This window comes from Dermacentor silvarum, chromosome 9 (assembly GCF_013339745.2).
Source record: "Dermacentor silvarum isolate Dsil-2018 chromosome 9, BIME_Dsil_1.4, whole genome shotgun sequence".
NCBI classification, from domain to species: Eukaryota; Metazoa; Arthropoda; class Arachnida; order Ixodida; family Ixodidae; genus Dermacentor; species Dermacentor silvarum.
The window spans coordinates 139,132,583-139,201,106 of record NC_051162.1 but is presented as its reverse complement, the minus strand read 5'-3'; the positions used below and the strand labels follow the sequence as shown (position 1 = coordinate 139,201,106).

General features: G+C 43.5%; 1 protein-coding gene and 1 long non-coding RNA gene across 2 annotated transcripts; both read left to right on the top strand.

The window, feature by feature from the left end:
- Nucleotides 1–21,094: 21,094 nt before the first annotated feature.
- On the top strand, nucleotides 21,095–55,519 carry LOC119465025 (uncharacterized). The gene is made up of 8 exons (XM_037725862.2): nucleotides 21,095–21,187; nucleotides 31,807–31,955; nucleotides 37,811–37,873; nucleotides 40,081–40,202; nucleotides 44,036–44,085; nucleotides 48,239–48,347; nucleotides 50,358–50,423; nucleotides 55,357–55,519. The coding sequence occupies exons 1-8, from the start codon at nucleotides 21,103–21,105 to the stop codon at nucleotides 55,400–55,402; spliced, it is 690 nt and encodes a 229-aa protein (XP_037581790.1). The 5' UTR covers nucleotides 21,095–21,102; the 3' UTR covers nucleotides 55,403–55,519.
- Nucleotides 55,520–61,171: 5,652 nt separating this feature from the next.
- LOC125940279 (uncharacterized) lies at nucleotides 61,172–63,883 on the top strand. The gene is made up of 3 exons (XR_007463509.1): nucleotides 61,172–61,314; nucleotides 62,937–62,978; nucleotides 63,767–63,883. It is a non-coding gene; the product is annotated as an uncharacterized LOC125940279 (long non-coding RNA).
- The last annotated feature ends 4,641 nt before the right edge of the window (nucleotides 63,884–68,524 follow it).

Sequence of the window (68,524 nt, the reverse complement as noted above, 5' to 3'; positions counted from 1 at the left end):
CACACAACACGTACTCGTGTATAGATTTAGCCATAGGGTCAGCATCACTTCTTCCATACCTGGAATGGAGAGTTATTAGTAATCCATATGGGAGCGATCACTTCCCAACACTCCTGGAAACAACAAAGTGACACGATGGACCAGCTTACCCCCAAAAATGGAGACTTCATAGTGCAGATTGGTCGAAATTTAGAAACCTATGTACACTGTGCCTGGAAGAGGTGGACCCCCTAGGTGTAGAGGAACTGCCCAGCTACATCACTGAACATATCCTCTGTTCTGCTCAAAACTGCATACCTGAGTCGTGCACAGATAAAGTCAATCCAAAACCGTGGTGGAACAAAGAGTGTGAAATTGCAAAGAAAGTCCAGAACAAAGCATGGAGCAGATTTTCACGCTACCCAACAACAGAAAATCTAATAAATTTTAAGCGGTGCAAAGCGAATGGCCGCCGTATCCACCGAATATCCAAAAGAGAAAGCTGGACACGTTACGTATCCTCAATAAACTCGTACACGGATGCGAGCAAAGTATATAATAGGGTACGTAAACTAAAAGGACAACGCCCAAATTCTTTTCCTCTCATCACTGGCTCTGGTGATACAATAGAAGATCAAACAAACACTCTCGGTGAGCACTTTCAGAGAGTATCAAGCTCGGAAAATTATTCCGAAAAGTTCTTACACCATAAAAGAATAGCTGAAAATATTCCTCTGCGTCCAAGCAAGTCGTCATCAGAAGGTTACAACAAACCACTAACTTTCCATGAACTCAAGCTTGCCCTAGGCTCTTGCGGCAGCTCAGCTCCAGGTTCTGACAGAATAACATATGCAATAATAAACAATCTGCCTGATGAGACCCTAAACTGTATACTAGGTCTTTACAAAAAGATTTTCGCAACTGGTCATATACCTTCCTCTTGGAAAGAGGCAATAGTCTTACCAATACTCAAACACGGCAAAGACCCTTCCTTAGTTAACAGTTACAGACCAATTGCACTCACTAGCTGTTTACTTAAGGTATTTGAAAAAATGATTACCCGCCTTGTCTACTTTTTGGAATATAATGGTATATTGGACCCTCACCAATCTGGCTTTCGAAGAGCGAGGTCTACAACCGATAATCTTGTTTTTCTTCATATATACGTGATGCATTTGTACACAACCAATCATATATACGTGATGCATTTGTACACAACCAATACTGTCTATCTATATTCTTCGATCTTGAGAAGGCATATGATACTGCCTGGCGATACGGTATTCTGCAAGACCTGTCGTTATATGGAATTTGTGGTAGTATGCTGAACATTCTGCAAAATTACCTATCTGAAAGGAAGTTTCGCGTAAGAATTGGCACTGTACTATCGCGCACTTTTGTTCAAGAAAACGGTGTACCACAGGGAGGAGTGCTAAGCTGCACACTTTTTATAATTAAAATCAACTCTCTCCGCTCTGTTATACCACCTACAATATCTTACTCTGTCTATGTGGACGACATCCAAATCTGTTTCAAATCATGCAACCTGTCCATATGTGAACGGCAGATGAAAATGGGTTCCGATTCAATGCAGAAAAGACTACTTGTGTGCTTTTCTCCAGACGAAGAGGGGTATGTCCTGACCCATGCATTTCGATGAATGGGAAAAGCCTGACTGTTGCAAAAGAACAAAAATTTTTGGGTGTAATCTTTGATGCTAAGCTTACTTTTATCCAACATATAAAACAGTTGAAGCTGAAATGCCTTAAAACTATGAACCTTTTAAAGATTCTATCTCACCAATCGTGGGGAACAGATAGGTATTGTCTCCTATATCTTTTTAAAAGCCTTGTGTTGTCACGCATAAAATATGGATGTATTGTTTACCACTCAGCTTTAAAGACAACACTTAAGCTACTCGACCCTGTCTATCACGTGGGTATCCGCCTAGCACTTGGTGCCTTTCGTACCAGCCCTGTCCAAAGCCTCTATGCAGAGTCGGATCAGTGGCCACTGGATTATCAGCGTACATATCTTGGAATCACCTGTGCAATACGAATCATGTCGCTAAAACAACATCCATGCAAAGCACTCATAAATGATCAGTCCACAAATCAGTTGTATTTAAACCGACCTTCACACGCCCCGCCGTTCCCATTAGCAGTGAGGTCGGTTGCGGAAAAACTTGCAATAGTTTTCACAGATCTACAGGAAAGTGACTACGCTGAACTCATCGCACCTTGGGAGCAATGTCCAGTCACCTCTGACTTGTCCTTTAAAGAGCTTAACAAAAAGAGTTCTCCAAGTGCCCTCATCCAGCAACATTTCTTGGCCGTTGAAGACAAGCATAAGTCTATGGCATTTTTTACTGATGCTTCAAAGTCTGCAACTTCAGTATCATGTGCAGCCCATGGCCCAAACTTCTCCAACTGTAAAACCTTGCATAATCACAGCAGCATCTTTACAGCGGAAGCGTACGGTATTCTAATCACTGTTGAGTACATAGTACAGCACAAGATACAAAAGTCTATAATATACACAGATTCTTTAAGCGTTGTCACAGCCCTGTCCTGTGGCAAAGCAAGCCGAAACCCTGTATTAAACAAGCTCCTTAAACACATACAAGTAGCGTATAAACTAAACCTTGCTCTTGTTGTATGCTGGGTGCCAGGCCACTCTGGGATCGCAGGCAATGAAATGGCAGACAAAAATGCTGGAGAAGCGGCTCATCGGGACACAATTGATGTAGGCTGGGTACCTGGCGTAGACCTGAAACCTGCGGTACGAAAGGCGCTCCGTAATCATTGGCAAGCTGAATGGGACAAAGAAGCTGAAAATAAGCTGCACCTGCTTAAACCACAACTTACCAAATCTTTCCCACTAAAGCTTGATAGACACCGAAGTCACCTTGGCACGACTCAGAATAGGACACACTTATGGGAAACATAAATACCTCTTGACTGCAACTGACCCTGAAACGTGCACACGCTGCGGCGAGAACCTAACAGTCCTACATGTCCTCATTCAATGTCCTGAACTTCACCGAGACAGAGTAGCTCATTTTAAGGAACTTTATACACATCATATACCACCCCATCCCTCGATGTTCTTATCAGATGACGCACTTTTTCACTTTAAAAGAGTGCTTAATTATCTTGCGCAAGTCAATTTTCTAGACATCATCTCATTCCATCCTAACCGTCAGATTGTGCCTCACAGGTGAGGTATGGTCTGATGCACAAAAGTAAGTCTGAGCCCTTGCACTTCTTGCGCAAGGAAGAATGTACAGCAAGGGACTCGGACTATGCACAATAATTTACCGTCTGTATCTGTAGCCAATGCACCCAAGGCCTTATATTTATTGTAGTCATTATTTTACAATTCATTCACGAATACTATAGATCGATCTTCTTCGTAGGCGTCTATACAGCCTCTATTTTAAATCGGTTTTTAACTCATAATTTTGCTAAATCAAGACACATGTCCTGGCGCTCTTTGGCCTTAGATGCCCTTGCGCCAATAAAATGCAATCATCATCAAGCGCACTGAAAAATGGTTGTGTGCATATCCGGAAACCGACACAAGTGAGAAGCCTTCGTCTTTGTAGACAGTTGCGATGCAGGGAACAAAGTGTGTTTATTCTGAGACAAGGCCCTGCTTAAATAAGGGCCGATACAAAACATGACATGCGCACTAGGAGCATCAAGCGCGCACGTGTACATGATAATCCGACAATGCGCATGGTTGCAGTCTTGTCGCCAACAAGGTGCGATAGAGCTTTTGTGGTCTAGAAAAAAGGAAACGCAAAAACGGCACCACCGTTTGTGTATATACGCGCCTGCCTGGGAACAGGTGTAATCGCGCCACGGTGGGTGATAGCGATCGAGTAACAAGCGGTCACCCTTTAGGAGATTTGAAACCAGATAGCCATCAGTTTAGGGCGTGCAACAAGCGGGATCCGCCACAGGAGAAAACCGTAACTTGCCGCTGGTGCCGCGCGGGCGCGCGCCCGGTTGCGCAAGCAACAGCTGACGCGCCGTTGCCATCAAAGTAAAAAAAAACGCAGAGGCATTGGCGCAAGTAAACAATTCCACGTGTTCCCGTAGTGTGGCAGCACATGCCAAGCGAAAGAAATGATCGAAAGAGATTCGCTCCCGGATGCGCGAGAAATAGCCGACGCGCCATTACCATAAAAAAAACTAAGAAACGGAGAGGCATTGGCGCAAGTAAAAAATTCCACGTGTTTCCGTCGAGTGGCAGCACGTGCCAAGCGAAAGAAATGATCGAAAGAGGCACGCTTTTTCATAGTACAAGCGATAACGTACATGTACGTAATTGACCATTTTGAAGGTGTTCGCGTTGGCCGTACATGTACGACATTGACCCTGAAAGGTTAAGCGACAGGAAGAGAGCGGTGTCGAACAGGGAGCAAACGGGGATGGATAGTCCATATTCCAATTGACATTAAGAGGAAGAAATGAAGGAAGGATGGGTAACCGGTGGACCATTAGAGTTACAGAATGGATTCCAAGAGAAGGAAAGCGCAGTCAAAGATGGCAGAAAACTTAATCAGCTATTCATCAATCAGCAAATCAGCACAACTCAATCAGCAAATCAGCTACTGCAAGACATGGGTAATTGGAGATCGCAGTGAGATCTGCATTTCCACTGCCTTCGTCCTGCAGTGGAAATGAATATAGACTGATTATGATGATAACGTTGTCTAGCTTTTTCAGCCACAGATACGGCATCGCTCAACTAACTAATATTCACAGGAGTACTGTCCGCATTTTTACCCTTCCGTTGCATGCCGCCGCTATTTTTGACCAGTCACAGCAAGCCAAGCAAGTGAAAGCAGCCCAATTGCAGACGCCGACACCACTCCGCTCATCTCATCGGGTTATCTACTTTCAATGCGCTAGCTCGGTTCTACCGAAAACCTTTCCAATTCTACGTGCTCCTCGCCGTTTGTCAGCCAATTAGATAATAAATGGGTTCCAGTACACGCTGTGAATGTGGTTAGCCACGGAAGCGGTTGTATAACCTGATCCGATAGACTAATGTGACGTAGCCTTGAACTGGGTCCAGCCGGGCCTGAGCACGACGCCGATGTGCATATTGACGTTGCTGTTCCTTTCGTCGCTCATTGTATTCGCGCTGGTCTTCGAGAGTCCTAACTGTGCGAGGTCTTTCCATAGCGCTATCACAACACACATGAAATCAGTAGCTAGGCGGTTTCTTCCTTTACACATGAAAGTGTAGTCTTGTCATTCCCTCCTTCGTATGCTATAGTTGCCGCTGCAGCTTATGAAACCATAATCTTTACCGGGAAATACTTGAGGTGAACGCTATGCCCGAAGGCGAGTATTCTGGTTCTTTCTTCTTCTTTGCCCCGCACGGCCGGCGCCACCACAGATGCACGTAGGCGAGTACTACTGGTAGTGTTGCAAAGAACAAAGTGGCACACGCGGCGCGCGGTTTCCGCTGTGATTGGTGAAGTTTCCTGTCTAGGGAAACGAATAAATCCTGAGATCCTAGTAATATACAGCGTCGCTGTGAAACCAATCCGGATGACAATGCTCTTCGCTTTGAAAGCAAACAATATTACCCCATCAACGAGAATAGCTTTTGATTGGGCTGTCCAAACAATGCCGTGTGTCACCGCCCGGTGCTTGCTTCGGCAGTTATGTAGAGCTGAGGTGAGGAGATTGGAATAAAGACAAATTAGAATAGTTTTACTTTATGGAGCCACTTGCTAAGTTCTTACGAAGTTTTTCTTGCACACACATTTACTTCGCCTAGAGAATAGCTTTAGTGCATCCGCCCCCTATTTCTGCCTAATTTAATTTCTATTGCGTTTAAACTTCTCCCAGGACAACAGGATAAAATTTGCATTGTTTAAAAATCAGTATTACAAAGCTACTGATCACTGACATGTGCAGGTTGTTTCCAAGGCCGCACTTAGTCCACATACTTTGGTTACACATTACCGATAATGTGCCCCCTTTTTTACCAAACATAAGACTGATCCTTTGTCTAGATCACCCAGGACATCGGAAAACGTTCAATGAACGTCGGATGACGCATGAAAGCGGGGAAATAACGGGGGTTCAGTATTTGTTTGCAACCTTTGCAACTGAGGCCGAAAACGTGTACATTTTGGCGCACATTATATTTACCATGACCCCGCTTTCTGCAAATATAAACTTGGTTTAACCTACAGGTATCTCGAGGCATTGGGATGCGTGGCTCACATATGATTAAGAAATCTTTGCAATAACTGTATCCAATCAATTCGAATCTATTTTCGCGCAAAGATTTGCCATAGCCTTCCACCAATTACCGCAGAATTCTATCTTGGTGCTAACTGTAGTTCCGGCAGGACAACGGGCTAAATTGTGCGCTGTTCGTCACGTTGACTCTTAACGCTCCAGAGCAATTACATGCCTAAATGATTGCGAAAATTGCCGGTTACCAAGCCACGTTGAACTTTGCCTACACATCAACCATTACATGGCTCTTGTGTCAGCAAACTTAAAAAAAGCTTAACTTGAGTTCACTGAAGACACAAGGTCAACCTCGATTGCGCATGATAAACCGAAAAAACTACGTTACAATAACAATTGTGGACTTTTATACAGCCAGAAATGTTAAAATGTTATGAGACATTCAAGTGAAGGTACTCCGTATTTATACAAAAGATAAATGCTGTCTAACGGAAAGTTATCTTTGCAATTAAGGGAACGAAGGAGATAATTAACGACAGCGTGAAACATTCGAGCACTTTGTAATCCCCCCCCCCCATATGTTGCATTTACTAGACAAGTGTTTACCTTAAGACAAAATTTTGCAAAAATGATCTCATCTAGGTCCCTGAATATGACCGTTGTGGCAATTGTATTTATATGAAAGCAGCAGGGTAAATTTGGCCGCCGCTCGAGGAATGCACTCATAACGCTGCGGAACATTTTCATACGTTATTTATCCCAAACCCGTACTTAGCTCTGACGTGTTGGAGTTTGCCGGCGTATTACCCATAAACTTCCCCTTATTTTTGTGAAATGTCAACAAAGTATACTGTGTAGTTCACACCAACAAATACAGAGAAGGCCACTCGAACCTTGAATGCATGGAATAGAGAAAAAAACAATGGTTCAGAAAATATTTTCAGTGCTTGAGTTAAATCAAGAAACGTTACATATTCTGAACTTTTTACACTGAAGATTCCTCTTTTTTCCACAGATTTAGAAATGGTACAAGAAATTCAACTGCCAACAGAAATTAAGCGCCTATCGTTCATCACTGACGTTACTCTTTCAAGTTCAACGAAACATAAACAATGAGCCCCACATTTTTCAGCTAGGAGAGCGGGGAAGACCAACTACATGTCTTTGATATTAGTTTAAGCACGGCACATATAAGTACTTGAGCAAAAAATGTTTGTTTGCTACCTAAATGTGTAGGACACATTGAGTATGTAAGCATATTCAACAATAAGAAAAAGAGAAAAATATATTTTGTGGAAACACTTAACAGCAATAGGGGAAAACACCAGGTAGGCAACTGGATGTTTGCGTCACTCTAACCTTCCTATGGCTTGGTTTGGAAATTATACAGACTGCTCTCGTCATATGTGAGCCATATGTGCACATTTCATTTGCTTTACATCATGTTTATCACAACACTACAACCGAAAATATGGCATGCGTCTCTCTACTCTGATCATGCTTACAAAAGAAAGCAAGTCGAGTGCCACTTCTTTTTTCTTGTCCTGTGTTCCTCCTCTAAATCCACAAATAGCGATTTCTGCGGGTCATCAAATGTTAGCCGAACACATTTAAGCAGAGACTACTTTTTGGAGGCAAGTTTTACCAAACATACCTCGGCATAGTTCGTCAAATGCCGTAAAGCTCTTCCCAAAACAAAAACGAAGAATTTTCATGAATACCTGTTTTTTATAGGTGAAGTGTACCGAAATAATTGTTCAAGCTTGGCCTAAAAAGGAACTAGATAGGTTTATTTGATCTAGGTTATACAGGTATACGCGACATTCCACTCCTCTATGAAGCACCGTCGTGTGAGGACTGATCCAAGGGGCTCGCCGTCGAAGTTGTTTCCCCGTGCGCGCTCGCTCGGGGTGCATGGTCTTTGTTTATGACTTCTTAAGCTTACCCGGTTCGTTGCTCTGTTTAGTATACCATAGTATCCTCTCAATTGAAGTAAACCACGGAGATTTCGTACACTGCTGAGGCTTTCGAACTCGTATAGATCTTCGTATGTCGACTCGCGGAGACATCGCTGATGTTACGGGTTTTGGGCATTCGTTTCGCCGTGGCTCTCGTCAGTGCGGTGCGCATCGGTTGCAAAGGAGGCTCGCTGGTTTCGGATTTTTGTATGACCGTTGTTGCTTCATTATTTTTGTGTTTGCATACTTTGCTTCTCTGATTCGCGATTATTGTTGTTTCGACTGCCACCTGGCCGCTGCTGTGCCCTGTGGTGGTTCCACAGTGTTGACGTTTCGCAGATTTACCTCGTAGGTTTTTTTATATGTACGCGGCTCACAGTGCCTTTTGTTGATCTAATGTAGATTTTGTAGTCTCTTGCCCAGACTGAGTCACTCACGTAACAGGACGCGCTTTAGAGGGGATCGCGGGACATTTTTTAACACGGAAGTTTTTTATGCCGGGTCCACCATAAACTTCCTTTCACGGATGTCACGACGCCGCGAACGCGTAAAATGTGCTCGATCGTGACGGTGATGGCGCTGCAATCTAGGAGTGGTGAAACGAATTACTGCATCGTGACACTAATGAGCGCCGACAGTGAGCGCTTCGTTATTCTCAACGCCGTGGAGGCTCCAACGCGGTAAACCTTCTGCTGATGTGCCGAAGCAGTTCCCGCACACGGTTGGTCTTTCGCGTCCGATTAGCCTGTGACGCTTGGTCGCCTTCTGAATGCAGCTTCAACATCCAGCAGCAGCGCCTACTGCTTCTCTTGCCATGACACCAACGAAGAAAACTACTGCATAAGCGGCGCAAAAAGGCAACGACGTGGACGGGCAAATCTCACTTCGGTCGGGCGAAATACACGCTAGCATGAAGCAGAACGTCTTCGCGCATTCGCAGCGCACGCTGCGAACTCCCACTCGCATTCCTGAAGCTGAACGCGTCGAAACTGAATTGGCTTGCCAAGACATGACGGAGCCGGATCAAAATTTGGAGGACGCTTAAAGGGATACCAAACATAACTTTTGGGGCCAAGGTTTTTGGCCCAAATGAAATACCGGGGGCTTAAATTGCTTGACAGACCCTTGTTTGCACGAAAGAACTAGCGGAAAACAATGTATTTATTGCATTTTTCTTATAATACCGCGTCTAGCGACTGCACCGTGAACTAGAGAAAGTGACGTTTCTGTTACGCTATCTGTACCGGACACCGGTGCGCGAGCCATCGCCGGCGTCTCTCCACCCGCGTGCACGGCGCCGACCGGTAACGAACGACGTCTCGACTGCGCAGTTAGTCGCGGCCGCATACATGTTTTAGCAAGCGGAACTTGTGCCCAAGTTTTCTGTAACGCCGTTTCTGTTGCGTACTGCTTTTTAATGTGATCACTGAAACACCTGGCACAAGCAGGAGAATCCCTCTGGGTTGCTACGCGCAAGGGTGCCAGAAAAGTATCGTCTGGCAAGACAAGCCCTGTGATAACTTTCCGAAGTTTCGAAGGACATGGATTCGCGCTGCGCGCCCATCGCAGCCACCATGGGTACCGTCAAAGCATATATGACTTCCTGTGTTCAGAACAATTCGAGGACAGTGACTATCAGACGAGCCCTGCATTGCTACAGAGCTGAGACATGTCAGGCAAAGGGCTCTATGGCATCGTAGTAGAAGGGTTCTTGAATACTTTACATCTGGTCATGAAACTTTCGCTTAACGCTACGGGCGAGCTGCATATAGCGCCCGCAGAGAGCGTACCACAGCGCTCGCGCAAGTAGGAGGTTGACTGGAGCACAAGCCAAACGGACACCACAGGCGTTGTATGCGTACGCTCGCCATTGCTATATCACATTCATAGCCTATTCTATATTACTGAAAAAGGTGGACAGCCCGTCAAACCTTGTTATTATCGAAGACCTTATCAAGCTAATCAAGTGTAAGGTACGAGATGTGGCGGCATTCTAGGTTATCTTTTAGATGGTGTCTGGTTTTTTGCCACTGGGGCCGCATTTTGATCATCCATCGGCGACACGTTTGCTGTATGTTTCTAATAGTACGAATTTATTAGTATCCAGCGCAGCCGGGCACCTTCTTACTAAAAGAGTTCATGTGAAGAATTTGATGTGGCATATTCATGCTAAAAAGAATGAATTTGAACTGCTGAGGACCTCTCTGCATAAACACTTGACACGTCAGAGATGTCGCGTCTTCATCCAGCACAGCAACGACGTCAGTCATTCAGTTCAGCATTCCTCGCAGGTGACAATGGTGGTCGGAAAGTATTTACACTCTTGCTTTAAAAGACGTCAAACAAGTCGCCAGCGCAGGATATGACGCATGCATTACAAGCTGACGAAAGTTAGGGCACACATCGGATGGCTTCGAATTAGAGACCAAATTTGACATTTTAACTTACTCTTAGAACAGCTACTTTGCAGGGATGATAGGTCATAAGCATCGTCCATGCACAGCTGGGCCTATTCTCGCAGCGCAAATAAATATCACGACGCTAACTTTCAGGGGCTTGTCGTGCAAAAATTGGCGCAGTAACTTTAATGGTTTATGTGTAATTGTTAGAAGTTTCTGTTTAAAAAGTCCTTGAAATGCATAGTAGCCAGGGGGACTGCCCAGAGACGTCCGTCAACACTGACTTCTCAACACAGGATATCGATAGGTTTCCGCTAATAAAATATATGTACCTGGTCTGAAATTTCAAAGACAGTTACCGTGCCACCTTTTTAACCTAAACGCAATGTCTCCTACTATAATTTCTCCGTAAAGAGTTCGCAGTATTCAGAGGTGAACATGCTGTGCGTGAAACATGTGGGGAATGGAATAATAAAACGGACAGCAACGGCTTCTGATGATGATATTGCTTTAGAATAATTTTAGCGCATCAATGGTGCGCATCTAAGCTGACTCTCCATAGATTTCTCTCAGACAGCACATGACAATGGAACAATGTTGATGAAAGGCGGCAGTGGGTGGGCCTCTGAAAGCATATTTTTCATTCATACTTTGTTTTCATAACAAGATTTATCAGGCATTCAGCATTTACCTAGTCTTAAATGCATAAGCGTCTTCATTGTGCGTGGAACATGCGGGGCATGGAATAATAAAAAAGGACAGCAACGGCTTCCGACGATGACATTACTTTAGAATAATTTTAGCGCATAAAATGGGGCCCAATAAAGAGCCTTGTTCAAGACTGAAATATGAAAAGTGCTTCGAACTTTTAATATTTCAGTGTGAGAAAATTTACCATAGAAGGCATGCACTGTCAGCGTTTTCTTTCATGATATTTGTCTGTGTGCTGTCAGTCTCAAAATTAGAAGAAGTATCTTTGTAAAGAATGTAAGACAATGTATGAGCAACTTTAGTTACAGAAGAACTTATAGTGCCATATAGAATATTTTTCGCTCACAGGAAGCCAACGTCGGCTGCGGCACCGATGTCGACGCCGGATTTTCTGCACCACGTGGCTAACAACACAAGAACGGCCCACGCGAGAGGCCGTGTTTCTACCAGAAAGCTCGCACTCGTGCATGGCGTTCGCCACCAGCGTTTTCTGGAAAACATAAAAACAAATTCTGGGATTTTACGCGCCAAAATCACGATGTGATTATTAGGCACACCGTAGTGGGGGACTCAGGAATAATTTTGACCACCTGGGGTTCAGGTAAATGTAAGTACATGGGTGTTTTCGCATTTCGCCCCTATCGAAATGCGGCCGCCGTGGCCGCGATTCGATCCCGCGACTTCGTGCTTAACAGCAAAACACCATAGCCACTAAGCAACAACGGCGGGTTGGGAAAAAATACGGTTACATAAGCTGCAGCTGCCGGGAAAAGCTGCAGCTGCAGCTTTTCTCTCGTAAAGCCTAAGCTTAAAAGTATATTGAACTAAAATATGAAAAAATGAAGGAAGCATCGGATATTTGATTCGGAATTTGTTCGGATTCGATATTTGTTCCGATACGCAGTGTTTGTTTCCCATATTTCTTTTACGGATGGCTGTATTTCAACAACGGAGCTGTTTACGCCGACCGTCAGTCCGTAACGCGTTAACAAAAAAAAATGTCACAGTTTCGCCCTAAGGGCGAAGCAATGAATGCGATAGCAACACAGCAATGTCATACGATGTAAGGTGAGCGGCTTTGGTAGCAATATGAATTGTAGTAAACATGAGCTGATTATGTAAGCAGGTGTGCTGCGGCGTAAGTAGACCGACATGAAGAGAGACTCGATGCCCACGAGAAGGCGCGTGTGAAACGGTGGTGTTGATGAGAAGCGCTTCCCGTGGGCAGCGCGCGTGCGAAGGGACACACCTGTAGCGCTGCACGGCCGATCCGGGCAGCATTACATGTGTAGCGTGCGTTGGAAAATGTGGCCCGACTATTACTAACTGAATGAACAAGCGTGGTGTGAGCGCGCACAAACAAACATGAATAGATCACACTGAATGACTGCAGACAACGACTGTCAAAACGCTGGCAGCAAGCAGCGGGCGAAGGTACGTGCGGTCTATCGCTTCAACGGAAACTGAGCGTGCATAAAGGTCAGAGTCGTGTGGAGATAAGAGACGGTACGGCGAGCGACGAGTTCGGTTGCTGGCAGAGGAAAAGTGCCCCCCCCCCCCCCCACTCCCTCCGGCGCTGGCTGCCCGCTTCCTAGCTTGCGCGTGGGAGAGATAAGAGACCGTGCGGTCGAGCGACGAGCGCGGTTGTTGGCACAGTAGAAGTGCCCCCCCCCCCCCCCCCCCCCCCCGCTCCCTCCGGCGCTCGCTTCCCGCTTCGTTGCTTGCGCGTGGGAGATTGAGTGCGTTCGCCCTCCGTGATAGCGCGCGTCCCCGCACGCTTCCGCTCGGGCATACGGCGCGCGGTGAAGATTTTATCTATACGGAACCTCACGGCGACGGCGACGGCGACGCCGACGGCAGAAATGCGGTGTAAGTGTCCATATAATTGCTATCGCAATAAAAAGCCTCGCTGAACGATGGCGCCACCGCGTGTTGCCTAGCAACCACCTAGCGGAGTGGCGTGTGCTACGCCTGCTCTCCGTGCCGTGCAAATGTTGCCTTGACATGGGACGTTAATTAGAGGGAAGGAGAGCAGGCGCGCGGCGCACGCTATGCTCGGGAGAGAGAAAATGAGTCTGAGAGAGAGAAAAAGAAAGAAATTGTAGCAGCACCAACGAGGCAATGCGCAGAGCTACTGCCGACGCCGTCAGCGTTTCCCCGCGCTCTCGCCGAACGCGCGCGGGTTATTTCATTGTACCAGGCACCTTTGTGGCGGCTCGGCAGGTTTTGACCATCAACGCCCCCGCAAGTGTGGAGGAGCAGCTTGGCCCTCACGTCACCGGGGAGATAAAGCTCGGAGCCGCCGCAATGGCGGCAGAACTCTCGTTGACTTTGTGGTGAGTACATGTAGCCTTGACATGGGACGACCAAAGAAGATTCGGACACCCGAAGGAAGCCGCTTATCTTGCATCGTGTCGCGCGGTCAAGCGAGAATCTGCGCGTCGGCGACGAGCCGATTCGGAATACCGCGCATAGCAGCACTTAGCGTTTTCTAGAAAATACTCAGGCCTAGTAAACCCTGGAAGAAGCTAGGCCGATCACCAGCTCGGCTGCTTACTCCAGCCTTGCACCACTAGTACAAGCTACGCACGCTTTTTTGGTGGATTGTGAGCGTGCGGTGGTTGCCCGCGGGCAAGCTTTGGGCTGCTCGCCGATCGCCGTGACATCATGTGCACCGGCATGCAGTAGCAGCAGCAGCAACAGCAGAAGCAGCAGGTGTTGTTGTAATAAGGAGTTGAAGTTGTTTGTAAATTATTCGCGGTTAAATTTCTGAACACTGTACAGAAAAACGGCGGCGATTTGCACGCTGTGTCCACGATATACACACGCCGATGCAGGTAGTCGAGCCTTGCTCAATGGTGAGCGTACGCATAGAACACCTGTGGTGTCCGTTTGTCGTGTGCTCCAGTCAACCTTCTACTTGCGCCAGTAGGGAGCGTACATGCAAAACGGCGTTGCATGTAGGTTCCCCATGCGCCTGCGCTGCGACGCGCCCTCTGCGGGCGCTATATATATGTAGCTTGCCCATAGCGTTACGAGGAAGTTTCATGACCAGATAAAAAGTATTCAAGAACCATGCTACTACGATGCTACAGTGCCCTTTCCCTGACATGCTTCAGCTCTGTAGCAATACAGGGCTCGTGTGATTGCCGACATGTCAAAGGTTGGCCAGGGGGTCGTAAGCGCTCCGCTGGCCGACGCGCTATTGGGCAGGCCACGGCCTGCTCTGCCTTCCCTGACGTCGGTGCTCCGCCTATCGCCATCTTCGCTTCATGGAGCCGTCGAAGATGTACCGTTGCGATTGACAGGCATGGTAGGGCTGGACTGTTGACTCGCGTTTTGGTTGCAGGCTATTTCACTTACCGAGTGTTAATGGAAGTATGGATATTATAAGTCTTCGGTGAAATAGGGAAACTTAATAAGCGGTTACATTACCGAAAAAAATATATTTATTAAAGTATAACCAAGACAGGGAGACAAGAGTACGCCATCTAACTGCATACTAAGCCGTCCTTCTTCTGTTTTACTTTCCAGCGCACAAGCATGCGCGCGGGGGGTTTCACTCCGGATTCAAGTTACAAGACCGCCGAAAGGCTGGCTCCACTGGAATGTGAAGGTGGCGCCACGCCATCTGTTGAACATTTTACATTCCAGTCACCAACGTGCGCACGTTCCATTTGTTTTTGGGAATTAGCGTGAGCTCGGCAGGACTCTGAATCTGTACAGTGTCCCATCAATTCCTAATTTGTGGGGGAGTGGTAAGAGGAGGGCAGACGTGAAAGTGGCAAAAATCAGTGTTTCTTTTTTTTATTTATTAATACCTCAAAGGTCTCAACAGGACATTACATGCACAGCGCTGGCATTTCTCTTCATTCTTTCTGCCTATCGGCAGTTTTACATATTGCCGTGCAGTCGTGTGTCGCCATCGCTGGCACGCACTCGGTGAACTAGTCCTACCAAGGCACAACTAAATTTACAAATACTCGCGTGCATCGAACCACCATACGCTGAAACGTGCGCCCTCTAGTATACCCTAAATTATCTCTAGTGCCGATAACTTGTTTCATTGGATATACACTAGTGAAAGCTAAATTAGTGAACAGTGTTACATTCAAAGTTTATTGCTCGAGATTCTGTTACTTAGGTAAGTTTATGAGAGCGTGAAAAATCTTCGAAAACATAAAGTATCAACTTAGGTACATGTAGCAACGACAACTTTTCCTTCTCTCACGTCTCACAAGTAACGACAAACTGGTGTAATTATTTATATAGTAATGGCTGTGGCTGAAACGGTGATAATGATTGCGGCGATACAACGAATGCAAATAATGTAATCGGCGCAAAGGAACAAGATTACCGTAAAAAACAGACCTCTGTGTCTACAAGTACTCCTAAAAGACAACTCGCGCGCTCCATGATGTGGCACTATAGTAAAGTAGGAACGCTACCCGTATGGTGTATAGAGAGAAGGGACCCGCAGTTAATCAATCGAATAAATATTCTGAAGCAGTACTGACTGCTGCTATAAGATACTCAGGGATAAACATCTTTGCATTGTGGAAAATAATCGTAAAACCAAGAATGGCCGCTGTGCTCTTCCTGCATGTGTGGTGATTACAGGTTGTCAAAAGTCTGGCCCTGCACTGATAAGCCAAGTGCGGGCCAGTGATGACAGATTAGGAGCGAAATTGAACCAGTATTGAACCTTAATTGGTGTCCAGTACGCGCACCGAATAGTGTTGACCGACCAAAAAGAAGGGAGTCACGACAGAAACGCCAATGGACTTGTCTAAGTATGCGTAAGCATTGTGCCACTTGCTCATCTGCACACATCTCGGTGCCATTATCAATCTTATCGAACTTGATCCGACCAGTATAAACCCGTATCAACTCTTATGGGTCATTATTAATCTTATCAGTGTTATCAAACTTCTCAGACACGATCCGACTGTTATAAACGCTTATCCGTTCGTTATCGATCGTGTCACAATTAATCCGATCCTCATCAGCCTTTTTCGTCCTTATTAACATTATGGGACATGATCCGACCTTTACCAACACGTACCAGTCCTCATCAAGCTTATCAGATTTTATCCGACCCTTTTCAACCATAACTGGCCTTTGCCATCCTTACCAAAACTGCTCCGGCCATCATAAGCACTTATCGCTCTTTTAACACTTTATCCATCCGCGTCGAACCAATATCAACCGTTATGAGACTCATGTAATCCCTCATCACTCCTTATCCTTCTTAACTCATTGACTGCTTATCTGTGTGTGTTTCGTGACGTCGAGCGCATTAGCCCTCAGACATCCGTGGCATTTCGGTCAGTTAAGGAACGCTGCAACGGAAGGCGCATCGCGCGTCCACCGAAACGAATCAGGTATGTGGCGTACCTGGCTTTAAATTTTCTCGAGATTCAAATTTTCCTAATGCCTACAATGCTCCAAGTCGGATCTACATGGGGTCCTAGAGATAGCTTTTATTCCACCATTAGCAATTATTTCAAGAAAGACTTGATAGAAACTGTTCTCCTTTTACCTTTGTTTTGTACCTCTGGTACAACACATTCATATTGTTCAAATGTATTCAGCGTGGGCGTTTAGCCCTTTTCAAGAACATGCTACCTACGTACGCTGCACAAGAAAAGCGCCACAGTGGATGCCTTTATTGGACACTTGCAAATGCTTGCCTGATCTTTGAATGTATTTTCAGTCGCCTTAAATTTCGGTAGCGCTTTCGTTTTCTATGTTTGCTGAAGATTCGACTCCTATGTAATAAAGAAAAAAAAAGTGGGTGTTTAGCCCAGTGGGTAAGACACTCGGCTTCACACCATTGGGATCGTCGGTTCGAAACTCACCATAGCCAAAGTTCTTCCTTTCGAATTTATTCTCTTTTTTTCATACATGAATTTCTGTATAGCGATTCGTCTTACATGACAGACGGACAGACAGGTTTCCTCGTTGGGTAGGCATGGAAATGTTTACGCGTTTAATAAAGCATTTTCTTACGCAGCGAAAGCGTCACTCATCACGCGTTATATGACGCACAGACGATTTTTGCGGGTGAGTCAACATAGAAATACTTACGCATTAAAGACTAGGTAAGTGTAGAATGCCTGATAAATGGGGTTGAGAACAAAAAGTATGAATGAAAAATATGCTTTCAGAGGCCCAGCCACTGCCGACTTGTCATCAACATTGTTCTGTTGTCATGTGCTGTCTGACAGAAATATATGGAGAGTCAGCTTTCAAAACAAGGCTCTTTAATCGGCACCATTAGATGCGCTAAAATTATTCTAAAGCAATATCATCATCACAAGCCGTTGCTGTCCGTTTTATTATTCCATTCTCCGCATGTTCGAGGCACAACATGTTCACCTCTGAAGACTGCGAAATCTTTACGGAGGAATTATAGTAGGAGACATCGCGTTTAGGTTAAAAATGCGGCATGCTAAGTATCTTTGAAGTTTCAGACCAGATACATATATTTTATTAGCGGAAACCTATCGATATCCTGTGCTGAGAAATCAGTGTTGACAGACGCCTCTGGGCAATCCCCCTGGCTACTATTCATTTCAAGAATTTTTCAAACAGAAAGTTCAAACAATAGACACAGCTGTGCGTGGACGATGCTTATGACCTATCAGCCCTGCAAAGCAGCTGTTCTATGAGTGTAGTTGAAATGTCACATTCCGTTTCTAATTTCAAGCTAACCGATGTGTGCCCCAACTATCGTCAACTTGTACTGCATGCGTCATATCCTGCGCTGGCGACCTGTTTGACGTCTGTTAAAGCAAGAGTGTAAATGCTTTCCGGCCTCCATTGTCACCTGGGAGGAATGCTGAACTTAATGACTGACGTCATTGCTGTGCTGGATGAAGACGCGAAGTCTATGACGTGTCAAGTGTTTACGCAGAGAGGTCCTCGGCAGGTCAGATTTATTCTTTTAGCGTGAATATGCCGCATCAAATTCTTCACAGGAACTCTTTTAGTGAGAAGGAGCCTGGCTTCGCTGGATACTAATAAATTCATACTATTAGAAACATACAGCAAACGTGTCGCCGATGGATGATCAAAATCCGGCCCCAGCAGCAAAAACATCTGTCCGCTCATAGGCACTATCTAAAAGATAACCTAGAACACCGCCAGATCTCATGCTTAGACTTGATTAGGTCGGTGAGGTCTTCGATAATAACAAGGTTTGAAGGGTTGTCCTCCTTTTTCAGTAATATAGACTAGGCAATACCTTCAGATTGATATAACGATATGTTTGCGCACGAATTTGAATACCAGCAAGCGCCTTCTACGCACACATTATCCCTTATCCCCAGTAGACATATAAAACAACACTGATCTCCTGAAATCGGCTGAACACACTGTCTAAATCACTTTTGTGTAAGTCTCTATTGGACAATAAAATAACGCAGCAAAACAAAATTATACCTGGTTCCAAAGAAATCTTCATTGCCATATTCAAAACAGATGTTATGTGCACCATATCGGGCGATACTTTACTGAACACTCATACGTTACCTCTATAGAAACCTTGAAAAAAAAAGATACCACAAGATACCACCTGTGCAAAGAATGCAATGGAATGCGGTTGTCAGCACTCAGAGGTTAGTGGAGGCCACAGTATTGGTGTCATATAACCAAGTGAGTTAATTGTCGGAGTCATGAGGGAGGTAGTGGCCGAATACTGCACCAGGGAGGCCAATTCCTGTCCTGGTGAGGGAGTGACTGAATAGGCCATTGTTGCTGAATATTCAGCAACAATGGAGACGAATTACAGCAAATGATTGAGGACCTTAACGGAGAAAGTGTAAGAGTGGGGTTGAAGATTAATATGCAGAATACAAAGATAATGTTCAATAGCCTGGCAAGGGAACAAGAATTCAGGATCGCCAGTCAGCGTCTAGAGTCTGTAAAGGAGTAGGTTTATCTAGGTCAATTACTCACAGGGGACTCTGATCACGAGAAAGAAATTTAGAGAAGAATAAAATTGGGTTAGAGTGCATACGGCAGGCATTGCCAAATCCTAACTGGGAGCTTACCACTGTCGTTGAAAAGTGTACAATCATTGCATTCTACCGGTGCTAAAATATGGGGCAGAAACTTGGAGGTTAACAAAGAAGCTCGAAAACAAGTTAAGGACCGCACAAAGAGCGATGGAACGAAAATTCTTAGGACTAACGTTAAGAGACAGGAAGAGAGCGGTGTGGATCAGAGAACAAACGGGGATAGCCGATATTGTAGTTGACATTAAGCGGAAGAAATGGAGCTGGGCAGGCCATGTAATGCGTAGGATGGATAACCGGTGGACCATTAGGGTTACAGAATGGATACCAAGAGAAGGGAAGCGCAGTCGAGGTCGGCAGAAAACTAGAGGGGATGATGAAGCTGGGAAATTTGCAGGCGCAAGTTGGAATACGCTAGCGGAAGACAGGGGTAGTTGGAGATCGCAGGGAGAGGCCTTCGTCCTGCAGTGGACATAAAATAGGCTGATGATGATGACGATGATGATGAACCAAGTGGGGGTCCATTGGCCGTCTTCATGGTCTCACAAAAGTTGCAGCTTATAACCAAAGTTGCAGCTTTCCAACTTATATTTCTCACGCTGCTCCCTTGTGGGAGCGGAGGAATGTACGCTTCTTTTTAACAGCGAAGCTGTTTAAGTCAAACGTTAGTGCGTAACGTGCGAACAGAAATTGTGGCTCATCCTGGCGGTTGTGCAGAAAGCGTCCAAGCGCAATGACACATACCCCTGTCAACTAGCGAAGCTGAGCCTGGCTAATTCTAGCTAAGAATGGTTGGGACTACTTAGCTTGGTCAGTAATCAATAGCGAATTGATAGCCAATCAATAAGTAATCGATAATCGATCAATTATCAATAAATTCCGTAAAAGGCTGGGGATGGCTTGGTAGTGCTTATCCTAGCCCAAAAGGCAGGACTAGCTAGGTACCCATCAGCAGCGCAGTATCTTAAGCATTGCGCCTCCAATCAAAGCTACACTATTTTTTTTCTTTTTACTTGAGTGAATGTTCGCGTGTTGATATTCATGGGGGCGTATGTGTTTTTTTTTCTGCGTAATATGCGTCACTTTTACATATAACATGTGTAAATTGAGCTCTGGGTGCTCGCAATCGCACTCTTGATGAAGGGCGGACCTCCGCGGCAGCGTCGAATATAAATGTTTCCTTTGTACTTTTCTACATGCGCCTGCACGTATTTCAATATCTATATATGTATATGTATATATATATATATATATATATATATATATATATATATTCATAACATATCTAGTCAGATCTAGTGTCATAACAGAACAGACCGCAAAACGCGAAGTACGGTAAGAGCCAAAAAAAGCTAACGCTTTAAGAAGCAGGAATAACTTGGCACACAAGTCTACACTCTAGCAAAATAGGTACAACAAATATGGATCGCACCAAGTTGTATTTTTGAACTTATCCGAACGAATATGCTTTGGATTCTAAAGTTATGTAGAGATTGCCAAAAAAAATCTTGTATGCAATAAAAGTTCAAAGCCTTCTCGCAAAAAGCTTTTCAAGCCAGTAAACGCGTTTCCTACAAAACAGCATTTCTTGCTTATGTTTTTAATTTGCCTACTGTCGCGTGCGCATTTAGTAGTTACTTATTTTTACTTGCTCGTTTTATTTCGAATGAGAAAAACGATTGAACTTTACAAGGTAACAACTCCTGACATTTTACACACCTTATGGCGGTTCCGTACTGCCCTCTATATAAGTAAATTACAGCGTAGCAGCGTAGCAGACATCCTATTGCTGCAAGAAATTTGCACAATGAAACAGTTTACGGAAAGTTTTGCGTGCTTCTGCTTCCTGGCGCTAGTTCGTAGTGTTACTTTAACTGAAGTTGTTGACGACAGTAAGTTGTTTTTATTATATTTGCACTACATCTCATTGCTTATAGTTAAAGTGTTAATTGGTCATTTTTTAAAGTTAGGACGATAACATAAAATTTGAAGTGCGAGAAAAGTTCTTATGGTGCTTAGAACCATTATGTTCTTACCGTGCTTAGAAAACACCACTGTGCTAGTGTGTTCCTCCATTTGGCCTACGGCTAAACAGTTGTTTGTTCCATGCCGGCTGTACTACGTTGGCTTGCGACAAGAAGATTACGTAGTAACTTCGTACTGCAAAAGTACGTTATTTAAGGGTTTTTTGCGTCTTTATAGAGCCCAAAGTATGGTCTAGCTAGGAGTAGCAAGGAACGCATGCAACTAGCGGTGATTCTGCTGTGACCGTGCACTAAACGTTGCACATAATAGAGTATATGTAAAAAAAACTCTCAGTTCCGCTTCTTCTGAGAGGTATGATAATATCGTTTAAAAACACTCATAAGGACAGTAGTCTTCAGCGTTACTGCTGCAGAAAACTCATGTAAGTCGCTGTATTTGGCATTGCGAAAACTGGACCCTAATTCACAAAAACTTCTTACGCTAGAATTTTTTGTCAGAAATAATTTTAGCCAATCCGGATGCCAGACATATCATTAGAAGAAGGCGGCCAGCCAATGGCAAAACTAACTTACAAATAAAAAGCTTTGTGAATCTGGCCCTAGAATCGTAGTACAAATGATTGTATGTATCTGTCTAGTCGAACTTGGTGCACGATTGTCATAGTAGGCTGTTGGCGGATTACGACAGCAGCTTGTGTCACTTATATCCACGTACGCATCGCCTCTGAAAGACGGTACCTAAGAGCACTGAAATGGTGCGTACGATAATCAATAATACCTGTTCTGTTCTGTGAAGCAACGTTTGCAGGCCAAGTTTCGATTACTAAGCTACCCGCGTCCACTGTACTTATCGCACAGCCTCTGACCGACTTCCGAACAAGTGGCGTGACCTCAGCAACAGACCTCATGCAGCAGTCTACGAAACACGAGCGAAGGCGTTAGGTTGAAAATGTGGGCATGCTGGCTTTGTATCTTCAGGAAAAAGGCCTGAAACCGACTCTCTGAATAAATTTGTAGGAGTAACGCTTTGTGCGTGTAGGTCTATCAGGGCGTCATCGATTTCACCCCTTTCCGTGACGAGTGAAGGCTTCGTTTTACATGCAGCATCGACTACCTGTGCGCAAGCATTGAATTGCCTTGGAAACACCACCATGCTTCCTCTTTCGATAATCACATAGTTAATATGTATAAGGACCATACGGCACTTAAAGAGGCCTTCACACGTCTGAGCATAGTAAAAAAATGTTGTCGCAGTTTCACCTGAAAGGCGAAGCATCAATTGCGATAGCAAATTTGTAGAGAGCTATACGGAGTAATGATAGTAGCTTTATCAGGTGTATACCCTTGGACATGCAGCAGCACCGGCAACACGCAGAACTGTTGTCGACGCCGTCGGCGTTTTGCACGCGTTCGCACAAAATGCATACGGCGTTGGTGACTGTTGCCGGAGCCTCTGATATAAATAGGCACTTGATGCCGCAGCTAAACGTCGCCTCCCTTCCCTCCCCCTCCCCCCCCTCCCCGCCACGGCCTTTCGCGCTTCGGAAGAAGGCGCGTTTGTTCTACATATATGGTGACTGTAAAGGAGGAAAGAGACGCCTACTTCTGCAGCCCTTCAGGGAGAACGGCGCAGAACGTGCGTTTTTTCTTCGCCGTGCGTTCACTCCCCGTGAAAGCGCGCGTCCCTCGCGCCCTTTCACTCGCACATACAGCGTTCGGCGCGCGGCGACGATTTCATCTCCACTGACGTCATACGGAACCTCATGGCAACGGCGACGGCGACGGCGACGCCGACGGCAGAAATCTGCTTTGGAGTGTCCATATAATTGCTATCGCAATAATATATAAAACTAGACGCGAGCCGGCAATTCTGTGACCCCACGAGCCGAATATTACTAAATATGAAGCAGGGAGCAATGTGTAATGTAACTTTAAAAGTAGGTTTGCTGAACTTTGCTGAGCACTAACACAGTGCGATTCTGCTTGTTCCAGTGTGTACACATAAGCTTAACTGAGTGCATGCAGAACATAAGTAGATGCGTAGCACGAATGCAGCGTTGGTTGCTTTCGCAGTTGTGGAAGGTGTGGGGAACGCGTTTCACAGACCGTTTGATCAAACTGAACGAGACACTGCGAAAGCACCTGCATTTGTTGGCTGCAAAGGTGGTTACAGCGAATATAAAATAGACTAAAGTATCTACCGGGAAATGCGCTGCATAGGCCAGCGTCGCGTGCTTGCGCTTTTTTTTTTTTTTTTTTGGTGCAGTGATGCGTATGGGTCAGTCAGCTGTCAAGCTCTTCAGTGGCCGTCGCACAGTGGATTTCATCGCCTTGAAAAGAACACGATCGAGCGCGCAAAGCTACTCCGCGTCGGCCATGAAGGAAGGCGTGCGCAGTTTCTTTAACTCGACTACTTTGAAAACGTTTAACAATAGTGCCTAGCCTTTGCAGCATTTCAACTCGATATTAACCAACCGTACGTGAAGTGACAACTCCGGGTTAGGCGTATCAGTACGAGCGAGAACCGGAAGCGTCGGCGACTACGTGAGATCATAAACAAACTTTAAACTGCTGCGCGACGGAGAAGCTCAGTGCGTGCAACATTATCGACCCCACGCCGCCGTGCAAACTATTTTCTGAAGGAGCGGAAGTACCGCGGAAGGGTGAAGAGCGATCTTTGATTGGTGACAACAGTGCTTCTGCCAAACGCACTCAAATAGTTGTATTGCGATAGCAAATATATGGACACTCTAGGCGAATTTCTGCCGTCGCCGTCGTCGTCATCACCGTGAGGTTCCGTATAAAGTCCACGGCGATAAAATCGTCACCGCGTGCCGTACGCTGTATGTGCGAGTGAAAGCATGCGACGGTGAGCCGGCAATCGCGGCTCGCGCAAACAACGGCGGGAAGCGCGAAGGAAGCGCGCAGTCTTCTAGTCATGCACAACGCTCCAGAGGGTGGGTAGGTACGTGAAGGGGCCGCACCTTACTGCGGCCGCGCGCTCCCGCCGGGCCGGAATTTCCGGGGGAGGGTGGGCATGTGGAGGGGCCTCACTGTACTGTGGCCGCACGGTGCCGCGGGATGGATGGCCTGGGGGGAGGGGGGGGGGGGGGGGGGGCGTTCTGCGCCGCGAGTGACCGCCCACGCGGTTGTGTCTTGAAAGCCATCTGTGGCGGAGCAGAGTCCGCCCTCTCTACGTTTTCGCGCCTAAGTTCGCGTTTATGCGAGCGCCGGCACGAAGCTCACTTCGCTCACTGCAGCTGCTGCGCTCACTCCAGCGTTTTGACTGCGAGTTTCCGTGGTCATCGGGTGAGATGGGTTCATGTTTGCTTATGCGCGCGTGGCACCATGCTTAATGATTTAGTTAGTGTGCCTATGCTTAGAAGTTTAGGCGGCCGATAAAACTACGATCCTTACTTTTTATAGCTGTCCGACTAATTTGCTATCGCAATCGATGCTTCGCCTATCGGGCTATACTGCGTCTGTTTGTTATTCCAAATATTTCTAAAATCTTCTACAATAATTTCAATTGCACTTCACGACTTCGTAATCTTTTCGTTTCTCTCAGTGTGAACATTGAAAACAGTGAAGCGGCTACGATTTATCGAGGGCGAATTTACTTGTGCAAAATTCCCTTGAAGTGTCTTCCGCAGAAAACTGCACAAATTGCCATGCACCAGCAGGCGATCGTATTGCGGTACTGTTTCAAAAGAATTGGCTCACTGTAAGAGCTCCTTGAGTCGAAAATGATGAGGACTGCATATAGTAAATCATTTTTAGATTGAGAAAACGATACTTTACAATGGAGGTTCAGGGTTTGAGCGAACTACAATTGAGTGAAAAGAAGCTGTAAACGCCGTCGGAATTCAAATAAGCGATCACATGTTCTATTTCTGCTTATTCCAGACGCAAAGAGTGACAGTTCCTTCGTAAGCAGAGTGACGTTGATTTCGTTGGAGCCACTCATGGTTTCCATGGTGCCGGAATAGAAGGCGCGTCCCTGTTAGCGACACAGCAACTCGCCGCACGCCGTTTGCAGTTCACGGACCGCCAGCCAACGGTAGCCTTGCTGGCCAACAGCGAGATCTGCCACTCGCAAAGAGAATCTTCCAGCGGCGCAGAGATGTGGCCATTGTGCGACAGAGGAGTGGTCGCGGCGACGCTTCAGAGCGGACCGCCGACGCTTCCAAGAAGCCATGTTTTGTGGCCGTTGTTGCCAGCTTTTCCCTCTCCTCGCAATGATTTCACGCGAAGAAGAAAACATGCTCACATTTTCGGCCCCGCCAGCTGCGATGCGAACACGGCCGAGCAGATTCGCTGTGCGCCTTCAGCATGCACTGCAACAGAACTTGCATCGGAACTCTCGTTGGTGATAAACGTTTGACCATGGACATGGTTTTTAGTAAAGTGAACATTACGCGTCACTTTACTCTTGCGGACCTTATTTTTCCTGGAATGGAAGCTGCATAACGAATGTTCGTGTCACCGGGGACGGCGACGCGCAAGTGCAGCGTCGATTAGCTATTCCTGAAGTTAGTACGAAGTGTTAACCGTATATGTTCGTGGTGGGATTGCATGATTAGCATTGTAATTTTCTTTATTTTCATTTTGTCACTAGGTGCTCTGAATGGCAGCAGGCACCGCTGGAAATCCAGTCAAATATTATTGTTAGAATCATCGAATGAATGAGTTGTGGGGTTTTACGTGCCAAAGTCAAACTTTGATTATGAGCCACGCCGTATACTCCGGATTAATTTTCACCATAAGGGGACCTTTAGCGTGCCTTCAATGCAAGGAACACGAGCATTTGGGCATTTCGCCTCCATCGAAATGCGGCGGCCGCGAGATTTCATTCTGCGACCTCGTGCTTAAGCACCGTAGCCGCTAAGCCTCCGCGGCGGGTAATGCTACTGTTAGGGCCCCCGAAAAAGGAGCGGCTGTATATGCTCATATGCTCATGCTCGTAGTTTTCACGAAAAATAATTGAATGATAAGGCTATATATTACGGCTTTTCTAGTTGTGGCAAGTAACCATGCAGGAATACCGACGGCCTTCATGGTTATTTTTTTCGGCTTTTTCACGTCCCCCACCGTACCGCTGCCAGTCATTGTCTTCTGTTTGTATAACTAAAGAATGAGCGTGATGTCCGCAGGGGGGCGCCGTGTGTCAGCTCGGAACTGCAGCGCTGGTTCCCTATGTCCGCTGGCCTGAAGCGTACCCGCTCACAGATATTACTGTGTCCACCATGGCATCCTCGTTCGTCAGAAGTTGAATCTGGCGATTCTGATCACCCAGCATGGGCACAACTGATCGAGGCAACCAGATCGAACGTGATATATACCGCGAACTGACATGCCTGCTTGGCGTCCGGCGTGTTCCTACTACCGCTTACCATATATCAACCAATGGAATGGCCGAACGCCTTCATCGGGAACTGAAAGCCCCCCTCCTAGCCCACTACACCAACTAACATTGGACCGACAAACTCCCTCTCGTCATTCCAGGCGTGGGCTCCTATTTCAAGGAGGACGTCGGCTTCACCGCTGCGGAGCTCGTCTGTGGCAAAACGGCGCGCTTTATAGGTGAATAATTTGCACCGTCTACTGTAGTCACAGCAGCTCCTGATAGCTATCCGGTAGCAATGATTTCTGTTTTGAAATTTGCGTCACACTACGAGGCTCCCACTCCTTCTTATGACAGCAAAGCCTTCCCTACAGGAAGCTGCGTCTTTTTATGACGCGAATTCATTCAACTCACACCCCCTTATGACGGTCAGGTAAAAATGCTGCAAGAAATAGCAAAGACTGTTTCGGTATTCGTCAATGGATGTGACAAGGTCGTAGCGAATGAACGAACCAAGCCCGCCTACCTAGACTACTCGCCATCCCTATCCGCCATCGTTGACTTCCTTTTTCCAACTTGCGCTCCAAATTTGCTTCTACCCACGTGCTCGGCAGCTAACATTGTTTTCTGGGAAACAATGTTAGCTCTCCTCTGGAGCTCTCCCATTCTTCTCTGCAGGGCGCATTCCTACAGCGGCCATCGTCGTCTTCGTTGGCCTGCCTTTGATTTCCGTCGTGGTCCACCATGAATAGCCCTAATGCAGCGAGCTCGGAGGTATAACAAAAAGACGTTCTTTTGTTACATCCTCCGGCTCGATCGATTCTCTATCTTTGGCTGGCCAGCACACAAGTTGTTATAGAGATCCTATCCTGGGTCTCTATAAGCCTCATTCAAGACCGCTGCATACCCAGTGCTACATGCACAGTGACTATAGTCCAACGGTTGGTTGTGAACTTTGTTCCCGCAACACAGCAGCCAGATGATGTACCCATTTGGCTATGGAATACTGTCACCCAAGTTGACGGAGAACAGGCTAGGTGCTGACATACATCCATACTGCATAGATACATGGGTAAATAGATATATAGGTACATGATACGCACCGCAAATACTAAGTTTATGTATGCAAGTCGGAGAAATTTATATACCAAAGACCACGCATTTGTGCAAAAGGCTTCTCACAGCCCTCGGAATTCCTGTAGTTTGGGGTTGCTACTGCCCTTATTCCGCCCCTGATTTTGCAACCGCTTGACCGTATCCAAGGTTGGTACTGTGATGATGATGATGATGATGATGATGATTTATTGGCATCCCCTTTGAAACGGGGCGGCGACAAAAAGTCACATAGCCTGCTCTACTGTCTCTACCAAGGCCCGCGCCCTCTGGCGCGTTTTACCGGTACTATAGTTTCTTCGGCGGCTTGAGGGCTGTATCGCAGGCTGTTTTCTCGCTGCCGTTATGTCCAAAAAGCTCATGCGCTCAGTTGAAAATTTGCATATAAATTTTAACGTTGGGTGAACACTGTTTCGGAATGTTACAAATTTAGGTAGGCTTCATTGGCCATATCCACATAATATGAATATTTTATGTATTGTAGGTACGCGTGGGCCCTGTCCATGTTGTGATATGGAAATGTATTTCTAGAGTTCCCACGAATACCTTCGCGGTTGTCTTGGTAACAAGTGCGTAATTATTCTAGTCCTGTGCTTTTGTCGAAAATACTGGTCTTCAAATTCCAAATAGTTATATTTGGGAACTGACAACCACAAGAGATAAACAGATGTCAATGGAGTGTTGTATATTGTGTCTTTGTATGTTTTGTTTCCTTTATCGAAGATACTACATCGGTGATTTCAACGTTGGTGTATAATGCCGTGGCATCTAGTGCGGCGAAAATGGTGTTGCGCGATAGCATGTGTTATGTAATAATGTCCTCCATTGTTGTACGTGGGTGCGGGTATCTTTTGGAAATGACAAAAAATGTTCTGCCTAGATCAGTCAAGAAAATAGTTGAGGAATGCCCATAATATGAATCCCCATAATGTGAGGACGGAATCCCCATAATATGAGGACGTAGTTACGCTCTTCGACATCTCGTACTTCAAAATTAGCAGCAGTAAGGTGGACTCATTTGCCTTAGAGGTTACATAAATACCGCTAGAGGGTTAGTGGCGTACATGTAGGAAAATATTCAGTTTAAGAAGAGCATTTATTTAGGCCCTTATTAGATCGTGATGATTTGACGGCTCGATAAAGTGAACCACAAGTTTTAGATGCATAGAACGTATGCAAAACAGTGCAGGTTTTGCAGTACGTTCGAGCAAAACAAGTATAGCGTTTACGACCCTTTTCAATGCTGGGTCGGCATTTGGTAGCGATGCCTTTCCGATGCTAATGCCTTTTCGCGCTTTTTGCGCTTGTTCAGTGGTCAGAGCGACGGTCCGCTCACGTTATCAACGGGATCAGCCGGCCGTTAGCGGTGGATGGTACGAGTAGTATAGAATAAAGCATAACGTATTGCTACAAAATCCTGGCGATTATAAACCCTGTTTTGACCATGTTAGTCTCTAACACAACATTGTTTTTATCAAATCGCCACATTTAGTAGTGCGAAGGACCGCATGTCAGTAGCTTATGCATTGGGCTGGTTGGTTCATGACTTCAGCGGAAACAGAGAAAAGTAACGGAGCGTGAAAAATGAGATACAACAGACTGGTTGTCTGCCCTTTTCTCACGTCCCGTTATTTTGCGCTGTTTCCGCTGAAGCAACACTGATGTAATGGACATGTGGTAGTAACGGAATGCCGAATAATTTTGACCACCCGAGGTTTATTACCATTCAGCCAAAACTTTGCACGCGGGTGTTCTTGCATTCCTCGCAGTCCTAAGTAGGCCATATAGGCAGGCAGATAACCTGCAATACACAGGGTGGTCATTTTTAAGTTTTATGGATTTTTTAAGAACTGCCTCTTGTAGAAGACGTTATTCTAGTCCTTGAGATGAATTATTCAGAAAGGTGGACACTGAGCGAGTGAGTTAGTGCAATAACTTTTATTGAACGTCCGGCGAGGGCGCGAACTCGTAGCGCACCCGGCTAGTCCCAAGTCGGGACCGGCAGATCTAGCCCACCGGCCCTCTCGCGGGCATGCCGGACAGCCAGAATTTGCTTGTCTAGAGCTGGGCTACGCAGAAGCGAGTCCCACTCCTCCTTTCTGAACTTGGGGTATCTCGACCCACACTCCCAAGCATGTGTGCTAGAGTGGAGGTCTGCCCGCAGGACGGGCAGGCGTCGTCGCGATATACGTGTAGAACAGCTAGACACGGATATGTGCCGGCCTGCAAAAATCTAAGAGAAACGACTTGCGCCCTATTCAATTTGGGGTGAGGGGTGGAAGACCCTTCTGGACATCTAGAAGAATTTCGGAACCTCGCTGTGAGTAGTGGGAGCATCCCTGTAGCTGTAGGGGGGGGGGGGGGGGGGGGAGTCGGTGCTCCTTATAGAGGATGCGTGGTCGGAGAGGTCGCGCGCAGCCTCGTGAGCAGACTCGTTGAGGTTCTGGGGAGCACCCTCGACCGACCCTACTTGAGTGGGAAACCAGCGAATCGAATGATGTGTGAGAGCATCCAAACTGGAGGCGCTAAGACGAGCAGCTTGCTCTGCAATGCGACTCTTCTGAAAATCCCTAACAGCCGGTGAGTTTGCAAGGCGTATCCACTTGGAATGAATTTCCAGAATGAAGCCAGTATGGAGAAATGCACCGTTTCACTTTTTAACAAAACGCTCTTTAATGCATTGAAGCCGAAATGTAACTGGAACGCCGTATTTCGTTCCGCATTTTGGGAAATAGTATTTCTAAGCTGGTGCCATCCTGGAAATTCATTTCCAGTGAATACGTCTTGGAAGCTCACCGTCTACAATTCGTGAATTGCAATATGTGCCGTAAAGTAATTAGGAAGTGAAGTATTGAATTTTTGGTAATTAGTTGAATATGTGTTTCGATTTCTTGTGCTAGTAATATCCGGCTATTTGAATATTCCAGCTCAAGGACAACAATTATGCTATCTGCCACAGGGGAATTTATAAACTCCATAAAACTTAAAAATATTACCCAGTATTTCCCAAGAGCACAAGATGTCTCATTGAGCCATAGCAGCTGCTTTTTAGCGTTGGAAATCGGAGCAGTGCTGATCATAAACAAACAAGTTTATGCCTTCTCGACCGGAATTTTCTCCCGCCGAAGAGCCCACTATGACTCGCAAAGCGCTTATTTACCTCATCGTGGCTATTGCGTAACATGTGTGCAGCTGCATTCTATGGCAGGTTACATGGTTGATATGTCACGCCTGTATTAGCAGGAGAGGTGGTGCACTTTCAAAGGCTTCTAACATGAAAATGGAGATTAATATTGGGACAATTAGTATAGATTTATACAGGATTTTTCAGCGAACACTTTCAAAAATTCTTAAAGGTTGCCCGTGGCAGATAGCACAATTCTAGTTCATGAGCTGGTCTCCTCGAAGAGGCGGACATTACTTGTACAAGAAATTGAAATGCATAATCGAATAATTAAAAAATTCCCTAAAGAAGTTTTTAGCTAATTACCTGAAGACCCATGTTGCAATTTACAAATTGTAGCATTGGAGTTCGCAAGGCGCATGAACTTGGAACGAATTCTCGGGATGACACCAGTTTCGAGATATTAATTCCCGAACTTTGCGGAGAAATGCATTGGCGTTCCAGTTAGTTCCTTAACAAAACGCCGCTTTATTCATTGAAACACGAAATTACCTGGAACGCCAATGAATTTTTCTGCAAAGTTTGGGAATTATGATTTCGAAACTGGTGTCATCTTGAGAATTAATTCCAAGTGGATCCGCCTTGCGAAAAGCACGGCTACAATTTGTAAATTGCAATATGGGCCATCAGGTAATTAGTTAAAAATCTAATTAGTGATCTTTTGTTCATTAGTCGGTTAGTCATTTCAATTTTTTGTGCAAGTAATGTCCGCCTCTTCGAGTAGACCAGCTCATTAACTAGAATTGGGCTATCTGCCACAGGCAACCTTAAATAAATTTTGAAAGTGTTCGCTGAAACACCCTGTATAAAAAATTAAATGTAACTTTAGGTACAAGTTTTGCGAAAGGAATTAATAGAATATTTACATGTATCATTATGTTACAGAAAAAAGAGAACCCATTGGCGAAAATGTGACAGTGCAGGCCGTCATCTTCTATGATTCAGCGTATCTGGACCGTATAAAGAAGAATACTGAAAGCAATTCGGATGGCAGCAACTCAGTGGAAAATTATTTCAAACAACTTTTTCAAAAGGTAAACAAACAATCAACGCCATTTCTGCTGAACATTATCAAATTCCTACCACGAGAGCAACAGCGATAAAGGAAACTCGAATTGCCTGCTCACGAGGTGGTTAGCACTGTTGTGCACTTGCTAATTACTTTTATTGCGATAGCAATTATATGGACACTCAAAAGCAGATTTCTACCGTCGGCGTCGCCGTCGCCGTCGCCGTGAGGTTCCGTATGACGTCAATGGAGATGAAATCGTCGCCGCGCGCCGGACGCTGTATGTGCGAGTGAAAGGGCGCGAGGGGCGCGCGCTTTCACGGGGAGTGAACGCACGGCGGAGAACAAACGCGCGTTCTGCGCCGTGCTCGCTTAAGGGCTGCAGAAGTAGGCGTCTCTTTCCTCCTTTACAATCACCATATATGTAGAGCAAACGCGCCTTCTTCCGACGCGCGAGAGGCCGTGGGGGAGGGGGGAGGAGGAAGGGAGGCGACGTTTAGCTGCGGCACCAAGTGCCTATTTATATCAGAGGCTCCGGCAACAGTCACCAACGCCGCACGCATTTTGAGCGAACGCGGGCAAAACGCCGACAGCGTCGACAACAGTTCTGCGTGTTGCCGGTGCTGCTGCATGTCCAAGTTTATGCAGCTGATAAAGCTAATATCATTACTCCGTATAGCTCTCTACAAATTTGCTATCGCAATTGATGCTTCGCCTTTCAGGTGAAACTGCGACAACTTTTTATTATTCTGCAGACTGTCTCCCTCGGAATTTCGGTTGTGCAGCTTGGAGTGTCTAATTTAAGAGAAATATGAAAGGTACTTTTGACATACGTGTGGGTTTAGCTAGTACCAGTTGCCCCATTTTGGATAACATTACGAAAGTCACAAACTGCGTGCAGTGAGAGCCTCAAAGGTTAGTGCTCAAAGCACTCACGCTCAATGAGTTAGGCACACACACACACACACACACACACACACACACACACACACACACACACACACACACACACACACACACACACACACACACACACACACACATATATATATATATATATATATATATCCACACAAGGACGGTAGGTATATATATATATATATCCACACAAGGACGGTAGGTGCAATGTCTGGAAGGCAAGGAAGATGAAGATTAAATGCAGAGTTCGGGCGACCATGTTTGTTTCTGTCCGCCACCCCCTGCTCGCGTCACACATATATAAGTGTTGTACGGAACAGCGTTCCTAGAACTAGTTCCTTTTGGGAGGAACGGAGGAACGCCACCTTTCCTTTATAAAGGGTCGGGGGAACTGTAACGGTAACTCGTTATGTTTAGGAAGGAATCTCAGAGGGAACGGCGTTCCTTCTGTAAACGTTACATGGCATGAACAGACGCACCGACGCACGCATGTATGCACGTATGCAGCACATCATGCAGGGCGGATGGGCGACCACGAGAGGCGCAAAGAACTACCGCTTCTTGGGCCACCGGCTTGGCCCGACGTCGACGGTTTCTTTCCCACTGTCGCTCCCTGTATATACGCTGTTCTTCAGGCGTACGGATAACTTGTGGCCTTCCCATATAAACGGTGCAGCGAAATGGCACCAAAAATTCTCTTTGGTTGCCTTATCAAGCACACACAACGTCACGCACTACGTGATACATGCACAGATACATATCGTTTTAGACACAAGTGGCCGTTAAACCGAGCATATCGCCGCTCGCCTTATCAGGCGACCGGTGATATGCGTCTGCTTTTGTTGCTGGCTCTCTCAATCTCACTTTTTACGGGAGAGTTTTTCTGCGAGGACACAAAAAAGTCTGGATCATAGCCATAGACAGCTTCGCTGTAAAAATCAAATGTAACGTCAATGTAATGACACGTTCCTATGTTAGACGTGTAACTGGAACACGTTCCTTTCGAATTAGAGGAACTTGTAACGGGAACTCCTTTTAGTTTTAGTAAGATTAGGAAGGAACGAGGAACGAGCAGTCGTTCCTGTTTTAGAGGAGCCGTGCACGACACTGCGACCGACCCTTAATGGAACGGTGGCCTTCTTCCGTTCCTCCCGAAAGGAACTAGTTCTAGGAACGCCGTTCCTTGGAACGCCGTTGCGTACAACACTGCCGATTGTTAGCCAATCCTTCGAAGTGTGTTAGTACCAGTGACTATACGGTCATATTAATAATCGAAATCTTGTCATCACTAAACGACAATTCTTGTTTCGCAGTAAATGTGTTGAGAGCGAAAAGAAATGCCGGAGATCACTGACTTCTTTATTTTGATTATTTGTGTTTTACAGTACTTTATTTTTCTATTTTTTCTACCCTGTGATATGTTTATTTATTTGTATTTTCTACGTTCATGCTTTGTTTTCTTTTGTTGCCCAACATTGATTTGTGTATATGGATGTTATGCTGTAATATTATGGACGCTGCTTGCAGTTTCTTCCCGGAGGTTAAGTTTTTCCTTTCTTATATGTGATTTTTGTTATATAATGATGCATGTTTGTATACCGTGTTAGAAGTCCCCTCCTACTTAATGTCCTATAGAAAGACTTTTTCAGGTATGTCTGAAAAAAATATTAAATACCGACACTAGTAGAAAGACATCTTTTATTCTCATGGAGCACGCATACACTCTGTAGGCCCCTTGAGGCGCTTACTAAATAACGTCAATAAAATAACTCCATATGGCACGTGCGGCATTCGAATGCATGATTGTTGTTGTTGTATCATTCAACCTATGGCACCTACCCTCGATGGGTGATTGGCAATGGTTCCCAATTGAAACCTAAGTCATTGCTTACCATTAACTTATTGGTCAGTATACTTATATCTAAACAAAGAAACACTGATTGTAATTTTTTCTCTCCTTTCTTTTATTACATTTTTAATTATAGGGTTTTACGTGCCAAAACCACGATCTGATTATGAGGCACGCCGTAGTGGGGGACGCCGGAAATTTGGACCACCTGGGGTTCTTTAACTTGCACCTAAATCTAATCACACGGGTGTTTTCGCATTTCGCCCTCATCGAAATGCGGCCGCCGTGGCCGGGATTCGATCCCGCGACCTCGTGATCAGCAGCCCAACACCATAGCCACTGAGCAACCACGGCGGGTTTATTATATTTTCATTTATTGAAGAGTTGCGATAATTTTTGACGAAGCTGCGAGATTATAAAAAATACCATCTAATGTTAATAATGAGGAAAAGGGGTTTACCATAACTGTCCCCGAGCACAATCTGTGCACAAGGAGCGCTCATGCACTCATATGCACTCATGCACACGCTGTCACGTTTTACTTTCGGGCTCGTCCAAGAGTGCTTGTACCAAAGATAAAATAATAATTATCGAGAGAGGAAGGCCCATGCGCCATAGGGGCTGCTCTAAGCATGTATTGCTTTCGATCGTGTCACGCGCGAGATAATCGAAGCGTAAGAAAATTATGTTTAACGAATGCTTGCGTCTGCGTGTCGCTCTCACTGACAAGGAGATGAGAGACCTTGAGCTATGACAACGTTATTGCGTACTGCGCAATGACTTCTGTGGGACTGCGTATGTAGCGAAGCTTTCTGAAAAGAAAATGAATTGTTGGAACTCGGCGCTCTGTTCTCTCTTCTGTCTACTCTGGCGTCCTTTCCCCGTAAAATTTAAAGCATGCCAACGGTGTGAAAAAAAAACGAACATTCTTCTGTTCTCTCCGTGCAGACTTATCTGCAGTGGTGAGGGCGAATGCAAGATTGAGTACTTGTTTGCGTTTAATGTTGACCTGCTCGCGGATCAGCGCGACTAGACAGCTTGAAGGCTATGTGTAACCCTCCTAGAAACAATTAGGGCGGAGTTGGACCAATTTTCTTCAGAATAAATATTTGGAGCGTTAGATAACGTCTTCCGGGTAAGAAATTCTGTGCTATTGAAGCGGAACGTCTGGCGTAAACTTAGATCAGCTCAGTAGATTTTTGTGGCGAAAAAATGAAACAATAAATTGATACTTTAAAACTGTCCCCGTAGTTGCTACCATATGTATGAAGTGATGAAAGCAGATGCAATTGATTATACTGACATGAAATATATTTCATTTCATACAGCATAGGGGAGCCGCTTGCTAAAACATCATGTAACATTACATGAATATAACGAAAGCAGGTAACAGTTTTATCACTTATATCTTGGCAGCCTTAGTGCCCACGTCCTTTACATCAGAATGGTTGTGTACAGCAAACAAGCCACTCGATCATGCATGTGTCGCTTGTCCTGATGGTGCCGTTGTCGCGCCATGCGTGACGCTATTGGACTTAAATATATCCCCTCGGTTGGTGGTTAGACAGGGTACACCTTTGTCGATCCAAGCAGGAGCAGTCGCGTTTCAGAGCTCTCTTAGCCATAGAAGGTACAATACGTCATACTAAAACAATTATACTAAAATGGGCATTATATACATACTTTACAAATGATTTATTTATCAGTCGTAGCCGGAGAGTTAGCGAACTATACGGGTCTGAAATGCATTGTCATGGTGAAAACAGTTCGGCGATATTAATTCCCAAAGTATGCAATGGAACAAGAACATTATCGTACGTGTACGTGCTTCTACACAAAAAATCGCGTTCTTTTAGAGAAACTCACAGAGAGATCTTTAGAGAGACTTTTAGAAAGAGAAACACTCATGAGTAGACTCGCTCAGACTCAAACCGGACTGTATGTCTGAGTGTGAGTGCAATATTAAATGAAATTCTTGTGGCTCTGAGCCCTAGTGAGCCCGCCTCAGTAGATCTTAGGTGAGTCGCAAAAGAATTATTTAGCAAAAAATTATTTTGTGAGTGAGTGTGAGCTCTATTTATTTTGCATACATTTGGAGCAACGTGCATTTTTGCTGCAACTGTGACGACAAATAAATTCTGGCAAACTTACCAGCTACAATTCTTAAAATGGACTATGCGACTAAATGTAGTTCCACATAACGTACCTTGTGAAATTATCTAAATATTCAACTGTCCACCTTTTAGAACAATCAAGTTTATGGATTGCAATTGTGCTAGCACCACAATGACGTTCTCGAACTTTTGCGTAAACTACAATTAAATTTATTGCATAGGCTGTATCAAACATGCCGCCGCCTTGGGGTACTCTGAAACCTCTTGAGCATGCTACTGAGGCTCTACGGGTGGTATTAGGGTGCCGCATTGACGCAATCAAATGCACAATTACCATTTATTCATGCATTACAAAGCTAAAATGCATATGTTATTAAACAGCTGATGGTGTTCCTGCACTTTTATCTGGCAATCGGGCTCACACCCTATTCCTAGTTGGCCCGCCGTGGTCAAAGGTGGTGCGCGCGAATTGGAATCCCTGACTTGCTGTCAGAGCATCTTGACGTCATTTCTGGAAACCTCATCACAAACGCGGGTTTGCTTTATACAAGCAACCATCAAAATTTATGCAACCATTTCTGCAACATATTCTGCACTCGTAAGCCATTTAAATCATGATGAGCACAGGTTTGAGTTTGATAGATTATACCTAATATGGCTTCCTATTTGTCGATGACAGTGTCATGCGCATGTGACACAGGCATGATCGAGTAATGGCTTCTTTCCACTATACAACAGTATCAAAATAGCTGCGTGTGTAGCACGGCTGCAAAGGTATAGGCGATAATACATTGTTTTATTTTCGTTAAACGCATGTTAGGCTACATGCTGTTTTAGCAGGCAATACCTATATCCTGACCAGAAATAAAGATGTTTTGGGAGAAAAAAGGAAAAAAAAGCATCTGGTATAGCACCAATTAGTCTGCTTTGAGGTCATGCTTTTCATACCGTGAAGTGTAATAAATGGTCTTGCTAAAAACATTGTTTGCTTTATTTCAGGTTGAATCGCACTTTCATAATCACTCAATAAATATAACGGTAAAGGTCAAACAAGTTACACAGGCAAGTGTTCAACCTGATACTGATGCCGATTGAATCATTACGAAAAGAGCTACCATAATTTTCACAATACACTCTTAAATTAAACAACGTGGGTTAATTTATTGTGGATATAAATTATTGCACACGAGCTTTTCTTTCTTTCTTTTCTTTTTTTTTGCCCTCTCATACGTTTAAGGCTGCGTAGCAGAGAAGTCGAACGTACGAACTCATGCTCAGATGCCCAACGCCATAGCCACCGCGTCCGCCGTGGCGGGTGGAGAGCTCGTTCACAGCTTCAAAAGGCCTAATGCCGATTACGAACTCTTGTTCTCTTGTTAAGGCAATAACAAATACTGTAGCTTGCTGTATATATTATTCAGCATAACAATATACTTTTCCACATTACGTTCGCAAATCCTTGTCATCAAATCACCGGAACAGTCTGAGCCGAATCGCACGCGAATATTCTTGAAAACCACCTTTATACAACAAGGGATCGAGTGCATTCAATCATGTAAAAAGTTAATTTACTAATAAGGGCACGTAATGTCATTAACTGCTGGATGTCTGAGAATTTCATGCACATGATACCTGTGAAAAGAACGTTCTTATCACTTATGTGGTGATCATAGCGATGACAATAATGAAACAAGCTAACGGCACGTCACCACGTGCAAGTAAAGTGGTGAGCTCTTTAATGCGATTGAAGTATGATATTGCCACACTGTTTGGTGGTATAAAGCGATGTAACCGCAAATAAAGATGCTAAATACAAAAGCTAATTTGCCTAAGTGGAGACAAGAAATCCATAGTCTGTCAGAAAACGAGGGATTTTTATTTATTTTCCTAAATTTATATTGGAGAATTGGGCTATTGTATGCATCTGTTTGGAAACTGGATCCGCCCTGCAGCACTGGCTACTCTTCTGCAGTTGCAAGACAGAAACGTCCCCACTCTCGTATCTTATTGAGCCGCTGACTCCAGTGTTAGCTATGATTTCTCATATTCAGGAGGGAACAAATATTAAACCATTTCAAGTAATAAATGATTATTAAAAAGTCAATAAAGACCAATCACAATTTCTATCTTCTTTTAAAACTAAATATTCCCATAATCCTACTTCTTAGGTATCTTCAGATTTACAGAACCGGAAAACAGAATTTGCCCAAATAAAGAAGGGTGAGAGGTACACTCTGCTCGCCTCTCCGCCATGATGTTCCCAACCAGCGTCTTTGATGATTCTTGAAAGTACGCAGTAAATAATATTGGAGGATGTGTCTCCCTTCCCTTTACTATGTGTTTTCTTTGCATTTCTGTTCCTCGCATGTCTTCATAAAAGTTGCCTTTTGCGAAACCAGGCGAGCTTGGAAATCTTGAAGAAATTTCTTCAGATAATTAAGCTGCATGGCCTTCAGCGCTGTTCTAATCTTCCTTCCATGTTGCTTTGTTTTCTTTTTGTTGTTAAGCTCCTTGTTTAGTGCGTATGTGTTAAGCCTAGCAAAATTCCGATGAAAGCAAATTAATGTTGCCTTTCAGTGATGTTGAATATATTAATATCTCGGCTGCTATGTATACGTGTATATTGATTTTTAAGGAAGGCTCATTGATTGTTATGCATGATTTCTTATTATTACACCGGATGGCATATTCTACTGTTCAAGTCTATTCATTGACAATCTGATTAGTGTGACTAACTGTGCAGGAAAATAAGTAGAGAGAGAGAACAAGTAAACATTATGTAAGAGAGGGCGAAGAGGTCAACCTGAAGTTGAGTCTAAAGGCTAGTCAGCGCTGGGATTAGCGGAAGGGGAGAGAAAAACAGTGATGAGAATTTTGAGGCGGAGAATAGATAACATGGAAGGAGCAACAACTTTTCGTGTTTATTTGGAGGATTGGAGGCTCTTAAGGTCGGGCAACTCTGAAGTGAAATATGAGCACGCAAATATTTGTTTATACACAGTGGCGTGATTATTTTTGAGATGGCATTCGGGAATGTCGATTGATGTGAAGATGGTATTTGTGAAATATTAGGCAAATAAATGGTCGTGACTGAGCCGTATTGTCCAAACAATATCATTATTTTATATTTACCAGTGTTTATATTATAAGCTGCATGCAATCGCGGAGGTTGTCCGAAATTCGATGCGTTCCCATAATATAGCGGGTTGATTCTCCAACAATATGGCTAACCAATCGCCTAATTTTTCTTCATATCTGTCAAATTTCAGAAAAACGACTTCCCTACCTACTCAGGACTTTTCTTTAGTGAAAAAGAAATGCTGGAGAACCTTACAAAATTTGGACAATCTTTAGGACTACCTCAGAACACAATATTTTACCGGTTTACTTGGTGAGAAGATCGTGATTTTTAATCAAACATTGATGTGGGAATGACATGAAAAAGTATCCTCAATGTGCCTGTGGAGCACTCAGTCGGCAAATTAAAGAGTGAAAAATAACTGCACCACATTGCCTTGAGCATAGCTTTAAAAGGATTTTCGCTTGCAATAGTTGCAATACCTTTACGCAAGATCAGTCAGGTCAAAAAAAAAAAAGATGAATCCCTTAAAACTGTGTTCAAGGGTTCTAAACGGTCTTCTCTTGAGTGTGTTCAGTCAATTTCTTTATAAGACTCACCAATATTTACCTATTTACCCAAAAACTTTATATCATCATCAGCTTACATTTATTTCCACTGTAGGACGAAGGCCTCTCCCTGTGATCTCCAATTACCCCTGTCTTGTGCTAGCTGATTCCGAATTTCCACCTGCAAATTTCCTAACTTCATCACTCCACCTAGTTTTCGGCCGTCCTCGACTGCGCTGCCCTTCTCTGGTATCAATTCTGTAACTCTAATGGTATACCGGTCATATATCCTACGCATTACATGGCCGGTCCAGCTCCATTTTTTCCTCTTAACGTCATCTAGAATATCTCTATCTGCAGAAAAACTGTATATATAGATTGTTAATAAGTCATGAGATATAAAAAGTCGGCAGATCCAACGCCCTGTGGGAATCGTCGTTATGCGAAGCAGTGTGCGGGGAGCCTACCAATTTAACGAAACTACCATGAGAACACCAAGACTTAGGTGGCTGTTTCATGACCTACATGACACGCATGGCATGACATTGATGTGATGAGTCCTGATGAGTCTCTTTATCTAGGCCTAAGAGATCTTAAGGCGAAAGCGTTAGGGAAGCTCATGACTATGGCTTCGACCATCAATATTTAGCCTTTTCCTTCACTTAGTACCACATCCGAACCCATTACATTGGTTTTTAGGCGTTGATCTTCTTTCGCTGAGTCAGCCATTTCTTCTGAGTCATGGTCATGACGATGGCTTCTACCACCAGCCTTTAGTGTTTCCCTCACTTAGTACCCACGTGCGAACCCATTTCAGTAGTTTTTGAGCTGTTAATCTTTATTTGGTGAGTCATTGTCATTTTTGCTGAGTCATGCTCATGACTATGACCTCTGCCATCATCCTTTATGTTTTCTTCACTTAGTAACCACATCAGAATGCATTTGGTTGGTTTTTGAGTGCGAGTATTTTTTTTCGCTGAGTCATTGTCATTTTTTGCAGAGTAAGGCTCATGGCGATTACTTCTGCCATGTTCATTTAGCGTTTTCTTCCCTTAGTACCGACGTTCGAAACCATTTCATTGCTTTTTGAGTATTAATGTGTTTTTCGCTGGGTCATTCTCATTTTAGGCGGCTGTTTTATGATCTGCATGACACGCATGTCTTGAAATTCATGTCATAACCTCGCATTTATGTTCGTCATACACTCTTACATGCACAATTTATTTTATTTATTAAATGTATTTCTGTCTCTCTCTCTCTCTCTCACTCTCTATTCATACTATGCCAATTTTGGTAACTATCAAGTTAACGATACGACCATGAGAGCACCGAGACGTAGGCGGCTAGATAGACAGACAGATAGATAGATAGATAGATAGATTCGATTAGATAGATAGATACTGTCAAAGTGGCAAATGTTCGCTAAGAAATGCTTCGCATTTAAAACCGGTTCCCTTGGTTCCCTTTCTTCTCATTCATCTATATATATTGTGGGAAACGGCTTGATCCCGCAGTCCACGCCAGCAGGCTCCAGTCTAGGCTGGCCGCGCCCAATAGCGTCCAGCCTAGACTGGAGCTCGCTCGTCCCTCGTGCCACTGCACGCGCGTCCGTCGTCTTTTTCGTCCACATTTGGCTCTGAAGCTGCTAATCATGTCGGCGTTCCCACAATATACATAGAGTGTGTGTGGTGTGACTGGAATTTTCAGTCGGCTTCTTGGCAGCCATTGCGGCTGAAATCAGTTGACAGTAGGCTTTTAGGAATGCAGCATCTTCACTGTTTCGCAGCGCTGAAGAAGCATTTCAGATATAAGATTGCATTCATTTCTTTTTTCTTATGCTTTGAAAAAATACGACTAGTTTCCTTGCTATTTGTGTGCGATGCAGTTTGCGCATGTCAACTGGTTCTTTGCATGTGTAACCGTTACCTGCGAGTTAGCGCTTGACCTGTTTCTACCTTATTTTCTGACTTGTTTTATCTTCAACAACTAACTATCTAGCTCTGAAGCACGTTTATTATGGTTTGACTGGTCCACGGCAAAATATAACACGGCGCCAGGGCAGTATAGACGTTGCAGAAAATGAAAATCAGTAAGGCATGATGCATTGGCCTCCAGTTGCATCAAATAATTTCGCACCTTTTTTTCGATCATACTCCGCCATCGCCCTGTAAATAAACCCGCCGTGGTTGCTCAGTGGCTATGGTGTTGGGCTGCTGAGCACGAGGTTGCGGGATCGAATCCCGGCCCCGGCGGCCGCATTTAGATGGGGGCGAAATGCGAAAACACCCGTGCACTTAGATTTACATGCACGTTAAAAAACCCCAGGTGGTCCAAATTTGCGGAGTCCTCCACTACGGCGTGCCTCATAATCAGATCGTGGTTTTGGCACGTAAAACCCCATAATTTAACTATCGCCCTGTCAATAGGTCGAACCTATTTGCTCCAGATGCGTTTTCTGCCGTTTGCGAATGTGCACTCTGCCGTTTGCGAATGTGCAGAAAACCAGAGAAAAAAATGGGCGCAAAATGAAAGGAGTGTGCAGGGCGAGTGGATGTGTGAGCGCCTTTTCGCTCCTTTTCTGTCCCTTCAAAAAGGTGTAACAACTGGCCAGGAAAACAATCGGCTTAAATTTGTGTGCACAATTGATACCTACATTTGGGAAACAAATTATAAATGGGTCATTAAATGAGCGGTTTGGTAAAAATGTGGTGAACCGGTTTAGAATATAAAAACTGCCTTATTGTGGAAAGACCTGTTACTGAAGAGTGGGACTATTTTCAGATGTAACAGTTGAGTCAGTCTAAAAATATTCAAAATATAAATTGAAACATTGTCTATGTTAAGAAAGCCGGACATATGATATGATAGTTGATTGTTTAGTAGCATTGCATTGGCTGCATCCTATTTTTGGGTGCTAAATATGAAAGCATGACGAGACCATTCATGTTGACGTCAAGTTTGTTTATACGAGGAACCTCTTTTTAATTAAGGAATATCGCAAGCAAGGAATAATAAACTGTTTCCCGTTCACTTCATTGCACAGATAACGGCGACTCTGCTAACTCAGACCTGTGTAAACAGGAATGTATTGCCGGAATGTGGAGCCCTATCCTTTTATCATTGCTTATAATTTGCGTCCTCATCATAATTTGTTGCTGCGGGACAAGAGTAAGTAATGGTAGTCAACACACGAGGCCAAGGCACATTTATAAGTCTCGTTTAGAATTGCTAATGTCGAAAACCTATAGCTGCATTGATTGGGTGGGTTGGGGGAAGGAGAAAAACTAGAAGGCCTCAAAGTGTACTACGCTGGAGTGCACTCAGATGGCTATTTGGAATATGCATGACAGAAACATATGCAAAAAATTATTTAAGCAGGAAATCTAGAATTGAAGAGGGGGAAGGTTGATAACCTTCGTATACACGTTACTACATCACACCAAAGAAAAAGCACGTCACAAATTCATTTTGCACACTGGCTCTTACAGCTTTCGAAAATCAACGTTGCAATTATTGCGTTAACGTTATCATTTATTTCGGCCTAAGAACTTGGTAAAAAGCACTAATGCCGGCAATATCTCGGATTTTTCTTCTCAGGAGCGATAAGAAGTTCATGGGGACTGGCTCCAGACCTCGGAGTGAGTCAGGTATGGAATTAAAATTATGGAACAAGTACTCATGCAAAGTGTGTTACTCCTTATGATCAGCGAGAATAGATTGATTTAGCCGTTGCATCGAGAATAATATACTTTCGCTTGGCGAAAACCATGCTTATGATTTGCTAGGATTCAGTTTCTCACAAGAAAAAGGTCATTTTTGTAAAGCAACGTGCCAGACTTTCCAATGCATGTGTGTGTAAACAGCATAAAAGGTCTGCAAGTGGCGCAACATCTGCAAAGATTATGCCTGCTTCCTCTAACACGTTCTTCTGAGAACGTTAGTTTGTCTTAAATTGACGTTAACAAGCCATGAATACAGAAAATTTATCACCACTTGGGCGTAAGATATCCTGAAGAATATCTGGAGAACATGATGTGTTTTAGAACTGTTGAAATATTGTTTTACCACATAAAGTGATATTTGTCCAGAAAATGGCATAAATATTCATTTCCTCATGGCAGACTTTTTCTACTCGTTCTCGTAGAAACAAGCGGGATTGCAGTATACGCTGGAATATCATTGCATATCAAGTAAATCTCACTCCATAACATTGAATACTGTTCAAGAAAGAATGAAGCAACTAATTTTACACTATCTATGTATCGTAAGATTTAAGCCGCTGCGAGTGGATGCGCCCATGAAATATGTGCCGTAATGATGACAGCACGATATGAGGAACATAGGGGACAAAAATGCACATTATCCGCATCAAAATATTGCTCCATGCAGCTGACATTCAAATGTTCCCCTTTGTATTACGCGCACCAGCAACTCAACAAATAAAAAAAAATTAGATGGAAGAGTTTTTTTTCTTCACCTTTATGTGGTAAACGGAACAAAAGTAGTGGGCTGACGCATGCTCAACGTATGGATGTTTCACGTTAACGTTGGCTTACAGATAAAGGCACGGAAAACTTACTTTGGTGAACGTGATAGCTGCAGTCTGAGAGGGATGAAAAATGAATATCTCCGATGGGGGCGAAATGCAAAGTACCCGGGTCATGTGCACTAGGGGCCCGTTAAATAACACCAGGTGGTCAAGATTAATCCGGAGTTCCCCACTAGGGCGTGCCTCGTAAGATATCGTGGTTTTGGCACGTAAAACCCCAGAAATAAACACGAAATATGAAGATCAGTGATGCTTGCCTTTAATCTAAAAAAATAAACTGGGAATCGCGAGCTTTCCTGAGGCAAAGCACATCCTCCAGCAATACTGCCACCATGGATGTTTACAGACGAATAATTTAAAGTGCATAACAATGTTTCGCCTGACAGACCTATTCCTAAATGTTTGCCATCATCTGACAGAACTAATCGTTGGTGGATTATTAGTAAAGATAAATTCGTTGCAAGTGCATATACGTGTATTTAAGTAAAATGCTCGCAAATACACCAAAGTACATAACGAAACATTTTATTGCGACCTTTTGTTGCTGGGATAAGCCACTTACTGGAAGGCGGCTGTTGTGCACAGAAGCGCTAGCTGTCCTAATAGTTATGGTAGTTAGCGCCAAAGCACGCAGACACCAAATGTTATATGACTAAGTCGCCCTCTACTTCTCATTTTCATCTGCTGTATAGTTCTGAAGTCCTGGAAAAGAATACCGCATAAAGCAGTCCCACTCAATTGGCATCACTCACAGTTGTGCATTGACTTCGGAACGCCTGTGTTATTATCTGTGTCAGTCTCGGACAAGTAAAGGAAAAAAATATTTCAATAAGTTGGGGGTGCTGCACATCTTTCTGGCTTGCTGCAATAAGTTAGTCGAAGGAACTGACAATAAATATGACTGCTTTCGGACATTTTCATTTCGAACATTTGCTTTTTGCGCGCTTATCTACGAACATTTAAATGAGTGTCAGAGGGAACATCTGAGAAAGAGGGACCATTATTCATAATGCTGTAAACTGATGTTTTCCTCGACATCAGCAGAGTGGTTTATTGGGTGCTAAAATGTTGAATTCCTAGCATCGCTTTGGGATAAATAGAGGAGTCATTATTGAACCCATGCTGCAAGTAGTTTGAATAACGCGATGTGGAATGCTGGCTTTCACTTCGGCGCATTCGGAAATATCAAGTTATGCGTACGTGTGCACCAGTTTAAAAGAAAACATGTCTCTACGTAAGCACGAAAACATGAAAAATAATGTGTCTGGACGTATTAGAAAGGTTGAATATGCCTCTGATACATACGGCTTGGCGGGAAATTATGTCCCATAAAACGGGAAATATAGATACTTCAAGTGCGAATTTCATAGTTTTAGAGTGCTACTATTGCATGTTTAAAGACACACAAACACACACAAGGAAAACAATTATCTGAACTAACGTATATAGCAAGAACAATCCTGCTGCCTGAATGCAGTAACTACAAGAACAACAAAAATACCCTACAGGGCGATGACAGAAACTTGTCAGTTCCATCTAGAAAACAGAAACGACTACAGTGAATCGCATGCCGATAATCATTGATTTACTGTTTTTATACATTGTTAGGCCATATCGAATATCAAGATTTGAAGCATGCGTGATCTGTGACTCGTTTATTCATGCCACAAACGTTTCGCGAAGCCCATAAATCGTCAGTGAGCACTAGGGGAACGAGCTATGGCGCCGCATTTTCGCGCCTTAATTTTCTATATGCCCTGCGACGTAGACTTGAAGACTTGGGAGGATTCATGATGGCCAGCTAGGCATAACACACGTTGAATACAAACGGGAATTCCAGCTGCAGTTACGGATTTCAACATTGAAGAAACGTCACTTTGTGCTGCGGTTACTCTCTGACAATACATTCGCAATTTTCTATCCAAGCAGCCTACATATACGCAAGATGGTTAGGTTAGTTTTCACGGGAGTAAATATTTACGGCATACTTCAAGTAGGAAAAACCGAGCTCGGTGAAGTGCCAGGCTACATGAGGCTAGAATATTAACCATCAGCAAGAGCGAGTGCGATCATCTGCTCTTCGTGAAAAAAAAGCAAGGTAAATTGTATGTTTATGGTAGGACGTACATCACTCTTTACGGTAAAGGAACGTTCGCCTGCTTGTAGCATTTATGAACAGCTGTTTCAAAATTGAATACGCGAATAAGAAAAAAAGATCGGTAAGCGGCTAAGACTGCAATATACAGGGTGTCCCAGCTATCACGCAGCACGATTAAAAAAAAGAGGAACGGTGTTACGCGAAGAAAACCTAGTACGTATAGTACTGTCCTAATTATCAAAGTGTCATTGAGAAAATTGTAGAGCAACATGAAAAACTCCCAATACTGCTTTCTGTTGCTCAAGACGTGCTACATAAATGTGTTTTTCCGAGTGCGAAAGAAGCCCGCGAATACACGCAAAATTGCCAGGCGACTGGCCGCTCGAGGCACTTTACGTGTATTCGCGGGCTGCTTTCGCGCTCGGTAAAACACTTTTATGTAGCACGTGTTGAGCAACAGAAAGCTGTATCGGGAGTTTTTCATGTTGCTCTACAATTTTCTCATTGACACTTTGATAATTAGGGCAGTACTTCTCGAGTTAGATAATTATATACAATTACCTAATGAAATCTCAGTAACGAAAAAATTACTGGCGGCTACTCCACTGTAATGGAAACAATACGCACTAGGTTTGCTTCGCGTAACGCCGGACCTCTTTTTTTAAATCGTGCTGCGTAATAGCTGGGACACCCTGTATATGGTATTCTTGCTTTTCCGCGTTGAAAGTAACCACAGTGCTTCATAAATTGAACCTGCTAAGTTAAGTGATAAAGCGCCTTCTGTATTTCACAATGGAGACCACGAAATTTTCTTTGTACTTAAATTAGCACTTCCTACTAGCCTACCAAATTTCCTGCCTATCTCGGATTAAGCAGAGGAACAGTATGCTAAATACTACCAAAAGTGATCCATTTTCCCGGTATTGTTTTATGAGTTACTGGATCATGGTTTTGTGATAAAAGCTTAGAAATTAATGAAACGGTTACAAGAGTACTGATTTTAGAGAACGTGACAAACATGTTTGTTAGAAAGCCTGTCTCATAAAGATAGCTATAAATCGATATTCGGAATTTGAACAATAGCATGCCTAATACAAAGACAGCGGAAGAAAACCATGACTGATTTCACTAGAATTTAACTTTCTTTACGCAGCCTTGGAGACCGATGGAACGTTTTGTACAAGTAATACAAGCGGTGCGGTCATTCTACACCACCATCAATCTGAGAATCCTTGGTCGACAATAAAGGCAACGGCATTTACGTGAGTTTCGAAGTAAGATTATTACATTCAGGAACTTGCATTTGTCAACTTTCCTTGGTGGTTATGGTGGTGTAGAAATACACGTATAGCAAGGTAATGAGTTTTTTGGCTAAAGCGCTCTAAATCTTGTGTTTGTACTTCCACGTGACTCAACTTTCTTGACCGATATATTATCTATAAAACACCTGCAGCCTAACGAGTTACATTTTTTAGCTACGTGAGTGTACAATATAGCTGCAATTTGTTTTTGTTTTTGTTTTCTTTTAATTTGTGCATTCACAAATCACATAACCTCAGCGTCAGGAGGAAAAGGCATTCTACACGTCTGGCCTCACAATAACGCTCTAACACTGCGTTTATATGCGAAATCAAATTTCTGAACGATCGCAGGAGAAAATTAGCTATTCAAACAAACAACGTCATTATTGTACTGTGCAAGTCCTTCTATATGACAATGATCAATGGACCCGCCGTGGTGGCTCTGTCAGCTAAGGCGTTGCGCTGCTGAGCAAGAGATCGCGGGATCGAATCCCGGCCGCGGCGGCCGTATTTCGATGGCGGCGAAATGCAAAAACGCCCGTGTGCTTGCGTTGCAGTGCACGTTAAAGAACCCCAGGTGGTCGAAATTATTCCGGAGCCCTCCACTACAGCGTGCCTCTATAATCAAAACGGGTTTTTGCATGTAAAACCCCAGAAAGAAAGAAGACAATGAACAATATCAGCCTAACCAATACTATGAAATTTGTGTTTAATTTGTTTATATATTTATCACATACTGCCAGGTACATCTTGGCAGCTATGGGAAGAACAGGTAGACAAAAATAAAGTAAGTGAAAATATACAACAGGAAAGTTCATGCAGAAAGTATAGCCAAACAAAAAAGCAAGTGACCACGAAGACTCATAGTACATACATGTAAAAAGGTACTCGCAGATGGAAAAATAACTGTTAACACGAACATGCGACTGCAAGGCACTAGGAAAGCAGACGTGCCAAAAAAGATATTCAGAAACAAAAGTACCAAAAGTAACGCCTTAAACTGACAGTTTTGTTGCGACGCGACAGCAGGTGCCCGAAGTTGAGTACCACAGAAAACATACTATTGCAGATATCAGCGTCTCAGAAGGCCCAGTTACTGTGCACGAAATCGCTAATTGAGCACATGGTTGATTATAGAGAAAAATCTAGTGTACTTTCGTTTGATTGACATCAATACGTCTTGTTCATGTTAAACTGCGGCAATTCAAACACGTTTGTCATACTGCGTTACGTTTTCATAGCTAAAATGAACAACAGTCATACTGAAAACATTACTCACCAACACAGTGCAATGGGTTCAACTGAGACTTGTAAACCAGGCTTCTCGAACGGTCATGTTTTCAGCGTTGCCAGATTTATATATTTGGCTTATGTTGTCTATGTGCGTTTAATCGCAGTGCTGCTGTTTTCTCTGCATGCTCCTTCGGGCTTAGATTTAGGCGTAAGACTGAGACTTTTGTATTAGTCTACCAAGGTGGCTCTCAACGTCTCCAATTTTTTGCCGCATCCGTCATGTTTCTCTTTGAAGCAAACGCTATCACTATAACAGAAGCGTCCAATGGTGATTGCAAACACACCGCACGCCTTGAAGGTAATGGCAAAACTAAAGCAATGGCTTAACAGTACCGTCAGAAAATCGCTTTACTTCCACTACAAAAGAAGTCATCAAGGTTGTTGCATTAAGTTTGGAATTATAGGAATGCTGTCTGAAATATGAACACAGCAAAACCAAAGAGCTTTGATATGGCCTCAGCACCATAAGCGATATATCTGGCTCATATTTAGTGGCTGACACCTTCAACGCGACTCAATCCAATTCAATTAATATTATTTTCGTACATGTGAAAGGATGCATATTGTGTTAGCTCAGGTAACAGTACTATATACAGTAACTTTAGGGGCAGTTCATGCAAATCACGGTTTTCCGGCCGGTACATAAACACTGACACTTGGATTGTTCTTAACCGACAGATTTGGCTCGAAGCACTTCTTCAATTTTTCTCGCCAGGACTGGACAACGATGAATCAGACGTTCTTGTAAGTACATGGTCTATTGTTTAGTTTGACATTTGCCAAGTCTTCTACTTTGTAGTAGACATCGGAGCAAGCATAGAAGGACACTATAGCTATCATAATTATCTTCGGAATTTGTGATGTGTGAGGAATGCACAAATGTCAATGTTATCACTTGACTGTAGAACGGGAATGATCTTACTCAGTTTTAGTACTCTTGAACGCTGCGTTTTCTGCAAGCAACCAAATACGAACACGTAGCTCATCTGTATCACTATGTATAGTTTCATGTACCATTACTGCTTAATCGTAGTCACAAAATAGAACACTGTGGTGCACATTCAAAAGGAAACTGAGCAAAGGAATGATAGTCAGCCATTTCGGAAATAGCTTTATTTCATTTTACTGTCTTGATAAAAAACAATTATTCAAGTATTTTATTTCGTCTATTCTCATAAAAAGTCATCGGATAAAACATAAGCGCCAGGCAAAAGACCACTTTTCTAAGTTCATATCACAGGCATCACTAAAAATCATGATGGCGGCCGAATTCTTCCATAGCAAAAGTTAAAAGTTGGAATTATAGGAATGCTGTCTGAAATATGAACACAGCAAAACCAAAGAGCTTTGATATGGCCTCAGCACCATAAGCGATAATTCTGGCTCATATTTAGTGGCTGACACCTTCAACGCGACTCAATCCAATTCAATTAATATTATTTTCGGGTCGTCATTGTACGAAATGCAAAAAGAAATGTTCCCTGTTAAGGTGTGCTAACATACCGATATCTTTGAAATCAGGCATCTGAACAATAATATGCGCCCTCCTCGCGTATATTGCATGCGTTCTGTACCTATAAAATAAAATTACATTGCGAGTTTTTGTCAGAACCACAACCTCATTATCAAGCAAGCCATACAGGGGAACTCCGGATTAAGTTTGACCACCTCCGAATTTTCTCATCTGTGAGCGCAAGCGTTTTTGTATTTCGCCCCTATGTGATCGTCTTGGTGGTATTGAACCTGCGACCTCCAGCTATGCAGCGCCACGCCATAGGCAGATAGCTACCATAGAGGGTACTTCTTTCCTTCGCTCCACGTTTGTGTCCTCCCTGTTAAACAACCTTCACTGTAGCAAGAGATGTTTGTTTGTGCTTATGCGCCAGTAACACCCCGATCAACAATTGCGGCTATCGAAAAACATATGTGCAGAATGTTTCGAATGATGTTGTCTGAACTAAAACTTTGTTTTAAATCATTTCTTAGGCGCACGTGAGCATTTCTTATTTGCTAATGTAGACCCCGCTCCTTTGATAAAATATATGTGCTGACGAAATCGCAAAATGAAAATCACTCTTACTCAAGTACAATGTATCGCAAGTGCTGTTAATGCCCGAGTAATCTGAGAATGACACTTTTGGTCCCCAACAATGGGCAACATGTCGCAATCGAGGTGCAAGCCTTACGCGAGTACGTTCAATAACAGTTTCCAGTATTGTTTTTAGAGAATGGTGAGGTTTTACTGCTCAAAGCGACCGGCAACGTATTAAGGATGTTGTAGTATGTTGGTTCTTCACCAACAAATTCTTGAAGGCGTGCTGAGGACAAAGTACAACTCTTTTGCGCTCTGTTAGCTTGACAGCGAATACAACCTTTGATATTATGCTGAGTCGCAGATTGTCATATGCTCACACTTAGGCTGTTGAGAGGGAATGGAAAACTATTTGTGTACTGATATATGAGAAAAGAACGCCCACATGCACAAATGTATTACGCACGTGTGAAGTGCCACGTTATACATTTTGGTTGAAAGTTAAGCTTTATGTTTCTTTTTCTTATAATTAGGCACTGGAAGGCACGCGAAGACCAGCTGTTCAAATAAGTTATGTGGCCAGGGACACAAAGGGACATGATAATTATCGCTGTCAGCAGCCGAATTAACTAAAAGTGAATAGTTAACTTTTTATTGACTGCAGTAAGTGTGTATGTTTGTATCCAAAAGATAGAGGTAGTGGTGTTTCTACACAGTTTCAGTTGGAAGAATTCTTCTAGCGTGTCCGTGCTCCGTGATATCCGACTCCAAATTTTAATTGTCGTTCGCATGATGACGCATGCAAGAGAGTGAGGATCGGCGCAAAGCCCCTCCCTGACGTGACGCGGCTGTTGCGTGCAGCATTTAGTTTGACAACAGGGCGGAGGCATAGGCAAAGATGATAACTGTTCCCCATCCCCTCTCGGATGACGAAATCAAGTTATGACACCGCGGTGTGCCGTACGCAGTACGCATGATCCTGTTAAAAGCGTTAACAGGAGAATAAGCTTTCGGTACATTTTTGTATTACTTGAGGTTGCACCGGGACATCATCTTGTGAACACATTAGCTTTACTGTCCTCTGCTAGAGTGCTTCTGGAAAGCCGCGCTTCTGTACAGAAGGATAACCAAGAATATCCACGTGGAGTACCTTCGTGCCAATATGGCTGCTTCGGGCGGGAGGAGGTATTCTACCGAAGAAAACGTAGACGTGGTACTTGCAATGGCTGAGATGAATGAAAACGCTTCACTGGCATTGCGGCTGTACGCGGCTCTCCACCCACACCGTCCCCTTACAACTAGGCCTACCTTCATAAATGTGTTTCGGTGCTTTCGCACAACAGGGTCAGTCCATCATTCCGAGACAGACCAGGAAGACAATTGTCGATGAAGACTTTGAAATCAGCGTTTTCGCATGCGTAACGTCGATGCCAGAACGAAACTCAGCATCCGACAGATTGCCAGTCAGTGCGGTTGCAGTGTTGGAACAGTCGCAAATGTGCTAAAGAAGCATAAGTCCCATGCCTATCATGTTTATAATCACCAGGACCTAAGTGAGGCTGACGATGAAAGGGGGGGGGGGGTGACCTCGTCAATTGGGTCCTGATCAAAAATGATGTAGAAAAGGACTTCTTACACAGAATAACTTGGACAGATGTGGCTCGGTTTTGCCGCAATGTCACGGTGAATATTCACAACGCGCATTATTGGTCAGAAGAAAATCCACAGTGGCTGCGGCAGCACAAACATCAAGTTCGCAGGAGTGTGAATGTGTGGTCTGGCATACTCGGGGACAGGATCACTGGACCTTACTTTTTTGAGGGCAACTTGAACGGAAAGATGTACACGGATGAAATATTAGGTGCTGTCGTCTGCAATCTTTCCCTGAATGACCTGCGCCATGGGTGGTTCCAGCATGACGGAGCACCACCACATTTCTACACCACGGCAAGGAGCTGGTTGGACCCACGTCTTCCACGACAGTTGATCGGGCATGCAGGAGTGATGTTTTGGCCGCAGCGATCCCCTCACCTTTCTCCGCTCGGCTTTTTCTTTGGGGCTACATTAAAGATCGAGTTTATGCAACAGAGCCCAGTGATGTCAATGATATCAAGAACATGGTAATATCTGCCTGAGCGAGTATCCCTCCAGAAGTACTGCGCAGAGTTATCGAGTCAACGCGAGAGTGGTTTTTGCTTTGCGTCGCTGTGGAAGGGGGCATATACATCTTCATCGGTGAAGTGTTTTCATGAGTTTTATGCATGACCACACCAAACTTAAAGCGGCAGTGTGAAATATTCGTTAGCATAAATAAAACGGTTTCTGCTGTTGATGGTGCAGTTGTTGGTCTTGATTTCACTCGAACTTACAATACCTGGAAATCAGCATTCACTTTATTTGCGTAAAAACCATGCCCACTCGTCTAGTCACCATTGCGCACGCGCACTGTCCTCCGGTTTCTCCGCTCGCGCCATTATCTCGACATGGCAGTTGCCGCCATCGTTACAGCCTGCGCGGTTGCGTGTTATGTCAGCGGTTCCGTTTTCTTCGATTTTGTATTCCGCCAGTCCAGAGGGGAATCGGACAGTTATCATCTCTGCCAATGCCTCCACCGTGTTGTCTGACTTAACGCTGCACGCAACCGCAGCGTCACCTCAGGGAGGAGCTTTGCGCTGATCTTAACTCTCTTGCATGCGTAATCATGCGAACTACAATTAAAATTTGGAGTCGGGTATCTCGGAGCACAGACACGCTAGAAGAATTCTTTCAACTGTGACTGTGTAGAAACACGACTGCCTCTAACATTTCAATACAAACATACCCACTTACTGCAGTCAACAAAAAGTCAATTATTCATTATTAGTTAATTGGGCTGGTGACAGCGATAATTATCATCTCACTTTGTGCCCCCTCGCCACATAACTATTTGCACAGGTGGTCTTTGTGTGCCTTCCAGTGCCTAGTTTTAAGAAAACCATAAAACTTAACTTTGAACACCGGGTATATTCTGAGTGAGTTTATTTCGAAAGAAAATTTCAGTTTTTACTTGCCGCACTGCAAATGTTTGAGTGCCACAAGTAGGGTGCTTTCTGGTAGTTCACTCCGTTTTGATTCACCAGTTCTTGGTGGGACAGCGTATTTTTAATTACGCAAGAAGTTCTCATGGCGAAAAAGTGTCCTCAAAATTTCTAAGCCATGGGAGACCAGCTCACGCTGCATGAACATTGCTGTCTGAAGGGTTTCACCATTCAGTTTGCTGATATTCGTATATCAAGTGCAATAAAATGCCGTAATCGTGAGCCGTTTTTATGCGTTCAAAACAATTGCCCTACTTATGTAGGGTTGAGGAGTCGTCAAGGGAACACCTGAGCAGTAATATTTCTGTTCAGAAAAATGTACTGACAAAATGCCCTGAAAACGTACCTATAGATACAATATCATCAAATCATTTACAAAATCTAATATGCAATGCATGTTTCACTACGTACGAGTAGTAAAACATGCATTTCTCAATACATTTTATCTAATGCGTGAGGTTAATATCTGTATAGGTATCTTTGTGAGGCGTTATGTTGGCGTTACGCTCTCATTAAGGATGTCTCGTAAAATAATGAAATATTGTTTTTTTTGTTCTTAACATTGCAGGAGATGTCCCAAAGGGGAACAAAATCTAGACATTCTGGCATGTTGACAAGATTGAGCTGACAGCCACCTACATGTACACCTTTCCATTGACTTGACTAAAAAGAGTTAAAAAGATTATATTGAAATCAACTGGACATCTTCGGAAAATAAACCGTTGATTGCATACCTTTTTATGCTTTCAGCGGTAAATAATACGAGCACTTCTGTTGGGAACATAATTCCTGCAAGTGGTTGTGCTATATACATTACTCTAAAGTTGTTTATGACCATATTTTTCCATTGCAACTTTTTTCAATACACCTTTTTTGGCCTCTTCTATCGCCTTTCTTGCCAGTTTCTATTTGTTACTAATCTCTATCGACATGCTGCGAGCGCAACACATTCGGACCACACATCCTACACTCTGTCCGCACTCTCATGAATATCTAATCAGCCGCAGTCGAGTGCGGTATTTTGTTGAAGCTTTTTTGCTACATGCAATCCTAAATCCCTCACGTGATTCTTAAATCTTAAATCGTTCTTAAATCACCCACATATGTGCATTAGCAGTCGATTTAAATTCGCCACGGGTGCTTTTCTTCAGTATCAAGTGCTGTTGCGTTTAACAACTGCTCAGCTGTATTAGAGCACCTAATACCTGCGCCGAAATTCAGCAAGCATATTGATGACATGATCACCAGAATTGCCAACGTGGAAACCGTCAAATGCGCTTCTTACGTAACCATTCAAACACCGGTATTGCACGCAATCATGGAAAGATCGGAAGCCATGGACACGTCGTATTCTGTAAATAAGAGACCTGCGCATTGTACTTACCATGTGTTGTGTTTCAATTTAGTATTCGATGAACCAGCACGATTCTCTCTTCCGCCAGGCACTCTCTGGTTTAAATGGACACATGCGTACCCTGGCCTGGCGTTCGGTTTCTCAGGGGTGAAACGCGTGGGTAACAAGCATGCGCCCTTAGTTCCCGTCGAAACCCTCGTGAGTTTAAAAAAAGGAGGTTTGGGCCACTCTCATGGCCACTAACCACCGGTAAAGCTTCTACCACATATGCGGGATGTACTGAGTTAACATGCCGGGGCCGCCGGAGACCGACCGGTTTTTTTCAAATCGGTAGAGCTGTCACATGGCCTAGTGCTCGACTTCCTGTGGGGGTTCACTTCTTCAAAGGGAACCCAAAAGATATTTCATGCGTGTTCTCTTGGCGCCTCTTGTCCAACCACAGACCACCTTGCTGAAGATTATCCGCTGTGACTCTGGGAGGCAAGTGCTGACGCCGGGTACCTACAGGCAAAATAGGTAGAATAGCGCTCCCGGCCTGGTTCTTAGCCATTATCGTACTTTGAAAATTGGTGGTTGTCCCCTACACGAAGGCTTCACCACTTCAATAGGTACATTTGGGGCGCAACCTGGGAAATTTCCGCCATGGGTGCGGCCGGAAACGCTTTATTTTCTGCCCACAAAAGTTTCGACGACAATTCAGGGCGCAGGCACCTTTCCCAAGCGCATCACCCTTGAAGAAAGCCGAACGCCAGGCCGGCGTACGTTTGCGGCCATTTGAACCAGTTGGTGTCCGGCAGGCGGTGGGAATCGAACCTACAACCTCCCACAACCGAGGCGGGTGCTCTAAAACTAGGTCTCGGCTACAAAAAGGCCATTCTGCAAACTTAAGAACTCTTCGCGCGCATGAACATACGTTATTTAGGTGTTCTCACCGATATATTAGAGACCTAATTTCTTACGTAAATTAAAAGCGTATAAAATAGGGCCGATGAGTTGACAGAATGACGAACGCGTTATTCTGGAGCGGAGCGACCATTCACGAATTCTAATTTGATTTTCATATAATGAGGTTGTGGGATGCATTAGCGTCTAGGGTCGTCTTCGAAATCTATAGCTTTCTAGAATGCGTCACAAAATACAGCAGTTCAATCCCGCAGCTTGTGAATAGGCTTGTTATTTGGAATGTAATTGCAAGTTCTAGCACATTTTGTGGGTGAGCATAACGAAATCACTGCTAATCGCCGATTTTTGCCTCGTGGGTATGATTTCAGCAATATACACTACATTTCCTTAATAGAAGGCAGTCACAGAGGCCCTACATCCCACTTACTTTTAAAGAGGTCTTTTATGATTTTTTTCCTTCAGTTCTATGCATCTTTAGCCACTTATCATTCAGTCAAACCTACACAATTACGAGTGCGGGGACGTGTAATTTATTAGGATAAAACTACCTGGAAGTCCACACGAACGGCCGGATATTTGTATGTAAAGGTCAAGTTACTATTAGAAGTATTCAGGGCAGACCAGCGATACATCATTTTACGTTATTGTAAAGTCCCTGCTTGTTCACTAGAAAACTATATTGCAGCACCAAAATACCAAAATAATACAGCAGCGCAGATGAGATGCTAGAATAACAACAAAAATTGGTACATTGTACCACCTAGACGCTTCGCGATGCTTTTTCAAAAATTCACTGACCTTTCCTTTGCAAGGCACTTCGTTAAAATAGGCCCTGCCAACCATGAAACTGGTGTGCATTATTTTGGAGGTAATGTGCGGCGGATGCCAAGTCTTGGCGGGTGCTCAATTCAGCGAGTTAAACTGAGCCTAACTCAGTGAGACGAACTGAGCCCAACCTAATTTTGGAGGTCACGTAATCTCAATTTTAGGGGACGCTTTGAAACGAAAGGCAGCACAAAGCGCACGCTAACACTAGTCTACTCAACACACCAGCGAAGTCGCCGCAAATGTTCGCGGTCATCGAGTGGGATCCCCTTATAAAAATGACTATTGAAATGTTGTTGGCATATTGTTGAGGAATTGTTGACACAATATCCTTTCAATAATGTCTCAGTAGTTATTGAGCGTACACAACAATACCTCAACAATAAAGTTGTTGAGCGCTTCACAACATTAAAGTCATTGACTAATTGGTGTTGACTTATTGTTGAATAATGTTGAGTGTTATTGGGAATTGTTGAGCAATATTGACATTGAATATTTATCGGAAACCGGCACACGTAGACGTGTGCGTGTTTTACACACATATATTGTTTTATTGTTCACTTAATCACCACTAAATATATATAGTGTCACATAACTTGAACCAAAGGCCTATATCTCGAGTCGTAACTGCGGGAGCTTGTGGCAAGACGACGCTGTCGCAGGCGTTCCGCTTCGTTTGCCCTAAATTCAGGGTTGGCGGCTCTTCGCTTACGTTTCGCCTGGGCTTCGGAAGCCGTCACGCTGAAATCAGCATGCTAGAATCGGACGACAATTAAGCTTCGCTTACTAGAATCGGAAGACAAGCTTTGCTTACGTAAGCGAAGCTTGTTAGGCGCACTTGAACTAAGCTCATGCTTTGATATCATGTCTATCATGACTATACTACTTTTTAAAAAATTTTTCCTGATATATTTTTAATCTCGTCTCAGCTAATTAGTTATAATTATCCCAGACACTTCAGCAAGCCAGCTTGCAACAAAACTTATGCTTTGATATCATATCTATAATAAAAGTCATGAATTCTGAAGTGAACCATTTTTTTTCTATTTTTCTGATTTACTTAGATTGCGTCCCCGGTCCGTCTCAGCTAATTAATTCTAATTATTTCAGACACTTCAGTAACACAACTTATAACTATAAACTTATGCTCTGATATCATATCTATAATGAAATTCGTGAATTTTGTACTGTACTATTTTTTTCGATTTATTTTCACCTCCTGATCATCTGTGGAGGTGAACCGGAAGTACCGTCCAAAGAACAAATGGCACTCGATGCTCCTGCCACTAAAAACTCCCGATACAGCTCAATACGTGCAACATGAAAGTGATTTTTTCTTTTTCTTTTCCGAGTGTGAAAGAAGCCCGCGAGTACACGCAAAATTGTCGCACAACTAGCCGCTCGAGGCACTATGCGTGTATCCGCGGGCTTTCACGCTCGGAAAAACTTTTATGTAGCACGTATTGGGCAACAGAAAGTTGTATCGGGAGTTTTTCCTGTTGCTCTGTAATTTTCTGATAGACACTTTTCATCTAAATATAATATCTGAGAAGCTAATTAATTAATAATCTATTAATAATTATAAGTGTAATGATTATTTAATTATTTATCTAATGCAAAAAATTGAGTATCTGTAAGCGACGGCAAACAACATTACTTTGGTTCTGTCCAGCTACGTGGCATTTGCATATATTTAAGTGTCGGTGCTAGAAAGTTGGGATGCCCTGTACATACTGGGTGTTCAAAATTAGGCTTTACAAAAATTTTTAAAAATCGCTTGTAGCAGGTAGCATAATTCTTATCGCTTAGCTTGGTTATTCGAAGAAACGGACATTAGTAACAAAAGAGATTGAAACTAATATTCTAATAAATAACAAAAATTGACTAATGAACTTCTTAGTTAATTATTTTACGACACATATTGCAATATATGAATTGTAGCCGGTGAGTTTGCAAGATGCATCCACATAAAATGAATTTCCAGGATAACACCAGTTTCGAGATATTATTGCCCTTAGTGTGGGACGAAATACATGGGCGTTTTAGTTACTTTTGTGCTTCAATGTATAAAACAGCATTTTCGTAACAAAGTAAGTATAACAACAGTGCATTTTTACGGCGAGTTTGATGGTGCATACCTCCAAACTGGTGTCATTCTGGAAATTCATTCCAAGTGGATACGCCTGACAAGCTCACCGGCTCCAATTCGTAAATCGCAATATGTGTCGTAAAGCAATAAAATAGCAAGTTAATTAGTGATTTCTTGTTAATTAGATCAATCTATGTTTCGACTGCTCGTGCTACTAATGTCCGCCTCATCGATTAACCCAGCTCAATGATACGAATTATGCTACCTGCCACATGCGATTTCTAAAAATTATATATATAGACACAAAATTGGAGCACAGGACAAACGTCCCAACAAGCAGTGACCAATGACCGATGATTGGGCACCTCCTGGACTCCCATCGGCTTCTATTGTAAGTGGTCAGTGCCCTGTATGTGTCAGAAAACAGCATTGCCTCTATGGGCAAGACGGTGGGAAAAGTAGTATGTAAGCATAATAAATAAATAAATATGTTTTTTAAAGGGTGCGTTTCGTTTAGTTGTTAGCCTTTAGCGCACAATAGGATGAAACAAGTTTGGGGGATATCTGCGACGTGGTGTCCATATTTTACATGAAAGCCAACTCTATTCTGTAACACGTACAAACGCGGTGCTGGCCAGTGTACGGGGAAACTTCTTCGCCACCACGCACAATCTACGCTGTAGTACTTTGCCGGTGGCAAATCGTAGTGCAGAAGCACAGGTACAAATGTTTAATCAATGGGACGGCATACTGTCTACCGTTTGTCATGATGTCAAACTAACAAGCACGAAAAGCGACAATTGTGTACGTTGCTGGTCCGTTGTTCATTTCGCGCCGATTGCTTCACGTATTAAATTAAATATTTCTTTTTAATCCAAACGATGAAAACTTTGCGCGCACACAGGGGGCGACATTTGCGATGTTTGAATTTTGCACTATTTCCCGCGCGCTTCATACGTGACCGGCCGGCGCACTGCGTTACCGCGATAAAGATATAGTTCCTCAAGGAAGCTAAGCAGAAAACTTTCATACTCTTGCAAACCGCAGAAATTCTTAAGAAATAGCATTATATTACAAGATTCGTTAATAAATATTGCAATTTATGTCTATGAAAGCGTGGATTTGTATGCGTGTTTTTGTGTGAATGCGCGCTAACGCTGTTGAATCTTCGGCGCATTCCGGCACTTTGTGCGTGCGGCGTATGTGTGCGGGTTGCGTGATGTGTTTACTGCGTTTTCTGTGCCCTTTGCCTCGCTGTGACATCGTTGGTATATTCCAACTTGTTGCTCGCTCTTTATGGGCTACACGTTGCCTCGAAGATCACCATGATCGCCTCCGACTCAGCCACATCGAAGGTGAGTGAGTGTTTCGAATTCCACTTGCTCGTTCATTGCGACGCTTTCAGCAAAAGGGCGTACAGAGCCCGTGCGTGTCTTCCACGCGCCTCTGTGCTCGTTTTCATTACTAGTGCTATCCTTCCGTTGCGAGAATTGGTTGTGCAGCACTAGATTTGTGATATTGAACATGAAGTTTTCTCCTGATTTAACTTCACAGAGCGCTTGTGGCGACGTAAAGCAGCTATGTGGAGCCAGCTAAAACAGGGCATGTTGTGCGCGCCACGATTTTTGGTACGGTGTTCTAGCACCGATTTAAATTAGCCTTATTAATGAGCGCTCGTGGGGCTCTGCCGTTTTGGTGGGCAGCTATGTGGAGCCAGCTAAAACAGGGCATGTTGTGCGCGCCACGATTTTTCGTAAGGTGTTCCAGCACCGATTGAAATTAGCATTAATGAGCGCTCGTGCTTTGCCGTTTTAATGGAAACAATGCGACGTGAAATAGTCCGATCTGTACTGTAATCAAGTATACTTCGTTCGCGCAACGCCGTCCATTGACGTGCATCTACTACAAGACGTGTCGGGATCGGCGAAAATATGCGCGGGGCGTTTTGCCGTTCTAATGTATTCTGCTGCGCTGTTCGCTTCAGGATCGAGTGCCCAGAGTCCGCTGACACGCCGTGCGGTAGACACGCGCTGTGGCACGATAATAATAAAGAATTGCAAGGGCGTATATGTGATTCTATGTGATAGGTGAGATAAAAAAGGGGTGATGCCAGCGAATGCTGTGAAATCATCAGGTCATGTGTGGTTTGTTTTCCGCCGGTACGCCGCGGTGAATTTGTTTTTTTAACCATGATCTCCCTTCGTCGCCATCGAGTGCTTCGCGCAAACTCCTTCGCGTACGCGCTCTATATTCACGGAAAAGGCAGATTCTGTGGGATTCTATGTTCTGCTTTAGTGCGATAAAACATTCTAAATAATGTCATCGTGTGAAGTTTCAGCCTTTGGCCCGTCAGTAACTGATTGATTTAACTAAGTTCGAAAATCAGTAAAGGAAAGAGATGCTTGGCGATATTTGCCGTGTCGTCCCACTGTGCTTCCAGTGGCATGTAGGCGTTATCGACAAATGTAAAAAATTAGCAAGGCTTTTTATGACATAGAAGTAGACAGCTATGTCAAAAAGTTATTTTTGCTTTGAATTCACACACTAAATACGAGAGAGAGTGAGAGGGGAGCGTATCCTTGTGAACTAAATTACGCTTTGACATAAGCTTGGAACAACGGTTTGTTGGTGGAGCAGTTCTGTGGAATACTAAGAGAGTAAGCAGACTGTAGTAGCAGCAGTTAGACGGGGAGTAAAAAAAATACAACACTGGTTTTATATGAACGAGCTACCTTTAAGATGTGGCCGCAACAGTTCAGTAGATGAGCAAAAATAATTTTAATACTTAGGAGAGAAATGAAAAATAAATTATTTGCCCACCTCACACTGCCAGTGGCATGAGCAGCCATGCTTTTAAGTTTTCAATCAGTCATTTATATCCATCCATTTATGTCGGCCTAATCGTCCATGTAGATGTTTTGATTGTTGCTTTTGACTTGTCGTGGCGTCACATTTTAATACTGACATCTGTTTTCAGAATCAAAATGAGCCTGGAGACACCACAGCCGGAATGCGAAAGGTGAATTCTTTGGCCATTCATCGTGTAGCGTCACCATGATCAAATGCACTGTTGCCATGAGATTATATTGCCGGGAGGTATTCTTAAGATTTAGCAAAAATGGTAGCATTTTGCATAGCCTTTGATTTGCGAGTCGATTAATTTATTTGATGAGGTGGGCAGTTGGCACACCCTGCCTTTGTACACATTGAGCTGAGTAGGTCTGGGACACAGCAAGTGAATCTGATGTGTAGTGGTAATCGCATTAACGTCGACAGTTATCTTTGTGTTTGAGCTGCTACTGCTGCTTGCCAACACAAGCAGCAGTTGCCCAAGATGGCATGAAAGAGGTTCATTGAAGAGTGGCACATTCCCTGAGTCACATACCCAGAGATCCAAGCAGGTCCATCAGATGGTTAATTACCCACTTCCCTCAACATAGCAGCCCTACCCACTAGGCCATCGACCACCAAGTGACACAAATTGGCTGGAAAATAGAGACAGACACCCGAAAGTATGTGAAGTATCCTAATAATGCTACTTGCAATAAAGTTTTCGATACTTTGGTTTACTTACTATTTTATTTTGTACTGGGTGAATCCTTGTTTTTCTGAAGCACAGGGCATCCTAACAGCATAACAAGCTATGACATTAGTTTTAGTTGTTCTTATTAGTGACATTAGTTGACATTTTAGGTCTGGAGCAGGCAGTATTTCTGTGATTTATTTGGAGTGTGGCTGTTGTGTAAATGTGCTTAAAATCCTTAAGCTACCGCACTAATATTTACCTAAACGTGCCGTTTCACATAGGTTGGAGAAGTGCTCATTCAGATGATCCTGGCACAGCTTGCCATGGTGGACCAGGCAAGTTTGCAAAGGCCTTGATTCACCATGTGTTCACAAAGAAGAACCTCATGGGCCACTCACTTCTCAAAAACAACATCACCAATAGGCAAAAACAGGCTCTTGGCCTTATCAGGGTCAACGCCGTTATAGGCAAGTGCCATACATCCTTTTTCCCGTTGCATTTTTGCTTTCACATTTTGTACTTGGAATTACCAGCTTGCTATTAGCACAACAAATAACTCTCAAGTGCAACTACGTGCTACAATAGCCTACTATTTGGAATGAATGTTCACTTGATCTCAAGTCACTAACGCCTCCATACTAAAGTGCTAAATTTTAAAAGCAGCCTTAACTGCCAGAAGTTATTGGTGGCTCCAACTGACAAAGTTAGGTGTATTTGCACATTAGTTGCACTACTTGACTGTCATTGCAATGAAGCAACTACCAATCTGTGAAGCACGCTACCAATCTGGTGGTATAGAGGGTGTGCTTAGGTAGCCTGAAAGTGTTGTTATAATTGTGGAGAAGCTATGCTCAAGTGCAGTTACTGCTTAACTCGAGGGACAACACTTCCACCAAATTTCAGCAATCAAAATGGCCCTCCAGATTCTGTAACGCAATACATAGTGGTTTCACCTATTTCAACGGACCACATTGAATTAAAGTTGCTCCTGTCTTGAAGAAGGGCTATGTGGTGGCAGACAGCAGCCTTTCAGCAGTGGAAGCTTAAGTTACGGGGCATAATTGTTTGGTTGTTTCGATCAAAGCAACAATAGGAACAGTTGCCAACATCGTTTTCAACATTGCTATGTTCAGCGATGTCTTTTCATTCTAGGCACTCAACCTATTAAGATCTAATTTATCACAAAGTATTCTAAGATGTGGGAAAAACAAAGGTATTTATTTGACTTTTCCTCATGTTCCCATAAAATGATCAGTACTCAATAGGCCCTTGGCAGCTACTATATAAAGCTTCTTACAGAACATGAAGCATGTCCACAGCTCCCACTCTGAAATTGTGGGAAATGTCTATTGCTTTCTTACTTCAAGGACGCACTTGCCTGTTTTCAGCATTATTATAAACCAGTGGTCAAGTACTATGTGTTTAGCTTTATTAAAGATTGAATAAGCTTTGTAGGTGTTCATGTTTAACCCTTTGAGTATCACATATTTTCTGAAAATACGTCCCCCAATTTAAGCATTATATTTTTATACTGGATTGTTCTTCAGAGTGACCTTTCGGGAAAAAAAATGGGTAAATATTTTTTTAGGTCACAAAGTGACAAAGGTTTCTTAGTGTGCGCAGTTTTACACCATGTTTATTGTAGCATGCAGGGCAAACTAGCATAATCACATTTTTAAAATGTAATGACACTCACAAAACATTAAACTAGGTGAATACTCCCAAGCTACTGCAGCGATGGGCGCCATAAAGTAAAGAGAAAGATCAGTTTTGAAAGAAGCCAAGGGGCAACATCACAATCAGGATTTTTGTAGAAGTCGCAGAAGGTTACAGAATCTGAAATGTGATGCTTGGGGACACTTCATTCTTAAAAGGCATGCTTATTTATATGTTCTTTCGCCGCCTCATATTTATGGTCGTGACCGCACGATTTGTTTCCGCCACTCTACATGCATGGCAGTGACCCTCAATGGATTAGCAGAGTCAGTCCACTTGCATATTTCTCTTGTAAGACTGAGCATTTCGTCGTATTTCTTCTTCGCATTTATTTGTGTTGGTGTAACCAGGTTGGCGCGCAACTGCAGTAAATCCTCGTTATAGCAGTAATTTCTTTTAAGTAGAGAGGCATAAGAATGGCTATCATAATGCGAGAAGTGCACTCCAGTAGCATATGAGCTCGTAAAACAAATTCAGATATACCATACTCAATTCTGGTCACATAACCGTATTTGGAGCAACTCCTGCAAGAAAAATTGCGATAAAGTGCTGCACATTTAGATTATGAATGTTGAGAGAACTAATTTTAGTTGTCAGTAGTCTACCATGAAGTTTTTCCACCAACAGTATGAAGTCTTTTTTTCCACCATTTTGTTCCTAAGCAAACAACGTTCACATCTTTCACACCAAGGATATTCATGAAGTTATTCTGCCACAGTGAGCTTTTCCTGTTTGCCTTCTGCATATTGTACTAAGTGGAGTCCTCCGGCACCACTCCACTTTGAAAGCTGGTCATTCTCTAGAATTGAACTCATGAAAACTTTGAATAAAGAAAACAAATGAAATAGTTTCATTATAACAGGGCGTACTGTATGTCATACATTTGCATGTGGAACATTGATCTTAAACCTCATGCTGTTTTGCCTTTTTGTACAGGCTTTGCCTCTCACAAGTTTCCTGGGACAAACATGGCGTAGATTAAGAACACTATGGCCTCACTTCTCGCAAGGGACCTGAAGTGTCCAGAAGAGCCCAAGTCTGTGGACAGTTCAAGTGTTGTGCACTTCCAGCCCTCAACATTTTTTTTACTATGGTGATGTTTCTAGTCACCTGAAAAGCCCAAGTTGGATGGTTCAGACATAAGTACTGTGTTGTGATTAATAACTAATTGCACAAGTGTTGCGCTTTGTATTTTAGTACATTTTTACGTAAATTTTTTATATATTTCTACAAAAGATAGTGTTTCTTGACTAGTTTATTTCATAGGTATGTCAGGTCATTTCATGCCAAGACTGTTCCATGACGGCACACCATTTCAAGTTTGTTTGATAAAGTAAAAGTAGGCACAGTGAGAAATTTTCCAGAAAATTAGGTTTCATACATACACCGGAAAGTGGAATCTGTTCTATTGTCAGAGTGGTTCTCTTTAAGAAAAACTACATATTAACATATGTTTGTAGTAATGGTTGATTTTTCTGTTTCAAAACAGTAAAAATTAAGAGGTAAAAGTTTGCTTAAATTCAGAGTGCAACAACAGTTCTCGGGCAAGGCAGCGATGTGCTTTCTTTCATGTATGCATGAAATCTGATTTCTTGCAAATTCTTTCATTCTAACTTGTTTTGCGGCACTCAAAAATTTTTAAAAAGTTTTCCTCATGCCAGTTCCATTTAAGTCTTCCAGCAGATAACTAATGGCCACGGTCTATCAGATATAAATCTTTAGTATAATGACCTGCCCAGGAACCTAGTAATCATGGCAGAAAACGCAACTGGATCGTGCCACAAGCAATGCAGCACAATAACCTGCTGCCATGGCACAACTTATTGTAATTACTATGTGGTTTCAGAGGTAGATAACGTTTAGTAAAATGGGCACACACCATTTAACCAATAAATAAGTGTCTCAGTGGGCTCATGCAAATTGTGCCATGATTATTATGTTACTGGCTACCAAATAGAGAAATCAAGTTCATTTTTAATAGTATTTACTGTATTGCTTGTATAATAGTTATTTTCTATTTATTTCAATTTTGAGAAATGTTTTAATTTAGGGCCATGCAAACTTTACACCTCTCAGTATTCAATGTCGTTATTGTATCAAGCTGCTGGCAGTTTGTAGATTGAGATATGAATTTTTTGATCTCAAGGCACACATGGCTGTACAGTTAACAAATGTTTGGCTTCAATAAACAAATTATTCTAGAAAAAAATGCTTTTTGTCCACATCAATTTTGAGCTGTTGATTTCGTGAAGGAGTATTGATTTTGTGTGTTAAGCCAATTCAAAAACGGGCATAATGGTTCTGCTGCAGCTCTATAATATGTTTTATTACAGGCTATATCTAAAAGTGTGGTTTTGATCCCTCGGTGACCCAGGTCTGCAATACAGAAGTGCCTGCATTTAAGTTTGCCCCTGTCCTCTAGTATGCAAGGATCACATCAATATGGCATCAATGGTAATGCTATGAGACTCAACATAGCTCAGCGGCATTTAAAGAAAAGTCTAGTGCAGTTATCAACACTACTCACCAAACAGCATATTTTAGTGGGCTCTCAAGTTATTTCAATAGTGACGTTCAACACTGCTCCAATAATATTTAAATGGTGTTGCAATATTGACTAACATTGCATGTTGGGCTTGTTGGTGTAACCCTAATGGAGGCAAAAGGCGCAGCGCATCAAAAACAGGACACAAGAGGAAGAACACAGACAACACACGTTTGGCGCTGAACGTGTGTGTTGTCTGTGTCCTTCCTCTTGTGTCTTGTTTCTGATACGTAGCGCCTTTTGCCTCCATCAAGCAATATTGACGTTTAACACATCCAATAATACTTCAATGGGGTTTCAATATTGATGTTCAACAATGCTTCAATAATATCGCAATGGGGTTTCGATATTGATGTTCAATACTGCTCTAGTAATATTTCGATGGGGTTTCAATATTGACATTCAACACAGTTCCAACTTTATGTCAATGGGGTTTCAATATTGGCATTCAACATATTTCAACAATGTCTCAACAGGTTTTCAATACTGACATTCAACACATCTTCAACAATTCTTCAATGGGCTTTCAATAATGTCATTCAACATGGTTTCAACAATCCATCAATGACTTCTCATATTGAAACGACGCAATGATGTTTCAACAAAATGTCGCGGGCGAATTTTCAACACCTGTCAACAATTTTCTCAATAATGTTTCAACAAAGCCTCAGTGTGCTTTCAATGCTATTTGTTGACATGGACCAATTACTTTTCAATAACATTTCAACAATTTTTTTGTAAGGGTCGGTTCATGTTTGCCTATTCATGTTGATGCCAT

What these genes read in the sequence shown, in the direction of transcription:
- LOC119465025 (XM_037725862.2), top strand. Translation starts at nt 21,103, where the DNA reads ATGAAACAGTTTACGGAAAGTTTTGCGTGCTTCTGCTTCCTGGCGCTA. An exon ending in AACTGAAGTTGTTGACGACA is followed by an intron (nt 21,188 to 31,806) that starts GTAAGTTGTTTT and finishes ATTATGTTACAG; the next exon opens with AAAAAAGAGAACCCATTGGC. An exon ending in AGGTCAAACAAGTTACACAG is followed by an intron (nt 37,874 to 40,080) that starts GCAAGTGTTCAA and finishes GTCAAATTTCAG; the next exon opens with AAAAACGACTTCCCTACCTA.